We start from the raw sequence: 72,089 nt of genomic DNA, 5'->3' as shown, positions 1-72,089 counted from the left end.
TTTTCTGCTTGACTTTGTAACAATATAAACATAGCCTTCAGTGCATTCATTCATGGTTACCCTGTAAACAGTCTGCATTTAAAGGGCATATGCTTTACTTTAATGTCACACCCAAGAACCTGCACTGTCGTGTTTGCCTGAATGAAGTCTTCTTACGCTTTAAGCACATAAATGACTGACAGTGTGTGGCAATGTGTTAGCGGAAGCTCCACAGTTCTGCTGTTCTCTTTATTTCCCTGTCAAGCTTGTTGAGAACCACAACAGATCATAAAGGTTTGGTAGTCAGTTGGGTGAAGCAGAATGGATTTTGGTTGAGTTCATACTAGAGGTGTGATAATATGACAAGTTTGATTATGACAGGTTCTATATTAAATAGTGCTGTCAGACCGTTATCTATTGATATGAAATAACTGTGTAAACAAAGGGAAACCGAGGGATTTCTGTTTTTGTTGAAAAACTGGTTTTATACCGTTGACTTTATACCTAATTTTAACCTTTCTTACAGGCAAATACTCGGAAAATGAATACTGGCACACCCCTAGTTCATACAGTAAAACATTCTTTACTATTATAGAACAAAGCAAACATGTATGAGTTCATTTGCAACAGGTGTGCATACTAAAGATCCAACCCAGCTATGTACTTATTGTTCAGTTATTATGTTGTTAGTCTTAGCAAATAAATCATGTCATGATTACAGCTCCAGCATTATTATTACAGGGGTATCCATTCTGACAGGGATAGGGCCTCCATATGTATATCACAATTACATTTTTACACATTACATTTGTCTTGAGAGAAGATGTCAGATGACAGACAATGTCTATGCAACCAGCTACTTTGTTTTTATATGTATTGTTTTTTTAAGCGTCAGTATTGTATACTGGGGTAACCAATAGGGGTACCAGAAAGATGCAGTTAGTGTCCGATATGCAGGGGAAATGGTATTTGAAATTACAGATTGGAGTGTCTTTGGACATGTGGTAATTCTTACATTCACCAAGGGCCATGTTTATTGATACACTATGGAATACCAGCTATAACACGGAGTTGCTTGTGATGACTACGATACAGACATTCAATCATTAAAATTGTGTTAATTAAAATAGGTCAGTGAAGCTGGTTTAAGGAAGATAGAATCCCTTTTCTCAACAAAGTCTGCATCATACCTGTGTTTCAAATGCAAAACTGGCAGATTTTTTAGGATTTTTAGGGAACTTCCAGAAAGCCACAGTTCAACTGTGAGAAGCTATCAGGACAATTGTGTAACATTCCCACCTATTTGTGTCTCCTCTGGTTTGGGGGTTAACCCAAAGGCTATATGTTGGATATCTGGGAGTAATTGAACACATGGTATCATTACTTGATGTACCATCAGTAATACAATGGGTTTCTGCTAATGCCCAACACATACAGAGGAATGTTCTGTGTTGTTTACACTCTCTCCAACACACAGGAGAATTTTCATTTATCATACATTGTTGCTGAGAAACCCAGAAACTTTATAATCTACCAAATTAAAATGGAGCATTTTGCAAAAATTAATTTCAATTCTGTCACTGCTTTCATTTGGAATGCGCCATGCAGTCAGTGGATGTTTAAACTGCTTTGTTGAGAGGAACTTGACATTTAAACAAGCTGTAAAACAATGTATAAAAGATTAAGCACACAACCATTCTGGGTAACTGATGTCATTGTTATTATTTTGTACTGTTTATTTTTCTTTTTATAATTTACTGATACTGTATCCAGCTGGAAATTCCTGTTCATAGATACTGTGCATTGTCTCAGTGATTCATTTCCTAAATATCATGTAATATTTGTATTAACTAATTTTGCGCTGAACTTCAAGAATTCCTAATTCCCAAACATATTGTCCTCCTTTCTCATATAAAACAATTAGAATAATTACCAAATTCCAACCAGGGTCTTTAATAATTCAAGTCGATTGCCTTTACTGGTGAATCAAATCAGATTACTAAGACTATCCTCCTGACTACAGCAGAACACATTATGTATTAAACCATGTACAGTATTCCGAGAACTGCCTTTTGTTTTCTTTGTTGCACATATCGTTTATATTTTGATATTAAGAAACAGGCGTTAATCTTACACACGTACAATGATTTCTGCATTGTTGCAAGGCTGTCTTCATTGTTGATATAGGGAGGGATGGTTAGCAGGAACAATAAGCATGTTCTTGCTTGTCATGTGTAACAGTCAGTGTTGTGTGATACATTGCCATTACAGATCCTGTCCCCTGTCAGTGAGATGATATTTGGTTAAAAGCTCTAAAACCATGAATGCGGAGGAGCCCAGCTGTATAGTATAGCTGTTGTATAGTGGTTAGGATGCTCGTTTGCAGTGCGGAGTTGCAGGTTTGTGCCCAGCCTCCACCCGGTTACACATGGCAATAATTAATTATTTTACAAGGACCCAGCCTTCACCCTAATACACATGATAATAATTATGTTTTTTACAAGGCCTACCTTGAAAAAGGAGAAAGAACTTCGATAGTATGTTTTAGACTACCAATGGTTTCTGCTCTTACACAGTACTGTTCAATTACATGAAAACTGCCTTGCAACAACTTGTTACCTGATGGTATTGAATATTAACAGCATGGTACAAACAATTTCCATTTACTTCCACACTTATTACACTAGTAGTTACCATTTAAGAGCAAAAATCATTACTAGTTACCTGGTTATTACAAAGTTACGTGTGCCCAGTGATCTGAAGTGATATTTATATTTAGCAGTATTAATAGAAACAACAACTGTAAGAATTTTATTTTCTTTTAGACCCATATAGAATCCCTTCCCCTGTATATCAACAACTTTTACCAGCTATTTTTGCCATGTAAAGAATTAAAACTATCAATCTTGATAAACCGGTTGAAAATTGCTCAACTTGTTACTTCAGCAGTTACCAGAAAGTTATTTTTTGTTTCCTGGGCACAGGCTTCTTGGCCAGGTAGAAGACATTCCTTTGAAACCTTGCCATGGCAGACTGCTTCAATTTCAAATCTTGGAAAGCCTGGATCCTTGACAACACCCGTTATTGCTTCCCTCGTTTGGGTTTGGTTGCAGTGCAACACTGGCGTGCGGGTTGTAAAGTTTAGGTGCTTTCAACAAAGACTCTGGCTGTTATACAATGTCACCTGCTGACTGCAGTGTTGGCTTGAGTGCTGAGAAACACTAATTACCTCACATGAACAAGCTGGCTGGTGGTGATGTCAGACTGGAAGAAGATGGACATAGAGACAGTACTGTAAGAAGATGGAGACAGTACTGCAGGGTATGAAAGCGCTGCTGATTGTTTTATTAATAAAGAGGTTGAAAAAAACAAAACACTCACAGGAACAAAAAGGCACAGTGGCCAAAGCAAATATACACTAAACAAACAGACATTAAACAGACACAGGACAAACACACTAAACAAACAGACACTAAACAAACATACACAGAACAAACACTAAACAAACAGATGCAGAAAAAACAGACATAGAACAAACAGACACAGAACAAACACAGAACAAACGAGACTAAACAAACAGACACTAAACAAACAGACACAGAACAAACACAGAACAAACAGACACTAAACAAACAGGTGCAGAACAAACAGACACTAAACAAACACATACAGAACAAACAGACACAGAATAAACAGACACTAAACAAACAGACACAGAACAGACACTAAACAAACAGACACAGAACAAACAGACACTAACCAAACAGACACTACCCAAACACTGACCAAACCCTGAAAAAAACAAGTATCATGCTGGTGTCAAACCAGCACGAGTAGCAATTGTTATTTTCATTTCAGTTTCTCTTTCACTTATGTTCTTTCTCCCTGAACCCACCAACCCTGTGTGCGTAAAACACCCACTCTTTTATGCAGCTGCGCCGAGACTCGATTGCTAATCAATCATTCACTTGAATCTCGGCAGTCTGCACTTGAACTAATTGAACACTCCCTGTGCCCCCATACAAATACCCACTTTAATCTGCATGTGAAGTGATTGTGCAATCCCTGTGCTTAAATACAAATATGCATTCACACGCCGTGCACCACTACACACATACATATAACCAATAAAATTACACACAGGGGCAGGGCACCCCACCACACCTCATAAAAACATTTCATTCTGCTGCGTTCTCAAATGCCTATCAGGTCTGTTAAAACACAAACTACTGAGTCCTGGCACAATCTAATACAGTTGAATAGGTTGTGGGAAAGGGCAATGATTTTAACTGAGATAAGATATGGTAAAAAAAAAAAAAAAAAAAAGTATGTTGCAAAGCCAGTTTTGCCTTAAGGCTATGTTTTAACATAAACTTGGTAATTTAATTTTAATCAGTGATGGAAAACCATTGTATTAAAGAATCTAATAGTTCAAAAGTATAGTTGTCAGCCTTTCAACGGGTTCTGCTACACCCCTAAGCACTGTAGAGACACAGTTTTCATCTATAGTGTTTTTCCCATTGGCATAGGTCTGTACAAGTAAGTCTGTGATTTTCGAATGTGTGTATTGCTCACTCCAGCACAAAGCTTTCAACCGGAAGCAGTTCCCCTCTCTGCTGCGTGCTACACACTGAAACAACACACTTCCATGAATGGGTGGGTGTGACAGGCTGCGGCTGCGGTGACAGGCTGCGGCTGCGGTGACGTCAGGCCAGATGCAGGAAGAATAATACGCACAAGGTACTGCAGTGCAAAAAGACACGTGGTGCGTCATTTACTAAAGAACAAAAATAAATAAAATAAACAAACAAAACACTGCTCACAGAGCAAAATAAATGGTCAAACAAAAACAAATCTCGCACACAAAAATATAGGTCCAGCTGGGCAGTAGCCTTCACAGATTCTCTATATTTTTAACACTCTCGCTCTCGCTCTCCTGTTCCTCCTCTGAACACACATACTGAGAGCTGAGAGCTGTAGGGTTTATATATAGGTGGCCATCTCCCTATTAGCAACAATTACACAATTAATAAATTGGGAGATGGCCACTTTCTGCACGAGGTTTTTAACCATTCCTGGCAGAGGACGAGTTACTCCCTCGCCTCTGCCAGAACACATTTCAAAACAAAAACACAGAGCGCTTCGCCATCATATCTAAATACAATAAATAAATATAAAAACAACAACCAAAACAATAATAAATACAATAAATAAATCATAATAAACAAATACAAAATAACACAGGGGCGGAGAGGGAGACCCCATTCTAAAAATAAATAAACAATACATTTACAGGGCTCCTCGTCCTGTCACAGTGGGCACCAAAAATCTTTCAAACAGTAAAACAGACTAAAATGTAGGGCCAAAGTACCTGATGCTAAGGGAAGGTATTTTTGTGTTAAATATGCAATTCCTTGAATGGTTTCCAGGAAAATATTATTAGCATAAAAAAAAAGCATAATCTAAGTCAAATGCTTCACAGCAAGCCAATTAAATACATTTCTATCCAAAGGGAGGCAGCACCAAAATGCTTGAAAGGCAAGGAAAAAAATCTGTCTTGTTAAGTTAAATGCTATGCCATGTATTGTGTTGTTCTTATTGTGTTATTGTGTCAAATTCTTAATACATCTTTAGTGCTTTCCTAGCTGTATAATAGTGTTTCAGTGTTTTTTGGTGGTAAATTGGCAGCAAAGGATTAACAGTGCGAGGCAGTTTAATAATTGTTGGCGGTTTTGTGAAACACTTTATTATTTCCACTGAGCTATTAGTGCAACATTATACTGATTTCTGGCAGCATAACATGGTTCCCATGGTTCTTCTCTCCAGCGATCAGTCAGAGCCTCTGTGGCAGGGTGAAAGTCCTAAATGTAAAAAGTGTGTGGGTGTTGGGAATATAGGTTTGGCAGGGATGGGGTTAATTTGTATCTCTGCCAGCAATCAGGGGTGTGGCCATTCTCCAGTTAGTGCTAAATGGTTCTAATTGGGGAGTGGCCACCTGTATTAAAAGCAACCAGAAATCCTTCCTCTGGAAGAAGGAGTGGGTTATTTTTTTGTTTTGTTTTTTGTAGGAGGCGGCAAGCTGTATAGTTTGCAAAGTTCAGTGAAGGCTCTGTCCAGCCTGGACAGTTTTTGATTTGGCCCTTGTGCCTACTATTTTGTTATTTGTGTTTGTTATTAAAAGTGTGCAAGAGCTCTAAACTGCAGCTCCAAACCTCTGAGTCTTATTACTGACACTACCCTGCTACAACCACCAACAACCCCCACCCGCCCCTTTCTCTGCACAATTGTCAACCCTTTTCCTATATCAGTAAGATGTAGTAAAACTCAAACTCATTGACATTTTCAAGTTACAACAAATACTGATTCCAGGGTATGAATAAGGGGCATTCCCCTCACTGTTAAGCAGTACTAGTTTTAACAAAAGAACAAGATGAGCTTCAGTACAGAAGTAACAGAGAGGTAAGGGGGGGGGGGGGGGGGGGTGAGAAAGCTGAGCTGCGAAAAGCAAACAATAGAAGCCGGCTTGGTGAGCCTATTGCTGTTTAGGTCTTGTCTTAAAAATGTAGGGCACCATTCTTTGAAAAATGTGTTCTTACACAAAATAGGAGCACAAGAACATAGGGAAATAGTTATGTATAAGAGGAGGCTGCTCGGTACAGCGATGCTTGTGAGGATTTGTAGTAGTGACTCAGTAGCAATGACATGGTTTGGTAACCCATTCCTTACATAGACAAATGATTAAAAAACATATTTAAAGAACAGTTAACAAAATATGAAGTGAATCATTTAAATGCTAAACACAGCCTGTCACCTATTAGTTAAGCCTCTTAAGCAGGAATGTATAATTATCAGTTGACTTGACTTGAATTCACCCACCCAGCTTATCAGCAGCAACAGAAAAAGAACACCCAGTTTATGTAGAATGGAGTACACTGGTACCAATATATTTGTCTACGTTTCATTTAGTTTCACTTTGTTATTGAATTAAAATATGGAGGCCAATTGGGAGCCCACGGTAAAGGTAATAAAAGCCTGGAGTTTCGTGGACAACAGTTTTGGATATACCATCTACCAAGACCTATCTCTGTAATAATGACAGTCTATCTTTAAAAAAGAAGTGCAAAAGTCCCACCTTGTCTTTATCCTTTGGTAATACTTTGGGGAATATTTCTTGCTGATCAAAATCTTTTGTACATTTTTGAAGAGAAGACAAATCTATTCAGCTTTTTGCAGTTCCCCATAATATCTTGCATGCAAAGTGCCTACAGTGTCAATAGAGTTTATCTCAATATTATTGCTCTGAAAACATTGTTTTAAAAAAAAACAAAAACTAGTCACTTTATATTGTTAGAATATGCACAGTGTAATAACTAAGGGCCATATTTACAAAGGATTTGGAGTAGCTTGCAGATGTCTTGAGATGCTTAATGTGATCAGTTTATGCAATGTAATTTTTAAAAGGGTGTCTGCTCTAGTGTTGTCAAGTGTGCTGTGCCTTGGAGTTATCAAACAAAATGACTAATACTTCATGCTGCACTGTATTGTGATTTATGTTAATGAATTATACTATAGCTATTTTTTTTTTTATTCCCCACACTAACAGCCTCCCTCAACAGAGGTTAGTTGTCACTAACCCTCTGTGCTGGAGGAGGTGGCCTTATATAAATATATTACATATTGTACAGTATAGAATCTGTATTCTACAGTATAGAATATATATTATCATTACATAAGCAAAACAAAGTAAAGTCATGATAAATTTCCTTTGACAAAGAAATTGCTTCATGTTTTCAATTATAGGGTACTTTTAAGTAATTCCTGTGCAGTACTATGATGCTAATGCATTGCCATTTTGTAATATAGTGTCAGTATAAAAAGGTACATATCTTTGCTTTATCGAGTTTTAATAATGCACAACTCAGTATTAAAGAAAGGGACCACATTTTCACAGACCGTGTTAGCCTACAAATCAATACAAAAGTACAGCAGCTCTTACTTTTTTTTTTTTTTTTTTTTTGCTGGTACTGCATTAGGTAATTTTTTGCTGCCAAAAGGCAGTCAAATGTTCTGCATTTTAATGGTTCTATTCACAGACAGCTGAACATTAAGAAAATTGATGAAACAGTGAAACAGGTTATTGATTTAGTTACATCACAGAGGAAAACTGGTTGAGAAACATCCCATATAAAGGACTGTGAAAAGCTGCCTGGTAAATGTAGATGCCAATATTTTCAACCACAAATAACTTCAATGTTGTGTCACTTTCTGAACAGAGTTTTCAATGTAATCTATATACAGCTTCCATAAGAAACCTCCCATTCCCATGCTCCCAATCTCAGTCCCAACCAGAAGATCATTTCGACTGCTAGAGAGGAATGGCAAAATAATTCCTAGGCATGTAAAAGCTGTGTAAGGCTCTGTGAATTCATGAAGGCTCCTATTTACAACATCTCGCCAACGATTACACAGCAACTTGCACTAACACACTTTAATACTCATGGTGCCTTCTTTGTGGCTTAAATAAATGAATGACATACTGTAAGCACACAGTGCTTATGCTCACAGTGTGCTGGGTTACCTGTTTGGGCCCAGCCTCCGCCTTGTTACACATGAGCAACCAAAACAAGTTATTTCAGAGAAGTAAAATACTGTATCACCAAAGATCTCCATGACCCGAATCTGCCGCTTATAAAAATGCACCATGGTTACTGATTGCTGCTGCTTTTGTTTATTTGTCTGTGTGTGTGTACAGTATCTACATTGTTGATTGTTGCTACTGAATATTCCATTTGATGTCTTGTGGTCACTCTTTAGAAATGAGAAATACAATAAAACACAATGATACAGTGTCTAAATGAAGTTTATAGTACTACAACAAATCTACATTAAACTCTGGATCAGTCTCTTGTGTACTGCAGATAGATCTTCATGTACAGCATCAGAAAGGGCATGAAAGCATTTTATCAATGAAATGTTTCAGGAACGATGCTCGATGAGAGCCATTGTACTCTTGGCGTGGCACTTAAAGTGTGTAATCACAATTCACAACAAGGTCTGGAAAAGAGAGATATTCAGAATAAATTAGTCTGTAAGTCTGTTGTATTTACTTTATAGACTGATAATTGATATGATATGTTGTTGAGGCAATACCCCTTCTTAAAAGGCCACTGTGTGTAATTTCTAGGTGTTGTAGTGTATTGTATGTAATTTCTAGGTCTTGTAGTGTAATCTGAGTTCAACACATTATTATTAGCTTATATAAAAGAATTTCAGGGCCTGAAAATCAATCCTTTCTAAAAATAATAATACACAAAAACACCATACAAATGTCTTTGTTTTTATAAAACCAAGTTCAGTAATGATATTGCATCTACTTGGATATATAATAATAATAATAATAAAAAAATAAAATAAAAAACAATAATGACTTTTATAAATATTTTTACAGATAAAACCAATTTGGCCAAGACGCTGTACTGTATAAAGTCCAAAACATGATATTACATTATTTTTACTGTTCAGCAAAATAAAGCGATCCTGATGAACACAGTACTTTTCAAACAAAGACTATTATTATTTTTATTTTTTTTTATGAATGTTCAACCTTTAAGTCAATTTAGCACTTCTATTTAATATATTTGCACTTATCTGCCTGTACAGTGAAATTAAATGTAATAACACCATTAAAAATAAATAATTAATCAGGAAATAATTAATTTATTATTACTACTACTACTACCTCCGTATCCAATCCCGTTCTCCACTCTCGATCACACCAACTCAGAGTGAGTAAAACATGCATCTATATATACTGTTGTGCTGAGATTCAATTACTAATTAATTATTCACTTGAATCCCAGCACGTGAACTAATTTGTGCAACCCTGTGCTCACATACTATTAATTACTTTAAATGCACGTGAAGTGAAGTGCAATCCCCGTGCTTAAATACAGCTATATATTTTAAATCACTTGACACATTTATATCCTGTGCACCAATACCTATACACCAACATTAACACATCACACTTAACATATAACATACAAATACACACAGGGACGGGGCACATTTCCACATTGACTCAAAACTGAAGATAGAGTCAAAAATAACACCCAAATTTCTCACTTCAGATTTCAAATTAGGAGTTAGGTAACCCAAGTTAATTTTTGATAGCTCAAGCTGTTGCTGAGCACCCACTATCAAAACTTCTCTCTTATCAGAGTTAAGTTGCAGAAAATTTTGTCCAGTAGCAGCTAGTGGCACCAAAGATTGGGGAGGCATAAAATATTGGCAGTGGGTCTGACTTTTTTACTATTACATTTGAAATGATGCTATTCAATAGAAATGCTACAATTTATCTAAACACTTCTGTTTGTTTACTATACGATACACCAACAAAGCAAAGCGCTAATAACTGAACATGCAGTCATGAAACCAGACAATAATACCAACATCAAATAATAATAATAATAATAATAATAATAATAATAATAATAATAATAATAACAATAATAATAATAATAATAATAATCAGACAGTACTATGCCTATTATAAAAATAAAAAAATAAAAAGAAAATCAGTCTAATTCACTGCTAACCAACAAGCTTACTCATCATAAATAACATCATTATCTATCAGACTTTCAATTATGGTGGAAAACTAAGTGTTAAACATCTGAAATAAAGCACTTTATGCATTTGTATGTTTGGTGATGTGTTTTTTTTTTTTTTTTTTTTTTTTTTTACTTATTATAAAAAAAGGAAAATAAGAGTTATCGGTATCGTTGTTCAATTCTCGTTCTCTCTACTACTGCCTTCCACACAAATCGACGCACGCTAGAGTTCATTCAGCAGAGTGACACCAATGATTGGCAGACACAGCAGAAGGAGACCCGGCTCCTGCCTCTTGTAACATTGCAAAATGAAAGTAGGAGGAATATGATTAGCTAATCACACTGCAGAAGTAGGCAGAATCTCTCATGTCTTCTGCTCCTCCAGCGACTGTATGGGAAGCAGTACAACACAGAGAAGTGAGATTTTACATCAACTGCTATTGCTCTCAACCACGTGGAGCATCTCGCATGCAAAATAAGTAATATTTATGCAAATAAAAGTAAATGTATGTGATCACTCAGTATGTGATTTTTTATTTAATTTTTGCTTAATTTTTCGAGGCAGCAGTGCCTCACTTGCCTACCCCAAAGAACCGCCACGGTTTATATCAGTGAAACACTCCAGAAGGACTTATATTGTAATGATATCACCTGGTTTCAGTGAGATGTATAACTGCGTGTCATCTGTATAGCAGTGAAAATGTACACCTTGTTTACAATAATACAGTTTACAATACGGTAAGAAATTAAAGCTACTTTCATCTCTGGGTATTTGTGGTGTATACCTCCATTGGTCAGGGAATGTCATCACTGCTCGCCTACCCTGTCACACGTGGTATTAGAAAGTGGGATCTAGTGCTTCCATGGACCCAGGCCAGAGCAGGTACTGCAGGTACAATTATTTATTTATTTTTTGGAAATACTTTTTGGAAGGAAAGGATTTTTTTTTTGTGAATGAAGAATATGGAGGAAAAATTGGGGTGCCTGCAAGTTGCAGAAGTGAGGCACTACAGGAAGGAAAGGAAAGGCCACCTCTCCAGAGAGGGATAGAGAGGTATGAGGGACCCCAGCATCCCCCTGTGGCTGAGAACAGCAGGGAGACAATTTCTGCGGGACAACCACCTGGATGTCTTGGATTTTGTCCAGCTGAAGAGGATCATTAGAGGATATCCAGGGCTGATGGAGGCCTTGGAGGAAAAGACCCAGGTCATGGACTGGGTCTACCAGGAACGAGAGGCAGAACAGTCCCAGTATCCCTGGGCCAGTGTCTCACAATGCTCCTTATGCCTATGCTATGGGCATGAGGAGGACAGATGCCCGGAGGCCGACTGGGACCTGGAGGATGAGGAGCCCAGAGCCAGTGTCCTGTGCCCAAAAGGGCGGAGCCCGATCATCCAGTGCCCAGAAGGGGGGGAGCCTGAGCATCCACAAGAGAGGGAGCTGGAGTGTCCACATCCGATGAGTGGTAAGCCCGCGTCTCCAGCACCCAACAGGAGGGAGGCTGAACATCCACAGCCCAAGAAGGGGATGCCCACGTGTCCAGAGCCCAATTAAAGGAAGCCCAAGTCTCCAGTGACCGTGGGAGAGCCGCACCAGTCTCCAGTGACTGAGGGAGACTACCCGTTGCTCCCGCCTCCACCAGCAGAGGGAGATTGCCTGCTGCTTCCGCCTCCATCACCAGAGGAACTAGAGCTACCTCCAGAGGGTCTACACCTGCCGTTGCTTCCTAAGGGACTGTTCCTGCCCTGTCTTGCACCGCCTTGGACTGTAAATCCTGCACCACCTGGGCCTGCAGAGCTTGCACTGCCTAGGGCTACACAGCCTGCACTGCCTTTGGATGCCAGTTTGCCATCGCCTGGGGATGCCAGCTCACTCAGGATGCCAGATCGTCAACGCCCGGGGATGCCTCCACAACACCGCTTGGGAATGCCTGCTTATCAACGACCGGGGATTTGTGGTGTTCACCAGTAGCAGTTTCGCTGTCGGAAATTCTGTGGCCTGAGCCCTAGAAGAGGGAGCCCCCAGCTACAGAGAAGGAGGGAGTAGTCAGGAGACCATCTCCACCCATAGCTGATTCACTGGTGGAGTGCACCACACCGGTGCAAGTTCCACCTTGGCTGGTGGAGCCAGCCTGTTTGTGGTCAACCTGGCCGCTGCCAGTGTTGGCAATGGAGAAGGACCTCTCACCGTGACCGCCGCCCATGGACCCATTGCTGTTCCTGTTCCTGGGCAGGGACGAAGACTGAGAAGGTTGGAACTTTAATGGGGAGGTGTATTGTACTCACTTCCCTTACCACAAGAAGCAGTATACAGCTGAACTTGGTTTACTTGCTGCAAGAAGCAGGATACAGCTGTACTCACAGTAAACTTACAGTTTAAATAATAATAAAATAGTTTAGCATCACTGTGTCACAGGCACTAGCGTGCAGCTTTGGTATATTTATTCAGGTTTCGGGGGGTCTTTATTAAACACCAATTTAGTAAGGGTTACATTTCATACTTGAAAGGGAACAATACATATGCTAAACAAGCATGATGGAAGTAGAGGACGGAGTTGAGAATCTTGGTAAGGAAATGTGCATGTGCCTCCGACTCATTCACTCCACTGTCATACCAATCCACTTATCCACACTTCACTGTTCCCAGTCATATGACAACTGTACTGGTATGAATTGTTCTCTTGTCTGGGATTCGTATCGATACAGTTATACTGGTATGACACTGATAACAGCTCTAATGTGAACAGATGTTGCAATAGTGTTCCGCAATGATACCGGTATAGAAATGCAAGTGTGAACAGGGTTTTAGATGGTTCTTCTTGATAACAAACACAATACCTGAATTTTATTTTTTGTTTCAATATATGGTCCATCCAGACTTCCATGAAAGCAGTCATAGTGCTAGTGCTGGGATCCTGGCGTCATTAGGCAGCAGACCAATGATGCTTTGAGCAGCTGAGACAACATACTCCAACGCACATGAAAACAGAAGAATGCTGGGCAGTACGGCAACACACATGAAAACAGAAGAATGCTGGGCAGTACGGCAACACACATGAAAACAGAAGAATGCTGGGCAGTACGGCAACACACATGAAAACAGAAGAATGCTGGGCAGTACGGCAACACACATGAAAACAGAAGAATGCTGGATTTTTTTGTGTTCTTTAACCATCCCAACCTCACGTGTTGTTGACTTGTGTATTTGCTATACTTTTACCAAACAAATCATTCTTTTGTCTGTGTTCAATAGGTTTCCTTATAATCCAGACCATATTGCAAACAGCAACTGCTTTAAGAGACTGAAGTTAGGTAAATAAAAAATGTAATGTTGTAATTCATTGTATACTTTCATATTCCAGTTTAGAAGAAGAAAACAATGTGATAATTATGTATTTTAATTTTGCACTGTGCTTCCCTGGAATATGGCACTAACAATGACTTATAAACACATTATTTGGTTTATTAACTTAATCTTTAATCTTTTTAAGGAGTTAAACACAACAATAAATCATAAATTTTTTTTTTTTTTTTTTTTTTAAATAAATAAATATTTTTACATATACACTTTTAGATTGAAATGCTATATATTTTGTATTATATTTTATACTGTAGTTAATGACTCATTTAGACCACAGTCCAGATGTACTGGGATGACAGACAATACTTAACAAGCCAATGCTTACATGGTGGGTCAGATAAGGTTAGCTTGTTCATCATATGCTGGCAATTGTGAAATTTCAGAGCTGCCAGAAATTAAAATCTTGCCAATAATATAAAGAAAGCAATGAAAAATAAAATAATCCATGATGAAAGAAAATGTGAACTTTAATTAAGTTTTATAAAATTGTTATAGTATAAAAGACACCTGTTGAGAATATATCATTCATACAATAATGTGGCAAAGATATATTCATCTGTAAACACGAATCCTGTTCAAGTTGCAACACTAGTATATCATGAAAAACTTCATGTGAACCACATTCTAACTGTATTACCACAGAAGATTGTTATTCTGTTTCTATGATTTATTGCACATTCAAATCCTAAGCAAAACAATCTAGTAATAATAACTAATGATAATAAAAGGGCTAAACTTGAGTTGCATGAACGTGTACTGGTTGTCAAATAGTTGTACCTGTTTTGCAATTTATCCTCCAGTGTTTGCCCACAGACATTGTTTGCTGAAATATTTCCTCTGCCGTTTTTTTGCAGTCGGTAGAAAGTATTGTTAGCACTTTCTCTGAGAATGCCTTAAAAAATATAAGAGGGATGGAAAAAATTAACCTTGCAATATACACTATATTACTAAAGCAATGGATGACCCAGGTTTATTGGTAAAAAGGGATATTCCACATTAAACTACATTTAAATGGCATGACTTATTTTTTTTAGAACACTTAAGTATAACTAAAAGGGCATGTTTATAAAGCTATTTGCTTTTCACACTGAAGAATAACTAATAGAAGGATCTTGGTCAGTTTATCACTTTTCATTTCAATAAATAAACTACATTTCAAAGTGGCCCGAGGAGTATGCCCTGCCCAACCAGGAAGCGGAGACCATGACGGATGCACTGCTGGAGGGCTTTGTCTGCCAGTTCGGGTCCCCCTGGAGCTCCACTCTGACGAGGGCTGGAATTTTGAGTCCTGTGTCATGGCGGAGTTGTGCAGCTGGCTGGAGATCCGCAAGACCATGACTACAAAAACTGAACCCAGTTGACCATCACGACTGCCACACACCAGCTCAACTGAGACTTCAGGCTGCATCTGGTCCTAGTGGTGTGTCGCTTAGCTGTGCAGGAGTCCACCAGCTGCACCCTGGCCCTCCTGATGCTGGAATGGGAGCCGGCTCTTTTGTACAGCGGTATCGGTGCTATGATTTAGTGCGAGGGGTCCCGGGTTCAGGCCAGCTGTCTGCCTGTGTGTGGATTGCCTCACCCTATGTGATGTACCTGCCTGCGTTAACTGAGATCGCTACATCGTGTCAGAAGTGGACGCAGGTACCCCTGCACACACTCGTTGGACTGTAGCCTGGTGAGCAAGTCCGGGGCGGACTTGAGGCTGGCAGGGGAGAGTGTAGCGTGCATGGGGGAAGGCAGCAGCAGGGCTGGTAGGTGATGTAATCACACACAAAGACATAAGCCCGATATACTGTCCTTGCAAGGGAGCCGGCTGTTTTGTACAGTGTTATATGTGCTGTGCTATGCTTTAGTGCGAGAGGTCCCAGGTTCGTGCCTGCCCTCTGCCTGTGTGTGGATTGCCTCACCCTGTGTGATGTGCCTGCCTGCAGGAACTGAGGTTTGCTACACTATTATAAAACATTACTAAACTAAGTTAGTTAGTTAGTATAAATTTCAACCTATGGACAAAATAATGTTCCCTTTGCACCCTTCTAACTTCCTCTCAGAGCCCGTGCAGTGTGGTTGAAACGTATCTCATCAGGATCGATTCACCATAGACAGATGCATTAATAAGCCCATCAGAGAGAGTGAGGACAGTGTGAACAACTCGATTAAACTGTCACTCAATCTGCATTTATGAACTGGACTGTCCTTCCCCACTGAAAAATCAATTATTATTGGCAATTGTGGAAGAAAATTTAAAACCCAATTTGATCTGCCAGTAACCTTGCTTCCCTGTCTACAATTAAACAAGAGTCAATAATAATTAGGAATTCAGTGACCTTTTTACCCAATATACTGTGTTTCTGTTTCAATAATTAACTTGAATTCCTAGGGTGACCTTCAAACCACATGGTGAGCTGCCATTCATTAGCTCCAAGATTTCCAAGGAGCTACAACCAAATGTTAATCAGGGTAGCTTTAAAATATTATCAGAATCCAATCTGTCACACTTACTGGTGCAATTAGCCCCACAATATAGCTATGGCACTGGAGTTAATTCTTATGCCCTGCTCATGTGAATATCAACGCATAGAGGTGTATTTGTTGTAATTCCTACCTTTTTTCCCCTTCACGTTCAAGCAGTTTTTTAAAGGTACTCTTTACCCAGCACAAAACAAAGAACCGGTGTGACCCATAACCTTGTCGGCTAAAGTATCTATCCAAATTAAAGGATTTAAACAAATTTAAACAAGGGAGATACTCAAGCTAGTGAAGATTAGGGTCAAGACGACTCCTGAGCCTTCATTTTGACACAAAGAATAGGATAAGCTCAAGAAAAAACTGACTGTGTTACAGCACTTATCATGCCTTGTTTCCTACTATAGAAAACGGAGCAAGGTTAGTCCTTTAAAGACCAGTTAGGCCAGTTCCGAGAAATCTAGCGTTACCCGTCCCCACATGTTGCTACAACTGTTTAAATAACAGACGTCTCATTTTTCTTTTCATTGTTAACATCCTGACAACTTTTGAGATCAGTCTTGCAGGAAAAGTGATTACAAATACAGAACGGGTGCTCTGGCTTTTCTGTTCTGTTCCGTTCTGCTCCGTTACTGCTGTTACCTGCTTGACAATGTGGACAATAATCCTTAGCACAGCGGCCATTTTGAAATAAAAAAAAAAAAAACTTGAAACATACTTTAAAGGTCTCTTTTTTTGTCACTCACATGGAGAGAAGAATGCAGTCTTAGTTTATCAAAAGACGTGTAGTACAGTACTGTACTTTTTAAACCACCCCACCTCCCATCCATAGATTTTGTTGTTTTAGAAGATTTTGTTGTTTTCTTCAAGGCAACAGGGACTAGCAATACTTGTTTTATGTCTAGCCCAGAAACTGTATCACCTTTGCTCTGGTTCACTGATATTTGTTTACCACTAGCGCTGTGTCAGGAAAAAGTCTGTCATATAAACCTTTAAGCTGTCACCTGATGCTGTCTACTTTAAAAATATATTTATATTATATGTAAAAGTGCAGAGGCTGGTAACTAGTGAGCGTCTGGCTCATTTGCAGGAGCAGTTATACAACTTTTAAACTTAATCTCACCAACAGGGTTTGGTATCCCTAACGGCAGTACATCACACAACACTGCCTGTTACATAGTTTGATATATTTAGTTATTTCCAGTGACATGTAAACAGGGTGAAGGTACTGAAGCATGTCTGGCCTCCCACCTGCAGGTGGTGCTAATGTCAGCTGAAGGCGCCCCTCATATGGATAGTGGAGAGATCCCTTTAAGACCACCATCTTTGTGAGGTCAGGTAAGGTAGCTACAAGGAGGTACCGCTCTGGTCGGCAATGTTGGCAAGGACCCCTACTGGGAGTATATAGGTCCAGGCTGATTGGAGAGGTGAAGCCTCTGCATATATAGAGACCTGCCTTGCATGGAGACTGAGTATATAGAGACCTACCTTGCCTGGAGCCTCTGAGTATATAGAGACCTACCTTGCCTGGTTCCTCTGGTTGGGGCTTGAAGGAAGACAGGCCATGAGACCAGGGCTACAGAAGGGAGTGTTGTGTTTTAGCTTTGGTCCTCAAAATTGTTACCCTTTCTGCCTCACCACAGAGGCTCATTCATGGGGATACCAATGAGCTGGCAACGTAGGAACTCAGGACTGTAAACAAGGCAGATTTGAAAACCTGCCCTGAAAGTACTTTGGGGGAAAATCCCTAATCAGGCTGCTCCCTGGGATATTAACTCTTTGGACTGCATATGGCCTGTTTTGATTTATTTTGTTATTTGGTTTCTGTTTTCCTGTAAATAGTAAATAAACTGTGTCTTCATGCTCCTGAAAAACCTGCGCATCTCTGTCTCATTCTGTGCCACCACTTACACACGTCACTGTTGAAAATGCTATTTCTATTGTAAGGCTACTTCTTAATTCCTGTGTGTTTATACAGATCATACACACAGTAAAAGAATAATTTCTAGGGCAGCCAACTGCATTTGTTGGCAATCAAACTATAAGGTCCTATTTATAAAACTCACACTTTATTTAAAACTGTGTTTATTTTAATTTTTGTTTGTTTTATTCTGATGAATGAAACATTTCTCAGCTTTTAAAAGAGCATATTCTGTTGTTTAACACCTTAAACATTTTGAAAGTGTGCATACAAATTAAAGCACATGATTAAGTTCAATGAACACTAGTTATTATTGTGTTTAAAGGTTTGTGCAAACTAAATTAGTATCAAGCAAGACCTCCAACTAACCTTCAATGATGAAATATATATTTCCTGGCATCAGATCCACTCCCAGTACTAGAAGTGCCATGGGAAGAATTAAATATTTATGCAATATGATTTTTTTTTTCATAGTATATGAATGGGGATTGTTTGTCTTAACTGTGCACATTGGTAAACCTCATTATAGAAATAACATCTATTATCATTTTTTTTTTCTCCCAATGTTCTCCCCCAGTTTAAAATGCCCAATTGAATATTGCTTCACCACAGCAAGCCACTTACCGATTAGAAAAAGTGAAGATCAGTGTGCAACCTCTATTCCCTTTATCAAGCCAATGTCTTCTTTTCACCAGATGAACTAAAGGAATAGACGTTACAAACAGTCCACCTGGATTTTATTGAACACACACACACACACACACACACAAACACACGTTTTTAATTTGATTGCACCTAAAGCACAATTATTTTCTTAATTTCTCAAGTATACCTAAAGGAGAAGTACTAGACAGGAGAGGAGGGGGACATTACTTATGCAACAGGATATCGTAACCCCTTTACAGGAGCAAAAATCTTCAAGGCCAGTGGCTTCTATTTAAATGAAAACAGAGGACAGTTCAAGTTAGGTTAAAGATTCTTAACCACCAACAGTCTCTAGAGATGACATAGGCAACATAGTGAGTCAATTTCACTTAGCATTTACTCGTTCAAACAATTTTTTCTAATTAGAAAAATAAACTAATGTTGCAAAACAGTTTATTGATTCAAAGGTCCCTGTGCACACCTTTGTTTAAATTTTTTGCAAGACTTATTGACCTTGGCCCCTTGTATTTGTTTCTTAGGTTTCCATAGAAACAGTAATCTCCACAATTCAATTGCACAGTTTATGAAAATCTCTATTTTTCATGACGCTCATCAAAGAGGTGGAGCTACTATGACACTATGAGGCGAGAGTGTATTAAATGGAACGTCCAGACAGTAATTTATGTGTACAGAAATAAAATAATTTATTTTTATTATCTATACACAACAAAACAATTAAATAACAAAACAAAACAAAACAGCGTGAGGGAAGGAGTGCAGGGGTGAAATCCAAAACAGATCGAGAGAACTCGTCTTTAATCGTCTTCGTGGCGAACCATACATAAACAAAAAAAAGACAAAAGAAATGTTAGTGTTTTCAAAAAATCCCGCTGCACCAAACTAGTCTCTCCCTCCACCCGTTACTCCGCCTATTTTACTTTCAGACCAACCCCGAACACAGTAGTACGTTCCCTTTAGTATGTAATGTCCCGCCTCTGTAGTCAGTGGAACACCAATCCCCAACTGACAAGTGTCCTTATCCTTCACTTGACTCCAGTGGCTGGAATTTACATACTTGTACTTCCACCCCTCACCAAGGTGCCGCCCCTCAAAAAGATGACTTTTGCCATGGTCACGAGATCTTGGTAAAGGAAGTCCCGAGTTGGTTTGATGCCATCTACTGTCAGGAGGCTGAATCACAGACCGAAATCCCTTTGACTCATCACATATCCCACCCCTCAGAGTGGGGCCGAAGGAACACTCGGAAACCTCTAACCCTTCCCTTTTCCCTCCCTCCCAGGAAAAAAAAATCAGCATTTTGATGTAACTTACCCGTACGATACCTTATTTGAAAGGCGAAGGGTTGGAACACCAGGTACCACTGCGTAATCCTAGCGTTTGAATCCTTCATCGTGTCTAACCACTTTAAAGAAGCGTGATCTGTGATGAGTACAAAAGGTCGTCCCAGAAGATAGTATTTTAAAGATTCCACTGCCCATTTCACTGCCAGGCATTCTTTCTCCACTACCGAATACCTCTGTTCTCTGGGCAGTAACTTCCGACTGATGTATAGTATCGGGTGTTCTATACCATCTCTCTCCTGGGACAGAACCGCCCCCAGACCAGTCTGCGATGCATCTGTCTGCAGGACGAACTCTCGGCTGAAATCCGGGCTTATTAATGCTGGGGCCTGACTCAAATTAGTTTTAATAGATTCAAAGGCTGTCTGACACACTGCACTCCACTTAATTTTATTTGGAGCGTTCTTTTTAGTGAGATCAGTGAGAGGGGTCGCTATAGTGGAAAAGTGTGGAATAAAGAGGCGGTAATAACCAGCCAACCCTAACAGTGATCTCACCTGGGTTTTTGTGGTAGGTACCGGTGAATTCAACAAAGCCTGGACTTTTGAAACCAACGGTTTCACTCTACCCTTACCCATTATGAAACTTAAATATTTAGTTTCTTCTTTTCCAACAGCGCACTTTGCCATGTTCGCTGTGAGCCCCGCCCTCCTCAGAGACTGTAAGACGGCTTCTAATCTAGTCAAATGTTCTCTCCAGGAAGAACTATAAATGACTACATCATCGATATACGCAGCTGCATACTCTCGATGAGGTTGTAAAACCCTGTCCATTAGTCTCTGAAAAGTAGCAGGCGCTCCATGAAGTCCGAACGGCATAGTACAAAATTGAAAAAGACCCTCTCGGGTTGAAAATGCCGTTTTCTCACGAGAGGCTTTCGTTAATGGAATTTGCCAATATCCTTTCGTCAGATCCAGAGTTGTAATAAACCGAGCTCGCCCCAGCTTGTCTAAGAGTTCATCTACTCAAGGCATGGGATATGCATCAAATTTGGAGATAGCATTCACCCTCCTAAAATCGATACATAATCGTAGTGACCCATCTGGCTTGTCTATTGGTACTATTGGGCTACACCACTCGCTTCAGGAAGGTTCAATTACCCCAAGTTTCAACATACACTTTCTGGAATGCGATACGGTCTCTGTCTAACTCTTAGACCTGGCGGAGTGATAATAGCATGTTCAATCAAATGCGTTCTTCCAGGCACGTTAGAAAACACATCACTGAACATATTAATTAGATTGCTTACCTCTTCACGCTGATCAGGAGTTAATTGTTCCCCCATCGGGACCTCAATTGCTGACTCTGGCTCAATTGAGGGTCCAAAATCCTCTCATCCTGTACAGGAGATATAAAATGGACTTCCCACTTCAGGAGATTAACATTATAAATTTGACTTTCTTTCCGACGCCCAGGCTGTAGGATTTCATAATTGACTTTACCAATTGCTCGAATAACCTGAAAGGGACCCTGCCATTTAGCAAACAACTTAGATTCCGATGAGGGCAACAATAACAACACTTTATCTCCAGGTCGAAAGTTCCTAATTCTTGCATTTTTATTGTAGCTTTGTTGCTGCTTCTGCTGTGCCGCTTTGAGATTGTCATGTGCCAATCGACCGACTAATTCTAAGCGATCGCATAACTGCAACACATATTTTACTACATTTTTAGACTCCTTTGACTGTTCTTCCCAGCCTTCTCTTATGAGATCCAAGATACCCCACGGCTGCCAACCGTACAAGAGCTCAAACGGGGAAAACCCCGTTGAGGATTGTGGTACCTCGCGAACTGCAAAGAGCAAGTAGGGAAGCAGTTTAGCCCAATTGCGTTTTTCTTGATCTACAAAGCGGCGCAACATATTTTTCAAAGTCTGATTAAATCGTTCAACAAGCCCATCCGTTTGAGGATGAAAAACTGAGGTTCTAATTGAACGGATTTTTAATAATTTATATAGTTGTTGAATACAGTCTGACATAAAATTAGTGCCCTGATCAGTGAGAATTTCTTTCGGGATTCCCACCCTAGAGAATATTTTTACCAATTCATTCGCTACAGCTACTGCATTCATAGAGCGTAAGGGAACAGCTTCTGGATATCTCGTTGCGTAGTCCACTACTACTAAAATATACCGATATCCTGACTCTGTTCCCTCCAGAGGGCCTACTAAATCTACACCAATCCTTTCAAACGGTACCCCAATAATTGGAAGTGGAACCAGAGGTGCGGGGCGAACTGACTTGGGGCAGCTAATTGACATTCAGGACACTCCGATACATACTTCCGCACAAGACCATAAACCCCAGGCCAAAAAACCGGGCCAGAATTCGTTCCTGAGTCTTTTCAGTTCCCAAATGACCTGAAAATGGAATGTCATGCGCCAATCTCATGACTTCTGACTGAAAAGGCCTAGGAACCAATAACTGTTTTACGAGCTGTCCCGTCCCGGGAGCCCGGGTTATTCTATATAATAAGTGCCCAGATACAGAAAAATGCGGAAATACCACCAGTTGTCCTTCCTCCATATCCTTCCCCTCGATATATCTAACCTGTTCCCAAGCATACTGTAACATGGGATCATTTTGTTGTTCATATCCCAAGTCAATAGCTCGGTCCCAATGGTTAGGTACACAGAGAGGAGTGTCTTTTATTACATGACCTTCCACCTCAGTAACCTCGCAGCCCCGGTTACACTGAATACCTACTCCCTTTCCTTGCCGTTTAAGCGATTGATTTACTTTTGTGTCAGACCCCTCCCCTTGTCGTCTCAGAGTTCCCTCATATTTTTCCACCCGACGCTCTCTTCTTGTTTTTCTTGGGCGGATTTTAGGGTTAAACAGATCGGATTGCAACGGAAAAATCTCACCAATTGTTTTCTCCTGTTGCTTTAATTGTCCCCTGGTAGAAACTAAGACCATTTCCCAACCTAAAATAAGTCTCTTCCCAGGAGAACAGGGTACAGCCACTTTAACGTAAGCTGAATAATCACCTACAATAAGTCTAACTTTAGTGGTGGGATAAACCCGAGTTTCTCCATGAATACAGGAGATAGCCACTTCACCCTGTGGCTCCCAGGCTACCCAATCCAAGAGAGCTTGCCGAATCAATGTTTGTGCACACCCAGAGTCCGCAAATGCGTAAGTAGTCTTTCCCCCGACCTGTACTCTTAACTGATAAGGGCCCTCCCGACATTCCCCAGTGTTCCTACCTGTTACTGCTGGCCAGGATCTTGTCACCAGGTCCACCTCCATTACTGGACACTTCCTGGCAATGTGTCCAGGCTCATTACATCGGTAGCACACTTGGTTAGGAGGCATCAATGGAGTTAATCTGTCCTGCGAGTCCGCGACCGGCAGGTTAGGGGGATTCTCTCTTGCCCAGGATGGGGCTAACCTCGACCTCCATGGTCTGAAGGTCTGGTTACCCCCTTTGGGCTTCATTGGTTGGTTGGTCCAGGGGCAGGAGTGGGGTCTGAGCCGACGCCTTCATCGCGTCTTCATAGGCCTCCGCCAGGAGGATGGCATCCTCAAGAGTGGTAGGTCGATTCCTCTTAATCCACTCTCGATTCCCTGGCAGTAGTATAGACGCGAACTGTTCTATAACTATTTTCTGCACCAGTTCTTGGGGTGTATGTTCTTCTGGCCGCAGCCACCGGGTGCACTGATCTAAAAGATGTTGTCCCACAACCCGGGGCCGCATCCCCTTGGACAGCTGGTATTCCCGAAAATGGCACCGGTATGTTTCCTCCGTGATCCTGAGGCGTGAGAGAATGGCTTCTTTTATTTTAACATAGTCCCCTGCATCCGTGGCCGTCATGGCTCGATAAGCTGCCTGAGCTTCCCCTGTCAGGCAGGGTGCCAATTTCATGGCCCAGTGTTCCCTAGGCCACTCTGCAGCCTCTGCCACCCTCTCAAAAGTAATCAAGAAAGCCTCGGGATCATCTTCCGAGGTCATCTTCTGAAGCTTTGGCTGAGCTGCAAACATCCGGGCAACTGCTCTCTCTGATGTTGATATTGATAGTTTTTCCAGCAGCTGTCCAAAGAACTGGGCGAGCTGTTCCTGGCGCCGTGTCTCTCTCTCCTCTCGCTTCTCCTCCTGCTCCCTAAACATTGCCAAAACTGTAGCTGGATCCATTTTCACTTCTGACACCACGTATGAGGCGAGAGTGTATTAAATGGAATGTCCAGACAGTAATTTATGTGTACAGAAATAAAATAATTTATTTTTATTATCTATACACAACAAAACAATTAAATAACAAAAGAAAACAAAACCATACATAAACAAAAAAAAGACAAAAGAAATGTTAGTGTTTTCAAAAAATCCCGCTGCACCAAACTAGTCTCTCCCTCCACCCGTTACTCCGCCTATTTTACTTTCGGACCAACCCCGAACACAGTAGTACGTTCCCTTTAGTATGTAATGTCCCGCCTCTGTAGTCAGTGGAACACCAATCCCCAACTGACAAGTGTCCTTATCCTTCACTTGACTCCAGTGGCTGGAATTTACATACTCGTACTTCCACCCCTCACCAAGGTGCCGCCCCTCAAAAAGATGACTTTTGCCATGGTCACGAGATCTTGGTAAAGGAAGTTCCGAGTTGGTTTGATGCCATCTACTGTCGGGAGGCTGAATCACAGACCAAAATCCCTTTGACTCATCACAGACACATTAACGGATGTGCAGAAGACTCCACTGATACCTCAAACTTTAACTAAGTAAATAAATACACTGGCAAGTTTCCATGAAGTGCAAAAAAATCTCTGCATATTTGGACAGGCAAGTTCAAAAGAAATGTATAGAATTTGCATGTGCACACAAGAACGGATAAATGGGGAAATCTCCATCTTAAGAACACAATTCAATAGTGTTAGATATGAACTATTAATCAGATATTAACTACTGAGTATTATTTTCTTTTACTAGTTATTACCCCTTTAAAAGAGGCACAGGATGTGTCAGTCAGTTGGCATCTCTGCTCAAATTGAGCACAGATCACATGGTTGGGGCGCTAAGTGAAACAGGCTCTGGGGTGGAATCAGTTTCCCATGTATGTGGATCCATTTAACAAAGGAATCACCACAGCTGGCACTAAATGACATCTCCCAATAATTCTGCAGTCTCAGCTGTTACTGAGACAGAGACTTTGGAGTGTGAGAATTAAAAGCTGACACAGCTGAAGGTGCTCCAGAAGAACAGAATGTATTAAGAGGACAGCAGAGGAGTAGTCCTGGAAATCTGATCTGCAAGCCAACACTGTCCACAGACACCCAGCTGAGCATCAAATACATTTCATCAACAAAAAACACTGTAAGAAAGACACCTATTATTATGCAAGTGCAAAGTGAAAGCCATCCTAATAGATTTGTCAGAACACAGTTTAGCATATTCTCTGGAGCATATCAGTAACTGCGTAAGGGGTTATATGCTGGCATATGTCCTTTCTACCAGTTAGACTTATATTTTAATATTGTGCATCTGTAGGTATGCTTCATGGTGGTCTACTAATGTCTTTAATTTTTAATTTATAACCATGACATGGGATCAGTCACTGAAATCTTTATTTATGTTAATGAGCAGTACTGCATATAAAATTATAATAAATACAAGGATTAAACTTTATATGCGTTTATTATAAATTCATTTTTTATTAACCCCATTAACCACTGGAATCATCTTCTGGTAAAATTAATAAGTTTTTAAAACTGCACACTGGTCAGATTGATGTTATTGTTTTTTGATTCCAGGCAGACAACCAAGTCAAAAAGGGTTAAGGGGTTATTACAAGTGATCCGACATTGTTTTGTATTTAAAAGCTAGGCTGCTTAACAGAGTGAACAAGTCTCTAAAGCAACAATTTAACCTTTACTGAACTGATAGCAAATAAAGATACCAAAAAGTCATAGCTGTCAGCAGAGCCTGATTCTAATACAAAAGACAGCTCCACACACATTTCAAATTATATAGCTATACAGTAAGACAGCCAAAACGCATAAATCAGGAAGGTCACACTAACCATAAAAATGTAAAGATATATTCAAATACATCACCTGTGTTATAATTCTCTTTGCCTTGTTTTGCATATTTCACAGACAGCTTATATTCACTTGCAAGTTACACACCAACAATTTGCAAGTTTGCCTTGAGGGTACTTTTATATTTATACTAGCAATGAAGTTTTGAAAAGGGGTCTTGGTATCTGCTAAGGTTTAGCACATGTCAGTATGTCAACCACTTCATAATCAATAAATAACTATAACTGTAAACTGTAATAACTTAGTGTGAATATCTCAGTGACTTAACAGCCTTATCCTAAAAAGTTTCTGGTTCTACCAAAACCCAGATTTGTAGTTAGATTCTCAAATGGATACCTGGCTCGGGCAGACAAAGGTATTAGCACACTTAACGTATCATAACACTATGTAACACAATTTTTGTTCCTGGGTATTAAGTGTTATTTCCTAATTGCTTATGCCTCAAAAGTATAGTAAATGGCTATTATTCCCCACAAACTTTGCTTTTGTGACCAGGACAGTGATATTTCAAAATATCACTTTTTCCAATGGGAATGGGCAAATGTGTGTCTTTTCATTCACATAAAGTCAGAAAAAAACAACATATGAATCCAAATTAACATGTATTTATACTAAAATAATACAAAAATGACTACAAAAGATTTAGAAGTGAGTAGTTTTTCGAGATTTACGATTATACTGTATTTACAGTATAATCGTAAATCTCTAAAAACTACTCACTAGTACCATTAGTAACCTAAATACACAATTTCTAGTAATTTAACAAATAATATTTACAACAAAACAAACAAACATATTTATTTTAAATTTGTTCATGACAAAAGTACTGGCAACCCTGCTTTAGTATTTTGTGTCTCCTCCTTTTACTTTTATCTTGCTTATGATAATTCTTAACCATTATGTTATATCTTTTTGGTGAAATCTGGGCCTATTCTGTATTCTGGGCCTATTCTGTCTATTCTTTCCTTCAGGTCAGACAGATTGGACGCACAATGCTTGGGTAGAGCCTATTTTTAGATCAGTCCAAAGCATTTCTGTTGGATTAAGACCTGGTAATTGTGAAGGATTTCACCTTCATTTTCTTCAACATTTCCAGAGTTGACTTAGACGTATGTTGTGGTCATGTGGAAGATACACTGCCTGCCAATCATCCTACGAGCACATGATATCATTACCCTTTGCAGAGTGTTTTGATACATGGCTACATTCATGTGATTTTCAATCACAAGAGAGTCTCCAGTCCCTGAACTGATAAAACAGTCCCTTATCGAAGCACCTCCATGTTCACCTGTAGGTAAAAGGTTTTCTTCATTGAAGGCTTCAGTATTTTTCTCAAGCATACTGTGGCCCATTTTTGTTCCAGAGAATTGTGTTAAAGAACACTTCAGATTCCTGTTCCTTTTTCTTGGCAAATTTTAGCTGGTTTGTTTCCTGAATTTTCTTTGTCCAGAGATAAGTGTTACAGTGACCAAGCAAGATAAATCCTGAGCTAGACAAACAGCTACAACAGTGACCAGAGACTAAGACAGGACTAGGGACAAAGAGCACACACCAAAGACAGGGAGACTGACACAATAAGGACCATCTCCCAGCTTGCTGACATAAAAGACACAGGCCTGAAAGAGGAGGTAGTGAGATGAGGATCAGAAAACAGCGAGTCAAAACCAGAAAAAACAATAACAGCAAAAGTTAGAACCATCACCAACATAGAACAAAACAGTGCAAGAATAAGAACGTGAAACAGCAAACATTGAAACAAGGGAGAGATAGAACACCCAAAATAAGCAAATAGGGATTGATAAAAATGTATAGAACTTTTAATGTGCCAATACTTTTGTAGTGAACACATTTTTATAAAGACTGTTTGTTAAACTACCAGACATTGTTGGTTATGTCATATGAATTTGTGGCCAATGTTCACTAAATGCATGTATTTTACATGTTTTCTTGAAGTGTAGGGTGTCAATGCTTTTGTCTGCGACTGTAAAGCCTTCACACATTTAAACCATTATTTATCTGAGTAAGCAAGAGCAACTATGATTCACACTGTTTTACATCCATTTTAGATCCTCCCACAAATTCTCTCTCAGCTAGTAGCTGTTAGAGGGCTTTTATCAAGAGAGACCAATTACAAAACAATCAATTATTTTAAAGGCTAGCCATTGCAGCGGTCTGTGATTATTTTTAAGTTACAGGGGTAATTTCTTCCAAACCACATTTTACACCAGTTACCCCATTCACAATTGACAACCAAGAGTGTGAATTTGTGTCAAACTTTCAGCCTACATGCTATACAGTAGCCTACTTCAATAGCGACAGGGTCTCAGGTCACAATAGATTCAGCCCTCAGGAGTTGCAACGGACTAAAAAGGGTGTCAGACATAAGTGTTCAGCAGAATTTTTTAAAGGTTTTTTTTATTATTATTTTTTATTATTCATTTGAAAATGTTTTGCAGGAATAAGCCTTTTGAGATGATGCCATCTCAGTTACAACGCTATCCTGGGCACCACTTCCAAGGATTCAGTTAATTGCCACCAAGAAGTGAAAGTGAAATAGTTTGCTTACTTTCAGATCTCCTTGTGTTACTCAGAGGAAATGATTAAGTGACCAGGATGAAATATACTGGTATGCCTGGGTCTTTACTCAGAGGAAGAGGAATGCACAGTGGAGTCACAGCAGCTCAGAAATGCAAGGTTAAGAGGCATGAAAGCAGGTTTACTTTCCACACTGCCATTACCTGTCAAAAGACACCATAAATAATGCTTTTAAAATAGCAAATACCCTAAGCTTATGTTGAAGGCATTTTAGCAAAACGTTAAAAGCATTTAACAAGAAATTATAAAATCCACATTTTATACTTAATAAATAAAAAAAAAAAACTTAATAAACAAACATTACTTTTAGATAGATTTTAGGTACAGTCTGCGAGGATAAAATAGCAATAATTACAAAAAAAAAAAGTTTCATATATTCGAATAGTAGCACCTTGTTGTTTATAATGATTATTGAATTATTGAATCAAAATCCTCAAAAGAACCACAGTCGGAAATCACAATTGCAAATAACACATAAGGAAAATATAGTTACACTTTAATGTCGTCTTCTGCGCAAACCATATCTAAAAGAACACGTACTGTAGCTTCAAATGCCATTGTATGTATCTGTTGCTTCAATGTCAAGTTAGTGTCATTATTCTGTAAATCTGACTTTACTTCGTTTTGAACTTGAGGTCCTATGTGCAGGCCCTGAGCAGCCTTCCTCATTCCCTTCAAGTAATATGACAATGTGACCTCTCCACTCTGCAGCCCCATGGACATTCCTCCATCTACCTGACTGAGAAATTGTGTTGGTTTGAGTAAAGTGTCATACAGTAACTACAGGGAATTTTGATATCAAGAAATACATTTACAGTGTCAGAACTTTTATTTTTGAATACACAAAAGTGACTTCCACATTTCATTTATTAATATTTATATTAGTAAAATGCATATTAGTATTTTTTAATAAATCACAGATATCAAAAAAAATGTATAAAGCTGTGTGGCAGAGCAAAGCTCTGCCCTTTTTAAATTGGCAGGGATGGGGTTAATTTCCCCTACCTGCCTGGGTTTATTATTTTCGAGTGGCTGGGGTTGATTAGTTGATTAGTTTAATTAACGATCAATCAGCGCCCAGCCACCTGGCATAAAAGGAGGCCTCTGCTTCTCATTTGGGAGGAGGGAGCTGAGGAAGCAGGTTGGTGTTTTGTTGGTTGTGATTTTTCAATTGTTTAAATCCAGTTAAGGCATTGCCCAGCCTGGAAACCTTTATTTTGTCTTTCTTTTTGTGTTTCAATCCCTTTGTTTTGGCCCTTTGTGCCTTTTTGTATCTATTTATAATAAAAGTATTTTTTTGAACTGCAGTCTGTCGCTGGGCCTCTATCCACTCGCCAGCCTGCCACAAGCTGATATACATAACATTGGTTCTAAGTTTCTTTCAATGACAGTAATAGAATTACTGATGAAGTAATCATATAATTTATAAGTATTTTTTAAATCAACAGTTGTATTTAACATCAGCAGTAGTAATTTCAGTATCTTTAAAATCATATACATTCTTAATATCATTAATTGTGCAATAATGATCAAATGATTCAGATGATTTAGAGTGCCATTTAGTCCAAAGACAAAACTATTTAAAGTTACAAAGCTATAAATATAACTAAATACATTTAAGAACATAAGAACCACTGAATTAAATTCACTATTTACATTTTTTCCAGTTTTATAACTGTTATTGGTATTTTTCTCCTTTCAGTTAAAATATAAATTTTTCAAAGTGACAGAACCTAGGCTAAGACAGTCTGAGATTTCTAATTGCAATTGCCATGTTGCAGCTGAGCACAAATGGGTTTGACAAATTTACCTATCTTAGCACCAAAGTCCAAGTTCTAACCCACACAGTTTATAAATATCTCAGACCTAACTTTACATAAGTCACGAAGCACTAACTTCCTTTATGATCTCTACCTGTCAGCGAGAGTTTACTCTGTGAAGAATTTGGGACAACCTAAACACTGAACAAAACAAGCCTAAAAACACATTTCATTTGTCTGGACTAGAAGAAGAAAGTTAAAACGTGTCAGCTTTCTTAAGGAGCAAAACCAAAACCAGTCATTTCTGTATTATATTAGTATAAGTATTTTAGTTTACTATGCAACTTCAGAGCAATGAAAATGTAGAACCCTGAAAGGAAATGTCTGCACATAGAAAGTACGCACTTAAAAAAACAATCAAATAATGTTAAATGTTGACAGATATTAAAAATGCATATTTATTTATGAGTAAGAAACTTAAGGACTTTAAATAAAGCTGCAGTCTCCCAAATGCATTTTTTAGTAATAAACAGTATAAACAAGTTGGGTCCACAGTGACCTTTAAAATTAAGTTCTAAACAGTAGAAATACCAACACACATCTACAAATGTGAGGCTTGTGGGAAGTCAGGGCTATGTGTAGTCATTGTGGACTCCTGGCAAAGTGTATGATGTATTATAGATTTATGCAGGCCTGTGGTGTGAAATCTCATTTTGTCTATGGTAAAATGAGTTCTATAAACAACATAAAACTTATTGTATCCTCAGTGCCAGACTACCCGGGTTTTACAAAAAATTAAAATAAAATCTAATATCTAAATTCTGACAAAACAACAACGTGGGAGAAATTTTGAAATCCATTTATTATTTGTCATTACAATATATTTTTCTGATAAACTTTTAAATTACCTTTTAACAATTTAAGAATATCTTAATACCAGAGTCACTGGATTAAATTCCAAGTTTTATAACTTCAATAGGTGTTTTTCTAATTTCATATATAAAAAAAAGGTGATATCAAGTTATTGAATAAGGAAAAAGGGGTTAAAGCAAAAGAAAAAAGAAACTCCTGAAGGCCTTACAAATAACAATACATTCACAGGCATACTACCTTTGTTTCTGCTTGCATCAGAGTCCAGACAGTTCAATACCACACAGAGAGGGTGGAATAGTTGCTCTCTTGTCGTGGTTTTTACACGGGTTCCCTCCTTCTCTGGGTCTGGAAGGCATTTGTCTTTAAGTCCTGTCACCAATGCACCGTACAACACTTTATAAAACAAGGGGGAACCAGAACAGTTTAAAAACAGCACAAATACAGTATACGGTCCAGCATTGGTACCCATATTTCATAAGTTAGCTATGACCTTGTGGCTTTAATGATTATATTGTATTTGTATGTATAATCATTAAACAGACTATGTATTCTTTAAACAAACCAAACTGACTTTTAATTCACTAACACACAAAACAAAAAGTTTGTGTGAAAAAAAAAATCCAGAAGTTACATTATGAAAAATAGCTGTCTTCATGATCCAGAAAGATAAGTCATAACCTTCGTCCCTTGTGTTTTAAAAAGTGTTGCAATGCTGCCCTCTACTGTATAAAGTATTTTTTGCTGATGCTAAAATGACCTTGACCATGGAAAGCAGCCTTTGAGATCAACTGTAAACTAAGGTCCCTTATTACTTCATCACACTCCTTGGACATCAGTGCTAAAACACATATATCAAGAATACATATTAGCCTGCAACTAAAGACCACAGATTTAGTGCTTCATCAGTGATTATGAAATGGAAAATAATTTCAGGGATTTTTTTTTTAAGATTTGTGTATAACAGTACTTTTTTTTTTACTTACCTTTCCTGCATACACTGTGCAATTCTTTCACAAGAAATGCTAGTTGGTCTTTACACTGATTCAACCTTCCAAGAATACCATCATACTTGGGCTGCTGAAAACAGATTAAAGAACTGCACCAAAATCATTCCATAGCATAGTTCTATACTCTGTGTTCCTTTAATTTCCAAATTCGTGGAGTCCTGCTACTGAACTAATTTGTGTGTCGTCATGTTTTTAGCACTTGATATCTCTCCTTCTCTGCCGGACTCTAGGTCTTTACCCGGATCACTTACTGCCATTTGGCTTTCCGGGGATTTTTCAGGTGTAAAATCTGCATGCTGTTGAGGTTTATCAGGTTTTGGCCTGTTTAGAACATGATGGCTCAGAGTTTCGGTTGAAGAGACCAACGCATCAAGGACTTCATCCGTGAACTTTGTCCTCTTAAAATCTCTAACAGTGCATGAGCTTTGCTGGCTCTCTACAAGCCCATTTTAGTGACCTTAGAGTTGGATTTTGATGGATTTTTAACAAAGGGCACTTTCACATTCTCCCACTCCAGGCACTTACAACTACTCTGGTCCACACTGGAAAGAAAGCTGTTTTGATTAATGACTCAGAGATATAATATATTAGCTGCGAATTGCCCCCTTTGTTTAGATAAAATCCTCAGAACCCTTACAATAAGGAAGGGTTTAAAGTCCTGTGACGGAGAGCGAATGAATCCGAATCAACAATCTCCCTCTCGACCGGTGAGGGCACTGTACAACAGGAGCTGCAGGCTTCTTACTGAATGGTTGGGCAGTTCATCCCGGGGACAGTCGGGAGCCGGCCATTCAGGAAGAGAGCAGCGTTACGGTACCTGGAGTCATCGCCCTAGTACGGTGATCGAAGTTTCAGTCATGAATTGGAGGAGACGTGATTGACCTAGCTATCGGGGCGCGGCTTAGGGTACTTTAGGGGGACGTGACGCCGTAATCGGTTCCTTGTGTTGTGGTTAATGGGAGGAGACAAGTTCGGAACTCTGAATGAAGTGTGGGTTCATTGAGAGAAGTGCAGTGTTTTTGTTTTGGCAGATGGCTGATACTAAGCCGGAGCGGCAGCGAGAAGCCAGCCCGGACCTGAACGTTCATGAGCACCAGCACCAGCACCCAGAGCACGGCACCTGCACCTGCACCAGAGCACCCCGTCTGGAGACGGGTTTTTGTGTTTATTATTTCGGGACTGCAACCCCTTAGTTTTGTAGCTGGTAATACCCATTGCTAGGTAGAGCCAGCTTTATTATTTGAAACCGGTTTAAGGGCATTAAAGAAACCTGACCGGTAAACTTAGTGTTTTTCCTTTGTTGGAGCACCTCAAATCACCTGTACACCGGAGCACTACAAACCACTTTGCCACAAGTCCCCTTTTCTTTTGTTCATGGAAACAATGGTTTTCTGTCTGAGCAACAACAGTTCTGATTCATGACCTCCCTGGCTCTTAGAAAATTTCTGCAGTTCATAATATGTATGTTTCATGCTGGTATTAGACTCAATGGAATTTCAGTTCCTCTGAAGATGTCTTCTGTTGACTGTGAAGACACATCAACAGTTTAAAGCACAAAGAACTGTATTAATGTATTTCTCTAGTAAAATAATGGCTTGAACCCCCAACAGGTTTGAAGTTCGCTTATACTTCCAATTTTTCTGCTTCTACAGGATGGGTCACAACCAATTATCATTTCTTGGTTTTTCGTAAAGTCCCAGTGACTAGTATGGATTCTTAGCTCTTCGTGAAAACAGCTAATCGTTTATTTCCGACATATCCATGCACTATCAGTCTTGTTTCACTCTATTTAACAACTAGTGTTCCTCACCAAGTAACTCGGATAATCCATCAACTGTACAAAGCACATTGGACCATTGTTCCAGTCCAATTTCTGTGTTATTGTGCATATTTTTGTATTTTAGTCTTGTTCCCCTTTCTTACCAGAGGTATTCTTACAGCAACACATCCTTTAAGTCCTGATTTCAAGAGTGACCTCCGTACTGTTGATTTGATGGACAATGACACCTGTGCCTTCTGCCAGTTCTGTTGTTAATTCAACACTTGTCTTCTTTTTATTCCTTAATAATAAAACTTGATATTATTTTCAAGTATTGCCCATTCTTGTTAGCCATCTTTTGGGGTCTTCCAGTCCTGGGTTTGTCAATTACAGTTCCTCTGTACTTGTTGATTATGATTTGGATACCACACCTTCAAAATCAAGTGATGTGAACAATTTCACTCAATATTGTTTTGTTTTTGTTTTTTTTCCTTCTTTTGCAAGTCAAGGTTGTTATAATAGTAGAAAACACTAGTGGAGGCTTTGAGTAAATTGTTGATGCTCACAATGCATCAGAGTAGAAAAATGCAACATATCTGATGACTTTTGCACAGCAGTGTACATTAATATAAATACTGTATAATCAATTCAATAATTACATTTTTGTAACACACATAGTTATTAATATTATTAATAAGTTTATCAACTAAACTGCACCGAACAGCCATGCTATTTACAGTATTTCTGTCAGACAAGCAGTGGGTGTGCTCTTCTTTTCCTACTCGTTAACTAGCGACTGATTTGTTGGTTCCATCCTACCAGCGAATCAGTTATGAAAATGCTTTGTAAGTATGTCCCTCTACGTGTTCAATGTAAACAAGCAAAAACAAAAAATGCCACCAGAGGAAGATAGGCTTGTATTCCTGGCAAACACGCTGTAAATAAATTGTGCACATTTAAGAAAACTTACTGTATATAGTTTGTGCTTCTTTAGAGTTTCAAAATTAATTGTTTATATAATGAATACTTAACAATATTCAATAACTTTAAAAAAAATAAAAAAAAATCAGTGATGTTAGATGCAATTTTGAAGTAGCGATCACCTTGACCTATAGCAGGTGTTGTGGTACATAAATCAATTTATTTGTATTATTATGATTATGTTTAAGGCAGGGATTTCCGCATTGTGTTTCACAGACAGTGACTGTTAGATATAAACATGATGCAATGCGTGATGCTGCAGCTGTCACTGAATATATATATATATATATATATATATATATATATATATATATATATATATATTAAAAAGACAGTTTTCATACTCGTGTCTAGTTTATATAGATTACATTCCAAAGTACTGTAATCTGTTTGCAATAAATATTTTAGTAACACACTGTAGTATGTTGGACTTTCTTTAGGCTTGTTGCAATTTATTTTTTTCTTCTCCTGATGCAATTCTTCTCCAAGGTGCAATTATCCCTCGCAGTCAATTGTTGTGCACAAGCTTTTACTTCCAACAGCAACACTATTAAAATAAAGCCATCGCGGGGAGAGGAATGGAGTGAAAATGTATGTGGGCAGTACAATCATTTATATTTATTCAATTTTGTGTGCCCAATTAATCAATTGCTATTTGGAGGCTTAACTGACAGCCCTAACTCACAGTATGTAAAATAATTTCTTGCCCAAGTGTCCATGCAAACAATTCTGAAGGCTTAGCCAATTAGAGACCATGAACAATTGTTAAGTCCTAATCATGACCAGACCAAGCATCAACAGGATCACGACTGTACAAACATTTACCTACACCATTCCCTTTGTCCCTTTAGGCATAATAAAGCAGGTGTACATTGCCACATTTTATGTAGATTGCATTTGATTACAGCAGATACATTTAATATACTTATTTATTGTATTGTTACAGCTATTTCAAAGTCAGAAAAAGACAAAAAAAAAAAGTGACATGAATATTCCAAAATGATATGCAGTCACTTGCGTGGTCAAAATATTAGAGCACTTTACGCTCATTTAAACATTTACAATAAAATTGAGCTGTGCTTGAACAAAAACACATTATATACACTCATACAAACATTTTTCCAAAACAACAAAAAAAAAAAAAGACAAGAGTTGCTAAAAACTTCCAAGTATTCAGATACTATTCATATAAGTATTTAAAAAAAAAAAAAAAAGTAATAAATCAGTCAACACAGCAATACTGTGCTGCCAGCAGTGTAAACAGACAAAACCTTTTATTCTACCTCCCACCACAAAATACTTTGCAAGGTCTTTGTTTTTTGTTTTGATAAACTAGAACAGTACACATTAACACACATTTTGAATGTCTGTTAATGTGTACTGATTGTATAATATGGAAGGGAGAAACACTGGGGGGGTAACCAAATTAAAAAAAACCTTCATACTGCAGAAACAGGACACTATTCTGACAAGCTTGGCCACATGCAGACAGCAATCAATCGTCATTTGTAAAAATAAAAAGGCCACCAGATAACTGAAAAAAAAAAAAAAACATTAATACAGAAATTGAATCAGAGCACATTACTTTACTTTTTTTTTTTTTTTTTTGGGGGGGGGGGGGGGGGGGGGTTGTCCAAACAAACAAAACAAAGAAGTTCCACAAATTATGTTTGACATGTTTACAACTCTAAACATGCAGAACATCAGAAACCCAGTGAGGTCCACTCCCCCCCACCCGTACATGTATAAAAGTACATACCATACACAGATAACAGCATCAAACCAATTAAAAAAAAAAAAAACCTAATAACCAGGGGAGATGATACAAAAATGCCCCCTCCTCCCTCCCAATGGCTTTATGGAACACTTGCTGCATTAAGTTTACAGATTTCCAGAACTGAATCCACAATCTGAAGAACATATATCTTTGCATTGTTGAAGTGGCAAGAGGAAAGCATTTGAAGTGTCATCTATTAAGATCACAGATTGACTTGTTCCCCTCACACTTTCAGTTGGTGTCACAACCCAGATTAGCATTTGTACTAACTTGCTAGGTAGTCCATGACAAGACTAGTGAAACCAGCCGTTCTGTCAATCAAAATATGCATACTTCATAACTTTATACAACATTAGATTCTGTAGAATTTTTAAAAACAAAGGGCTGCCTTTTTTTTTTTTAATAATGCTGTTGAAGTCAGGCAAAAAGCATCATGTCAAAAGAATCATATGTACTACAAAAATAATGTTCAACATAAAATGGCCAACAATATTAAATAAAGCATAAGTTTGTGTTAGCCTAACTTGCTTTCATCAGCGCTGCTGGTATTAAAATACAGTCCAAAGACTCATATTGCAGACTTTAAATTTCCAGGCATAATAACTTAAGTTTTAAAAAATAAAATCCTGATGTGTTTGGCTTTAGCACTTATTCTAGAAATTTGTACTGTAATTTTAACCCCATCCCAAATCCAACCCCCATACCCAAAGGTCTTTAAGAAATTAAGCTACAATGGATCTTTTCTAATAAAATCTCTCCCGGATCATGACATTATGAAGCAGACAGCCAGCTGTTGTCACGAGCTTCAGCCAAACATGACTCCAAGTCAAACCCTCCTTCCATTTGAGCATCCAATCGCCTCACCATTTTGTTTGGAGTGCCAGTACAAGAATCCTAAAAATCAAAAGACAAACACAAAAGGCCGTCAATAGGAAGAAAAAAAAAAAAAAAAAAAACACCACATGTCCAGCTATGCACAGCCATGCTCCACTGCACATCCATGCATTCATTAACCTCTGTGGTAAAATGTAGCGCATATTTTCCACTGGAGAAATACCTTAGGTCAAAAGGAAAAAAGAAAATCAACGCAGTTTTTGCAATGTGCCATTAGTGTTTCTTTAGTCACTATTGCTGCCTTTAAAACTAGATTAAAAACACATTTTTATAATCTATCTTGCATATCTTAAAATATTTTCTTACCCTTGCTTGCTTGTTTTTTTTTTATTTTGTTCATTAATGCTCATTGTTACTTTCACTAACATTTATTAATGTTTTTATACTTGTAAAGCACTTTGTGGCGATCTATCATGAAAGGCGCTATATATAAAATAAAGATGATTGAAATAAGTTTGTGAGAATACACCTCCCTTTGCAGTCACACAACATATGATGTTCTCCCATCACCACAGAACCTAAACCTCTGGGTGGGTGAGGATCTCTTATGTCATTTGTATTCATCACCTGGAACATTAAGGCACATTTTGACAGGATGTAAAGGTGGGTCTTAGCCAAGGACGGTTTACTTGGCGCCATGACCTGGTGCTGCGATGCTTGGCCTTAGCATTGGAAGACAAGCGTAACCTGACCAAGTTGCCACCAGTTCCATCAAAGCATTACACATAAAAGTCAATATTCCTCCGTCCAAGAGAGCAACCAAGAAAAGGTGTTAAAATCAAGCCTCGCCCAGGACAACTGGAAGCTGCCAGAGACTGGAAAATGTTGGCAGATGTTGGTCAATGGCTTATTTTTCCACCTGAGATTGCCAATACTAACCTTCGACCACACATTGTCTTGTGGTCTGGATCAGCACGCCTTGTTCATAAGGTAGCGTTAACAGTGCCATGGGAGGATGCTGTGAATGAGGTGTATGAGAGGAAGAAACTTTGGTATGCTCAACTAGCTGCTGAAGCAGAACAGCGAGGATGGAGCGTCTGGGTTTACCCAGTGGAGGCGGGCTGTCGAGGATTTTTGGCACACTATACAACCTGACTTCTCAGAAATGTCGGGTTCAGTGGCCAAGAGTTGCATCGCACAGTGAAGAACTTATCAGAAGCAGTAGAAAGGAACTGGCTGTGGTTGAGATAGAAAGATTCTGGCTGGGAATATCATGCAAAATAGAAAGAAAGCAACGCTGATGTACAGATAAGTAAGTTGGGCTGAGTTGAGTGGGCAACCGATGGGGTGATGACGGGACGCCAGAATCACTGTCGAGCCTTTAGGTGTCGTGGGCTAGTCAACTTAACACCGAGGATAGAAGGTGCACACTTGAAGACCCCAGAGATGTGCCCTACTTGGCTCAATTCAGACGGTTGTCATGCTGATGCGCTGGGGAGACCGCACTGTGGTTGATCCCCGGAACCAGCATTGCAGCCGTTGTGTGTGCTGATGTGCTGGGGAGGTAAGCTGATCCCTGGAGTCAGCATTACACTTCAGCCATCAACACCAGGCAGAAGGATATCACCATTATCACATGTAAAGAAACGCAAATGGATGGAGATGCACATGGATCACAGTTTAATCATAGCTTTAGGGTTTACTGTAAAGCTATGTCTTAGTTGGTGCTGATCTTGGCAACAGCGGAGTTCAAATCAGCATGAAGTTTTAACAACTACTGTCATGCAATAGAAATCACAGCAGGGGGATTAATACAATGTGGTCTGGAAACTATTTTCCTGTAATTAACTTACCTCTGGTGTTGTTGCAGGAGCTTTGCCCACATTCAAAGACTGGGAACTTGTCCCTGATTCTGTTGAACTGCTGGCCCCTGACTCAACTTCCATGATGTCCTCCAGATCAATCTCTTGACTAAGAGAATTTAAAAAGAAATTATTGATGGTGCATGACAACACAGATGATACTCCACGAACACTCAAAGAGTACATGGGTTTTCTTGTAATGTGTAATGCTGTGTGACCGACAAGCCCCCAAAAGATTTAATACTAAATCTTTACAAAAAATGGCAGCACACATTTTAAATCTGATTTCTGACATGTGTTCTAGTAAGTGAAACTATGTGTACCAAGAACCAAAACCTTAAACTTATTACCCAAATCTCTCCCATACAGGTAACAATCTTGCTCTTCAATGTCTCAAACTATGTAAAACCTACATTGCTTGCAAGTCACCGCCTTCCTCTGCAGGTGGATCCCAAGCATGTAGAGCAACCCTCCAGATTCGTATCTGCTGGTCCCAAGACCTCCGGCTGTATTTTTTAAACTTATTGGGTGTCCTAGGATGAACATCTGCCTGACGAAGAGGTCTATAGAGAGAAGAAAAACAAAATAAAAGGTTTAACTTGTTTAAAATTGAAGTTTTTAAAAGCTTTGACAGTCTCGCCTTGTAAACACCTTCAGTATGTAATATGTAAACATGCTTAATGTTTTTGTTAAAAAAAATTGTACAAAGATTTACAATAGTTTACATGTACTTACTTTGGAACTTCCTTGATGTAGCGATCATACGCAATAGTATTTTTCCCATAGTTTATCTGCTTCTGTCTTCTCATAAGGACTCCTTCATCTGTTTCCAGTTCAGTAGGTACAGGTGAATCTCTAGAATCGGAGCTAAGAAAAATAATGCTTAAAAGTAAGCAAATTTACAGTGAATCATATTTAAAAAGGTGCTTACTAATTCAAGCAAAGCAAAAAACAAAATCAATTTAACAATTGTGTTATTTGGATTTATTTGTTTAGGGCATGCAGGGCATCAATATATCTTCAGACAATAGCAAAAATTATGCTGTTGCCTATATTTTGCACAGTACAGTACATCTATGGTGCCAGTCTCCACCAGTGCACACAACACTAACTAATGCTAGCTTTCTAGCACAACAGGCTTCAGATACACACAGTTAACAGTTACTGTGTTTTATTCTGTTCTACATTTTATAAATTACAAGATTCCACAATCAGGAAATGAAAAGTAAACTTGGGAAATTGTCAAAATTGAAAGGAAAGGCAAAATAATGCTGCAGCCAAAATAAATCTCCAACACTGGGAAGTGATGAGATTCTCTAAGCCCCCACCTTTCCTATGCTAGTTATTAATACCACCTGATAGTGCAATAAAAAAGTGAATCCTCCCACCCCCACGACAAGATGACATAGCAGACAAGTAATATCTCACGATCACAAACAGCGAGTGGATAAGGATAGCATTTACTTTGACTGCTGCATTGCCTGAGCTCCTGCCAGTTTCAACAGCTACTGAATGAATGCGAGTCATCATCATCTTAATGTTTTCTATTTTATACCTTTCCGAGGAGGTTGTCCATTCACTTTCGTTAAAGTCGTTAACCAAGATTCTTCTCCTGTACCTGCAAGCATGAAGGTAAGTAAAAGTACTAATCAACACATTCCAGGAAAATCACATAATCAGTTTGACTAAGAAAAAAAAAAACTATTGTAGTTATTGTACAATAATTTATTTTTCACAAAAGTTAAAACTTGCAACAAAGCGAGAAGAGGGAGGGGTAATCTGACCAAAAACATTTCACCTGTACAAAAAAAGGTAGACTAAAGGGGTCACTCCTGTGTAATCTACAAAGGGGCTGAAGGGAGGAGGGGAGGGTGACAATTGTTTAAAAAAAGTCTAATCCTGTGTTATATGTAACGGTTTAACTTGGTCAGCCAATTAACATTAAAATGTTCTCACATGTTAACTAATATGTGCTTTGCCAAAACACCCTTGCGCACAAGGCTTTTGTTGCACCTGACTCCTGGATAAATGTGTGATTTGCATGACTAACCTCTGCATATCTTTCCTGACGTTTGTTCGTAATTCTTCTTGTTCCACAGCACTGCCCCAGTCTTTACACCTGCTAGTGGGTCCATCTCCCTCAGGAGTTGTAAAGCTAGAGAAGAAAAAGTCCCAATAAAATACACTGATAAATGTCTCATCCACGTGGTGTAAATTGCATGTTGACCATCACGCAAGTCACTTTTGAATTGACATTTAATAGATACATATCCATTAGTAATTGACACATATTTCTAAACAAAGCTAACCATCATTAGAACTCCCAATGCACATTAAAATAAAGACGTATATTGTACTTCCTTAATAAGCTTTGTCAATCATTTTGATATTGAGAGTTAAACAATTTGATCAATGTTTGGGGGGGGGGGGGGGGGGGGGGGGGGGGGGGGGGGGGAACACCAGCTGTTGCTTTAAACTAATCGATATTGTATAGGCCTCGGATTCATCTTGATCTAAAAAAAAAAAAAAAAAAAAAAAAAAAAAAGTTCTGTACAACACTTCTTGAAAAAAGCGTGTACATTACTATACAAATATTTGTAGTTCCAGTTTATTTTTTATCCAAAATACAAAACTGGGTCATTCAGCACATACCATCTCAGGTCCTCTTACCTAGATGGTCTGTTGTCCAAGTATCTGCGACTGTGCTTCTCGATCTCTTCATCAAACACAGTGGACTCGGTATCTCCGTGTTGTCTCAGCTTCCCGTCTGCTCCGCGCTTCCTACCCTGGGACCACCTTGCAGGGGGCCGACTCCTGTCGTACAATGTACTGTTAAGTTCATCCATAAATTCTTAAATAAGTCATTTACCAGATGCGTGTTCCGTAGCACACTGTATGTATATACCTCGAACATCTATTTTCCTCACAATTTGATTAACATATACGATTTTGTTTTGGTTCGGTTTTCCCCACAGTACCTAACATAAATAGTGCCATTTGATTATATGTGTAATGACGTTAATGGTCGTGTCCAGGGTTCCTATGTTTTGTTAACGAAATGATGTTAACCCTGTTTAATTTCGCGCCAGCGGCCATTTTGTAGCATAATACAGTATGTGGCAAACACTAGTGCTCTGGTAGTACCAGTCCTACTACGCCTTTGCCTTTATTTTAAAAAGGAGACAGTGTTTGAGTATTTAACGTATTTGATTCCCCCCTCCCTCCGGTTCGTAGTCAGTCACATACACCGACACAAATAACAAAAAATAATTTGTTAATTCTGCACAAACTTTTTTAACACAACCGCAGCCTAAATCAGACACCAGCTATTTTGAAGTCTATGCAGTACAGTCAATAACATTTTTCGTTCACGATATACTGAGAACTTGAAACCCCGGAGCATTCTGAAGCGTTAAAACTAATAAACCAAAACTTGGGCTCGAGTTGTTCTTGGAAAGACCGAGCAGGACAAAATAAAACAAACACGTTTACACATTCTTTAGTTATTTTGTTTAAGGGTCCACTTTAAATCACAACATTTCCCGCGGAGCATACAACTGGCTACAGTAATATTTATTTACATGTTTGTTTGTTTTTTTGTCACCGCACCGCCCTGTAAAATGTAAATACATAATTAAATCGCTAAACATCATTGTGTTATAATTACCTGACATCATCTTGTTCGCAGGGGCTTGAATTGTGCTTGAAAGACATATCAATCAACAGAGAGCAGACTAAGCGAAGCAACCACTCAGAATGTTTAAAGACAAGAAGCAAAGAAAATCCCTCCAACTCAAAACAAATCATTTTAATACAACGCGCCAAGGAGACAGCGGGGCGTGGAAAGTACCATACCGTGTGGTAAAGGGGGAGTTATTATTTTCTTTAATAGGTACAATCCATTGGAAAATATTTATTACACAAGCCACAGCAAATAGAGTAACCATAAAAAAGCTGTTAATTCCATTTAATTATTCTTTTTTTTTTTTAGGAAAATATTTTTTTAATTATTTAATTTTATAAAATATACTTACCCGTGTATAGTTGATATGATAGCCAGAGCTTTCAATGAGACCACCACCAGTTACAGAAACTTACTCTTCCAACATCAAAGGTTAAAACAGCAAGTTATTTTGTCGTTCAATTTACAGTGCTGTTTTTTGTCATGTTCAGGGACTACAGTCCCAGATCCTCCAAGTCCCAGATCAAGGGGAGGGGAGGGGAGGGTAAAGGGAAAGCCAAAGCTTTCGGTTTCTGTTTGTCCTATTGCGTCAAGCGAGCGTGCGTCGTTGAAAGAGTGTAGCGCTTTGTTGTGATTTAAGAATCAGCGTCGACTCAATATAGCAAATTTGCTGTAGATTTTTGTGTCACTAAGGTATGAGCATTCAAGTGTTCAATCATCCCTGACGATAATAAAAATTACAGACGTTAAAAGTATGTTTATTAATGCATGGGTAGCCTAATTATTGGGAATTTGGCAGTTCTGCAGATTAACTCCCATTGAACAAATAGCCAGAGGCTGAAAGAAACACGCAAAAGTTTTGTCTGCCATGGCCATACTGTGAAAGATTTATCAACAACCTTGAAAAGCACGGTGTAATAAACACGCTGGACTGAATATACCCATTTCTGAATTTATGTACAAGTATCACCCTTTTTTTGGTCTGCGTGAGTCAATTATATGTCATTACATTAAAATACTGTTTAATAATATTAAACTCATATACACGTTTCTGTGTATTAATATTCGTGAAGCGAAGGAATTCATGACTGGAAAACCACGGTCCTGCACGTATTTTAGTTTTAAGGATCTTTGGTTTTACAAAACACAATTTAAGTAACAAATTGCAGGTTGCGAAATATCTCCAGCTAATGTGTTTTTTTTTTTTAAAACATAAGATGCAACGATACACAACAGTTTCAAAAGACCAGCCCTGCCAAATGGGAACAGTAACTAGATAACTTCTTGTAAAACAAGTTGCAGTGCGCTGCTGCCGCGGCGGATTCATTCCATGATTGGTGTGTTTGTGAGTCAATCATAATGACGTAGTTAACATTACGTATTGGATCACCTATTTCGTAATTGGTCAAATTTGTATCACAGACTGCCTTGTGAATCCTGTTCGCGCTTTATGATTGGCGGGATTGCCAAGTTTAAATTTAAAATGTACTGGACCGGGACAGTTTTGATGAATACAAACCGTAAGCGAGTTTACACATAGCTGGATTGAAGAAGAGCTACGCTGTACTGTTGATATTTCATCGTAAAGGAATCTGTTTCTTTTTTTAAAAAATTTGAGACAATTGTACAAGAAAGTTAAGGTAAGTAGGTACGATATTAATTTGTTGGATTTGTAACTACATATTCCGTTTATAACACCGTTAACATAACGTGCTGTTGTATATGGTTGATGGATGTAAACGTTTGTAATAACTTACATCTGTTTTCTAAAGTATGTCATTCATCATTTAATAATTTTATTAGCCTCGTACAAAGTTGCTATTCTGGGGAAGAGGGCCATTTAAAAAGATTGAAATCATTTTTTAACTTTGTCAGCGGTGACAGTGATTCCTACTTTATCCTTACGGCTTTGGCAGGACTAGTTTTTTTTTTTTTTTTTTTTTTTTTTTTTTTGTTGTTATTTTTTACATTAATGGCAGTGCATTGAATTTATCTTAATGTCAAGATGGGTCAATCTGAATCGTTAATGTCAGGTTTCCTAAGACATTAGTCTGTTTCGTGATGTTATGTGCTGTGAGATACCAATCAGACCAGGCAAATAACGCCACGGAGTAGTAGTGTTCAAAATAAACGCTGCCATCCTGTGTTTTATGCAGTAATACTCTGACCATTGTTACCGTTAACAGCCATATTGGCCTCCTATTGCTGGCAGTGGTAAACATTTTATTTAATATTGCTCTGTCTAAGGCTGAAAGTCACGGATTTCGTTGTGCTGTATTGTAGTCACAAAATAAATACGCAAATTATTTTCTGTTCGGTAAATCACAAGTCAGAGACGTTTCCAACACCTTTTTTTTCGTATTGGTGAATTAACAGGGTTTTGACATCAGCAGATCACATGTTTGGCAGTAATGTGATGGGAACGTAGCTAATTAAAAAAAATTAACCCCTCCCCCGACACCTGTATTGTATTGTCAGATTTGTAATTTTACATAGTTTACAAAACGTCAAGGATCATAAGCCCAAAAAGTGATTTACATTTTGTTAGCGTCTTGCCATTATTGATTTGTATTCCTCCTTCCCTCCATGTTTTCTCTCTGCTATTTTTTTCACTTAATATACTGCTCGTGGTTTATTAGGGAAAATTTAGTTTTTTGATGGTTACAGATCTGCTGTAAATGTATTTTAGAACACTTCATATGACAGTGAGGTGTGAGTAAAGCTACTTGGGTAAAAAAAAAAGACAGGCAATGTGCACAGTAGGCTAGGTAAGCAATAAGACCAATCAGGTTGGGTGATATTGGGCAATCGTGTACCGCCCAAGGGTGTAATGAAGCCAGACTCCACAGGCAGAGATCCTTATAGACCTTAGAAGGTCTGGTATTTACCAATAACGACCACCCTGGAGGGTCTTATTGCGCTTAGAAAATGGTAACTGTTTTGAAGGGGGGGAGCTTTGTGGTTTTGAATGAAGTCGCTCAAGCATATGTCCAGGTGAAAAGGCACTTGTTGGTACTTTATTTCCTGGTCATCTATTGAGTTAATGTACCCCCCATGCCAAGCGTACTAGCCAACGAGGTACCAGGAAATAAAAAAAGCCAGTTTTCTAAAGAATGAATTGGAGCAAAGGATTTTATTTAACCGTAATTGAAATTAAGTCAGAATCTGATTGGTACCTAGAGGTTGAGAACCTCAGTATTAAAATAAACTGGGATTCATGGCAAATTACCCCTTAACATTTATTCACTTTGATGGGTTTTTTTATTATTATTTTTTTTTTAGGACTTAAAACCATTTTGACCAAGATCTATAAAGCATCCACATTTTCATATAACTGCTGGAACTTGGCTCATATGGTCCTAGGTTGCTATAATAAGGGATGTATATTAAATTGTGCATGGCTGTATTTACCTTACAACTTGCCCACCTGATCTCACTAATTTGAAAATGTTTCCTCAATGCAGTTTTTTTTGTTTTCTAAAACCTGGTTTTAGAAATAAACTGTTAAACATGCACATTTCCTGCAAATGATGATCTGACTATAAGCTGCCTGAATACTTTTATGAGAGGATCTACAGTGTGTTTAATAACCATAAATGCCCCTCCTTCTGGTTCTGGTGAAACAAAACATCTCGCTGTCCATAGACATCTATTGAAAAAAGCTAGTTATTATTTTAACGAGTTGTTCAAAAGTGAGTTTTTTCAAATCAATCTGTTTCTTTATATAAAAAAAATGTATTGTGCATTCACAAACTTTCCTTTCTAGAATGAGCCTGATTGCAGTGAACGATGAGAACTTGGGAGTTGATCCTTCGAGTAACTGTGTCAGCTCAGAAAAGTGTGATTTCCTTTGCCTGTCGCAACAACCCACAGGGAGGCCTTCTATCCTGCGACTGTCCCAAAAAGAGAACGTGCCTCAGAAAAGCTTGATCAAGGGTGTGAAGGTATTAGTTTTGCTATTGCAAAAATTGCATTATGCATGCAAATTGGTAATGTTTAGTCAAATGTTTTTTTGTGAAGGGATTGCAGTATTATTCAACATGATTGTATCTTGTTTGCTAGGATCTAAAAGTACAACTCCACTTGATCTTAATGTTTTTAATTGCAGTATAAAACTAACAGCCTTGCACACTACCTCCACCAATCAAGTTAAAGTATTTCAGAATATCCTAGGTTTAGTTCTACATTACTGTAGCTGACTTCTTTTATTATACGCGCACACACACAGAGTAATCCATCGCACATCTGCCATAACCGTTTATCCACCATGATCAATCTCTTCAGCAACATTGGTTTATTATTGATCAAAAAAGATTAGTTCAGAGATTGTAGATCCTACCAAAGTTTTCATACACTGTTGTATGTGTTCCGTGCGCTGCCATTGCTGGTAGTGTCACATGAGCTGTTCAGTGTGCTGACATTGTACCGCGACGGCAGCTGATTTGCAAGACAATGTGGGAATGGACTGGGGAAGAGAGTGGGAGTACTCAGTAAATGTGTGTTTGTAAATTGTGTTCTTGTTCAGATATGTTGCTGTTGTCTGTGTGTTTTGGTGCTGGTGTGACTGAGAGCTGAGAGACTTCCAGAGTGGGATGATAGCAGGTCTGACAAAGTCAGAGATAGGGAGTGTTTGACCAATGAGGAAGGGGGAGGGACATGTGTGGAGATAAGTTTGAAAGAGAAGCAGGACCTGGTGGTGGGAGAATTGAGAGGAGGTTGAATTTGCAAGTGAGAGAAGAGCCAGTGTTAACTAAAAGCTAAATGCATACATACACACACACAGCGGTTTCCTGCTGCACTGAACCGCAACTGTTTGTCTCATTATATCCTGGAAACCCTGCAGCTCAGCGCTACAATATGTAAATAAATCCTGTTCGCCTGCGGGGCGTATCAACTTCAACCTCCATCTTGATCTCCTGCCTGTCATTTAGCAGCCACTTCACGCACCCTGACAGCTACTCTGTCACAAGCATCAATACCCTGTATCTTTTTAATTTTAGGGGAGCACCCTAATAAAAGCTCAATCTCAAAACAATAATAAGTCATTGTTACAGCTGTGTATAATGGGGATTTAAAACAGGATTAATTGATCTGCGTTTTTACATAATATATGCCCTTACTCGGGTCGTGAACTAATGTTTTTTGACATCTATTCTGATAAAAAAATCAGATATTTGTATTTGCTACAAATGATAAATACCTTGCACTTATTTACTGTCTTACCAGAATTTGTGCAACATTTTATATATATCTATATATATATCTATATCTATATCTATATCTATATCTATCAACCAACCAAGGGTGCTGGAACTGAGGGTGTGGTAGCACCCCCTGGCTTTGCATGGCTTCCATGATATACAGGGGTCGGTTCTGTTCAATGGCTTTCAGCACCCCCACTTTAAAAATTGTTCCAGTGTCACTGGAATCAACACAGCAGCTCTTGAGAATCTACTTAAAAGTTTTGGACTGCAAAAAGTAAACAAACCAGCACGCATAGTGATTTCTATGGAAAGCCGTCTGATTCAAAATTGTGTTGTGCTGCTTGAGTGAGCCAGAATCTCATGGGACAGAAAAAAGGCAAGCGTGTCATTCAAATGCCTTGATTAAACAGTACCCAACTTACTGAAAATGTTGTCTAGCAATATAATGGCTTTTATTACTTTAAAAAACTAACATATTTAAATTGAGCGACTATCTGAACATGAAAATCCTTTGTTCGTCCCAGCACTTCTATATAAAAAATATACTTTTATGGTTCCACAGAATCTGGCTGCTTCTACAATACATTATGTTGACCCAGCTCCTGTGTTTTAACTCGCCTTGAAATATCTCCATGTGTCTCTTCAATTAAACAGGATAAACTTCCCAGTGATGTGCCTGAAGTATCTTCTCAAAATTAAGTGTCCAGGTGGCTGAACATTAGTTAATTTTTCTTTTTTTTCAAACGTGAAAAAATAAAAAATGCAAAAACTTAACTGTGGGTGGAGGTTTTTGAAAAAACAAACTGGGTACCATGTTTTTCCTTTCTATCTTTAGGTATGCTTTCAGACACCGGTGCGGGATCCTGTCACACACAAGATTGTCTCTCAAGCTAGCAAGATGGAGAGCAGCTTCACATTGGATGATTGCACAAAGGCTTTAGAAAAGTTATCTTTGGAAACAAGCAAAGCTAAGACTGCTGAGTAAGTTCATGCACTGTTTTTTGGTACTCAAAGCTGCTTTACCAACTGCATATTGCCAGAGCAATTTAAGACAACACTAAGATTTTCTGCTGCTAGCCCAGCTTTTTATTTTTGGTTATATGCAATAAAACAAATTGGTACAATGTTAAGATCAAATCTTTGAATACCTTTGAATGTCTAGTTACTAATTAAGAATAATGCAAGCCAATAGTAGAACATGACTAAGATTTAAGAATAGAAATTGTTTAAAAATAGAAAAATGGCTGACGCTTCTTTTTGGGTTATGACTTCAGAAAAGCAAAATTTCAGTTGGATGTTTTGTTTCCTTTTTTTATTTTTGTAAAGTGGCAGTTCTGCATAGTTTTGTGGCTTTTTTGTTCGTTGTTTAAGGATTTCTGAAGTGGCATGGTATATGTTGATCAAATGGTAGTCAGAGTCAATCAGGGAACTTTTCTATTACTGTGAAAATAAGGTTTGGTAGTATGCAGAAACATCAAATGCTGTTTTTTTATTTTGTAGTCTTTATATTAAAATTAGCATTTTTAATATATTCTTGGGACAAGCTGCTATGCCCAGCTTTCAGAATAGTGTTTATAAACAAAGGGAGAAATGGACAATGGTTGTTGTTGGCCCTCTGTGCAGAGCTTGAACATGGCAATGTCTGTGTTCTGAATGCTGCACAAACCTGTTTGTTTTGTTTTTAATGGGTAATGTGTAGTTTGTTTAATGAGTGAGTAGTTTTAAAATTAGTTTAACGGTGCTTTCTAATTTAAAAACAAACAAACAAAAGTGTGATACAATGTTCTTGGGCAGTCTGTCTGCAGTTCATACAGTATCTATCGTCCACTGGAAAAAGGTAAAACATTTTATGTTTTGAGTTGGTGTGACTTACTGGATGTGGGTTTTTGTGTAGCGTTTTAATTTATGAATGTTCAGAAATCTCATTCAGCTGCAATTCATACTAAGTTGTGCAGCATCCATATTTTTGCTGAATCCAACTTGTGGGAGTTTGAAATTGAATGTATTGAGTCTTTTTGAAGAAATGTATTTAAAATTATTAACTTTTTTTGCAGTACTTCTGTGCACATTGAAAACAAGGAGAAGAATCAAGATAGTGAATGTAAAGCAGGTAATGTTTCGAAATCTCGCCTGTCAATTCAATAGACACTACAGCAGTGGCACTTTAACCATATAGTACCATATAGTACTATTTGTTAACCAATTAGTACCTAATTATTAAACTGAGTCAACTAAACCCCTCCTCATGGGGGGGGCCTGACTACCAAAAAATAAATCTACATATAAACTTAGTTTTTTGTCATTTTTTAAACCCTCAACTGAAATGCCTAGTAATTAATTTTTGTATGATCCTCTGAAGTACGTGCGTGTGCTACCAATTCGAAAAATAGAACACAGTGCCGGTTTGAACGCCATTTTAAAATTCTCTAAAAACATTGATTTTAAACTATTATAAATATGTTTATTTTCATTTTATATTAAACATGTTTTTCAAAAGTGCATCCTTTGACTGGACATAATGGGTCAGGGTTAGGGATAAACGACTGACCTTGCTTTTAAGATTTAATATATATTACAAAAGCATAAATAAGTGCTACAATTATTTTATAATAAAAAAAATAGTGGTAAGTAATGTTATACACTATTTACAGTGTCGTCTTTCTTGCAGTAGCAGAACAGCTAGATCAAATGCGGAAGGTCCGGGGGGGGGGATATTCAGAATCTAGTGTAAAATTACATTGTCAACTGTCAGCAGATAGTCTTTAGTAATACATGTAAAAACAAATTGCACTGATACAGTTCTTAAATTAGTGACGAATAAAAAAAAAAAAAAAATAACTGACCGTTTGACATTTGTGATTTTATTGGATGCAGAGCTCCAGGAAAAAGATGGTATGGGATTGGGTGGACGTGATACACTATACAGGGCATAGTGGGGATTGAAGTTCTGCGCTGGAGATGACCCCATAATAGAAAAAAAAAACATGCATGATTAAAAGTAAAAAAAAAAAAAATAAAATAACCGAACCACCAAAGGCAACATTTGCCCGCTAGCTGCTTTCAAAAGCCAAATTTGGATGGAAAACCATCAATCTAGCAGCACTGATCAATGGGGAGTAGCCTAAAAGTCGCATGTGAGATGCATTCATTACCTATTAAATGTTACCTCAAGTTCATGCACAAATAAAATGTGAATTTGTATAATTTTGTGTTATAAAAATCAATATTGTAATTGGTGTGCCGGTGTCACAGGAAATAAGTTAGCGGTTGCCTTTTTGAGCCTTTCTGCACACATGCATAGTTTAAAGTTAAAGGCAAGGTTCTGTGAAAATATATCCAAGATTTTACAGATGCCGTTTGTACTTTTTTTTTTAAGAAACGAAAACAGGTATTGCAGGCTCTTTTTTGTTTAAATGTGACGTTTGGCATCATATTTATCGAAGTGTATTGCTGTGTGGCAGAGCACAGCTCTGCCCTTTAGAAATTGGCAGGGATGGGGTTAAATTCCCCTACCTGCCTGGGTTCATTGTGTTCAGGTGGCTGGGGATGATTAGTTTAATTAATGATCAATCAGCGCCCAGCCACCTGACATAAAAGGAGGCCTCTGCTTCTCATTTGAGAGGAGGAAGCTGAGGAAGCAGGTTGGTGTTTGGTTGTTTTGTGATTTTTGAATTTTGATAAATCCAGTGAAGGCATTGCCCAGCCTGGAAACTTTATTTTTGTGAGTTTTGTTTTTGCTTTATTTGTGTGAGTATCTGTTTTGCCCTTGTGCACTTTATTTTTTGTGTTTATTTATAATAAAATTGTTACTTTTTTGAACTGCAGACTGTCTCTGGGCCTCTCTCCACTCACCAGCCTGCCACATGCAGACTATTTACTTCTGTTTTAAAAAAAAAAAAAAAAAAAAATTGTCATCTTATCAAAGTGTAAATGTACGTTTTTAAAAATACATTGATGTGCAGTGTGGTTTTTAGCAAATAAATATTTTAAAAACATTATTTTGTCAGTATAATTTGTTTATGCAGAGAAACATTTGGCAAGAAGTGATTTCATTTCCTTTCAAAAAATGTTGTCTTATCATACTGTGGGGTAAGCAAATAAGCGTTTATTCTATGTAGGCTCAAGTTTAACCAAGTTATTTTCACGGTAATATGCTCAGTTTAGTATTTTTCTTAAATGTTATGGGGAAGTGGGTACAAACACTTATTGAATTACTGTTTTTGACATTTTAATCAAGTAACGTGTGGGAATTGTCTAAACCAGTTTTAATGTAAGATTGGCTTCTTATACATACAAAAACACACGCAGACTTCATATATATGGACGTGTATATACGCACGCCTGTACTATGAATGATAAATTAGAGTGCAGTACTTGCAGATCAATGCTTGTGATGTGGTCTGGTTTTGTTTTTGCTATTTTATAAAAAATTGTTTTAGATTTTGCGCCTTTTTTGGGGTGGGGGTGGGCCTGGGCAGTATACATTAGAGGGAAGGGGTTTGACTTGACAGCTGTTATTTAATTGCACAGAATTAAATCTTAATGCTTAATTGTTCTGATATGTCGTAACAAATATACAGAACATTTTTATTTCTTTCTGTAATATTTGGGACAATGAAAACATAATGTAAATATCCGGCAATTACAAACTTAATGACAACTCTGATCATGGTTTAAACTGGGAATGTTAAATGATAGATATTGTCATTTTTAAAATGTGTTAACGATTTAACACAAATATAATTACACAAAAATAAATCGCACGACCACGTCTTTGTAGTTTAAAGTTATCCGCTATTAAATAAAATACAACATGACAGTAAAAAGTGTTATCAATATTATAACAATGTGTTTTTGACCTTAACCACATATAACGTAGCTTTAATTAAGATCCCGACAACATTTTTAAAAGTGAAACAATTTTCTGAATTAGTTTATCGACAGAAAATGGAGACGACGACAACATTGCCTTTGTAAATTCTAAAATTTGCGCGTGCTCAGAAAGGCTCAAAAATGCAAAAGTAACTTATTTTACGACCTAACTTATTTCCCGTGACACTGGTACTTAATGTTGTAAGACTACACTTGTATATGTAATTTTGTTGGTACCGCCAGTATGTTTTACTTTAGCCTTGCATAAAGAACATACTGCAGTGTTTTATGCTATGCAGCATCTATACCTTTTTAGATGTTTTTATTAGAAAATGATTCCACACATGTGACTTTGCTTGCAGAATGTAAGCCGCTCAATCAGTTTACTTCTGCCATATTTTCTTTTGTATTAGCGTAGCTTGCATTACGTGTTCTCGCGGGAAATTTTTCAGTAAATGTTTCCCTGAATCAGTGTAACCAAAAATACTGATTATTGTAATGCCTGAATAATATACTGGTATATCGGTATTATTGCGCACCCCTACTATTTAACCTGTACTGGATCGACACTTCAGAATTGGAGTTCCTTATCATTGGTCTAGAGCAGGGGTTCCCAAAGTGTGGCCCCCCTCCTGACCGTTTTTACTTTTATTTTTTACATTTTCTGAAAGTTTTTGTAAAAAATTGCACGTGTAATTTGGGGGAAGTTAATACACAGCAATCAAAGTTAATAAATTCCCTAACATACATTTTGTACATATTTTGGATCAAATCTGGACCCTCTCAAGCCAATTTTATTAAGTTGTTATGCTCATTGTATGTGCACTGTCCCTTTAAAAAAATATAATGGCGCGTATAGTGCACAGCAGATTTACCGTAATGGAACTAAGAAAAGGCGCTTCTATTTAAATTATTATTTTTTCGTCTCCTATCGCTTTCCATGGATGAAGATGCGCAAAGACTGATGTCAAGACGTGAAGATACCATATAAGTAAAGTTGGATTACTTTATGCAGCTGAAGTAGCTAGCTGACTTCTGCAATGTTAACACTGCGACTGCAAGAAACGTTTCGGTTCAGGATACACAGGCACTTTTTCTGTTATAGATTTTATTATTTTAAGAGCAAAACTGTTCAGCTTCAACATCGGGAAAATGCTCTTTGTATAGTATTGTAGTTTTGGTGTTCAGCTTGGATCTTTTGTTAGGGAAAGTACTACTCTAGTAACAGTACCGGCTACAGTTTACAATTGTTACTGTTACATTTCTTTTTTGTAGAGTGTTTGAGTAAGACTATAGTTAGGCTACAGTGCCAATGTAATGGCAGATAATTTATGAATACATGAATGCTGCACTTTAAATAGAAATGTGTGTTTATGTAGTTGATTTCAGGAAGAAAAAATAAACATCAAGGTAAAATACAGTAACGTCTGTTTTATTTCTGCACATTTACTAAGGAAATAGCTCCAAATGTCCACACCATTGGGCAATTTACATAATTTGTTTAATTTGAATTTGCACATCTCGGACCAAGTTAAGCAGAGTTCACTGTACATACATTCAGCTCTTAGTGAAGTGGTTAGTTCTACAAGTCAAGATGCATTCTGCCTCACTACTGAAGAATAACCCACAAGAGTTTATCTTTAATTGTTGTGACCAGGACAATGTAAGATGTGACAGCATGATGTTGGTGATCAAACCTAAGCCTGTTGTGGCACCAAGACACAGGATTAAATACAAATACATTTCAAAGCTGCTGGTGTTGCATTGGTAGTAATATACATTACTCGTTTAAATACAAAAATGTATAGTAAGTAAAAAGGGTATGATTTGGGACATTTCGGTTTCTTGAGTGGTACATTTTCTTGTGTTGGGGGGCCCCCCCCCCATTCCATGCAACCTCTGGAAATTGGCCCTCCATCACAAACTTTGGGAACCCCCGGTCTAGAGTTTGAGTGTGAATTGCCTATCACTGCATAACTAACGTCTACCCTTTGGGCAGGCAACTTCAGCTTCAGTACTGTTGTCGCTTCATTTAGAAACGTACAATTTGTGTACTGGATGCACACTTATTCTACTTTAGCCTATTTTGGTACATTTTGTTTTGCATTGTGAGTGGGACATATGAACATGTGACTAATTCTTTATTTCTTTTTAGATGCAAATGAGGAGGTGCCTTACCCAGATGATGAACTACCTGTACAAAGCAAAGGAGCGTACACAATTGATTTTGACCACCTTGATTCCATCAACCCCTTTAAGAGTGGTAGTCAGCAGGGGAATTCCCTTCCTAACATAGGAAATTCACCAGTTAAAGTGTCAAAGAGCCAAGAACAAAATAAGTCTTCTGTAAATGTGACGACAAACCCAGAGAAGCCCTTGCCAGAGAATATAACTCAGAGTGAATCGTTGGAAGATACACTCCCTGTTACCCCAAGGCTGGATAATTCAGTTCCTGAAATAGAATTGCAGCAATTGGTAGAAACTGCAGACAACACTGGCAGCCCTGTTTCTGTCAAAGATACTTCAGGCACTGGTTTGTCTCATGATGTATCTGGAGAAGATGCAGAGGTGATAGTTCCCAAGGGAAATTACAATCTGGATTTGGACAATCTGGATATGATTAACCCTTTTACATCATCTTCAAATGTGAACAATTCCCCACCACCGGCCCTAGGATCTTGCAACCTTGATGTTGATGTTGATTCCATTAATCCTTTCAAGTGCAGTGGTTCAGCACTCCAGAACTCACCCGTTGTTGGTGGTTCCAAGACGCCCATTGAAAGGTCTTCACTAGCGAAAGATGTCCCTGAAAAACTGGAATGCAGTAAGCCTTCCATAGGTGAATGCCCACCAAATGAAGATGAACCTGTTCATCTAGAGGCCAGGAGGCCCATTAGTGAAACCTCTGCACCTGTGAAAGAAACCAACAAACCTGCAGAAAATTCTCCACCAGTGAAAGATCAGCCTATGAAACTGGAATTTAATTTTGATGATGACAGCAAGCCCAAGAAGAAACCTCCCAAAAGCTTTGGCAAGAGGCCACCTGGTTCCAAGCTGTCTGCCAAGAAACCGGTGGCACCCACTGAAATAGCAGAACCTCCCAAATCGCAAGAAGTTAGTGATAAACCAGCTGATGATGACGTTCCCCATCCAAAGGCATCTTATAATTTTGACTTTGACAAGTTTAATGACCCCAATTTTAACCCATTTGGGACTGGTACAAAAATAAACAGTTCTCCAAAACTAGATGCTAAAGCCACTTCAGGTGCCCCAGCTGAAGAAAAGGCAGAGGTTGCATCTCACAAAGTTTCAGAGCTCCCGAAGCTTGAACTTGGTGAAAAACCAGTTAAAGATGAATCTTCTGCAGTGCCAATGTAAGTCTTGATAGTGAAGTCGTATGTGGGTTTGAGGGTATTTGTCCATATTGTTAAATATGTCTGATCAAAAGTTTTCATAGAATTGGTTCAGCAGTACTGCTTCTGGTGGACCAGCTAAAATTCTGTGCATGGTCAAATCTGGTTGCAAATGATGTGAGTGAACTGGTTAGCAAAAGACCCTACATTTTATTTCAACATTGTCCACTTTTTACAGGTCAGCCAAAGTACCTACCTTGAATGGGGAAAGACCACCAGCTGCAGAGGTAAAGCTTTTTTATTATTATTTTTTTATTATTATTTGTTTGTTTTTTAATTTACTTTAATAAATGTATCGACCAAAGTACAGGCTTTGATTGTTTGAGTTGGACGATTTAAGCTTTAAAATTTAATGATTGTGTGCATTGCTTTCACATCCAGCTATCTTCAACATAAGTAGGCCTAAATGCTGTTTTATGATGGTTTTAATAAGTTGGGCTGTAGAACTGTAGCTGTTCCTTCTGCAATGATTCCTATTTGATTTCTTTAGTAATATATATAATCACTAAAGCACAACCTTCCAGAGAATACAATTTTATTTTGTATGGACGTAAAATCCTTGTATCCAAGTGTCCCTCGTAAAGAAACTTTAGAAGCTTGTCAAAAAGCACTAGATAATAGACTAGATAAATCAATACCAACAGCAGAGGTGCTGAACATGATCAATGTAGTTTTAGAAAAGTTATTTTACATTTGTTGATAAATTACAAACAAAACGATGGTACAGCAATAGGATCTAAATTAGGAATGCATTTTGCCAGTACATACATGGGGAAATGGGAAGAACAATTATTTAGAAAATCAGAAAGAGAACCGTTAGAATACATTTGGTTTGTAGATGATATTTTTGGGGTTTGGACACATGGAGAAGAATCTATTTTCCAGTTTCATAAAATGGCAAATTAAATGCACAGTAATATTAAGGTGGACGTTCAATGGACAAGAAAAGAAATAGAATTTTTAGATACCACAGTAAAACTTGAAGGTTCAGTTGAGATTGACCTCTTCTATAAACCTACTGACATGCACCAGTATTTACACATGTCCTCTGCAGGGCAATCCCAAAGGGGCTAGGAATAAGAATACGAAGAATATGCTCTAAAGAAAATGACTGTAAAACAAAGACGTATTAAAAACTAATCTTAAAAAAGAGGATACAAAAAATTAGAGACAGTAAAGAAAAGTGGATAAACTAAAAATAGATTATCTACTAGATTATAAAAAGAGATAAATAGGTCGAGTCCCATTAGTAATGACGTACTCTAAACTTTTGCCCAATATTTCTAAGATAGTTTGGAAACACTTGCGGATTCTACATAATTCAGCAAAATTAAAAAAACTATTTAAGGCCCCAGTTGTAGCATTCAAAAGAGAAGCTAATTTAGGTGATATTCTAGTTCACAGTAAACATAAAAGAATAATTGACAGAATAGTTTCTACAAATACTTGCACTAGTACATGTAAAGTTTGTAAATACATGGACAAAAGTAAAAATATAATTAAACATAAGAACAGCACATCCACTAAAAACTAATATCTACTGTAAAAATAGCAATGTTTATGGAATAGCCTGTGAAAAATGTGACAAAATAAAATATGTTGGAGACTGGAACAACTTTATATAAAAGAATTCAGGACCAACTTTCATTAATTAGAAATAGAAAATGAATGAACCAATAGTACAGCACTTCACCCGTCAAGGACATGACACAAATGATGTAAAGTTTGTAGTATTAGAACAGCTAAAATTAGACAATGTGACATATAGAAGAATAAAAGAAAGTAAATGGATAAATAGACTGAACACAATTATGCCAGCAGGACTCAACAGAAAAGAATGAACTAATTAATTTCACATATAGAACACCATTACATCATGTAAGAATAAATCATGGATTTAAATATAAACAATAACAAGTAGTTGTCATGCCGGCAAACACCTATAAATACCTCCAATGTTTTGATTCAAACACAGGCTCCCATGAGAAAGATATGTACAACATATCCAAACGTTGGGCAGCTGGCTCTTTTTTTTTTAATATATATTAAAAAATGTAAAATATAATATTTATTTTATTAAAGCCATGTCAATTGTTTTTTTTTAAAGGACGTGGTGCCAGGACCACCAAGCAATAATCCTCCTGTCATTAAAGAGGTCAATCTGGCGTTAGGCAATGGGAATCTGACCATGGAAATGCCAGTGACTCAGCCAGAGTGGATCATGCAAAGAAGTGCAGCAGAATCATTTATGAACTTCACTGTATCTAACCATGACATTACAACAGATGAGTCATTCAGGCCAGGATCAGAATGTATGCCACTTTTTTTTTTTTTTTTTTTTTATGAACTTTTGTTAATTATCTAACATGTTTGGCATAATATGTATTGCATTCAGTAACATGCCTCTACTATCACAGCTGTAAATTCAAAGTTAAAGCCATCAGTATGATAAAGTTGACCAGGCTATATAGAGAGTATTATAAAATAAGAATTGACAAGTTTCAATACAATCTGAAACTTTCCAGATATATATGCAAAAATTGAAGTGACATATAGATACCACCCTTCACATCGTTGGGTAGGCCTGATGCATGAAGCATAGCTGTCATTCAAGGTTTTGCAAGACTAAACGAGAGCCTTGTACAGCAAGTTAATTGCTCTGTTTGCTTCAGTTGTAGCTTCCGGTTTTAATGAGCCAGTTGACTACCTGGAACAGTTTGGAACGTCCACGGTAAGTTTGCCTCCAATTGTAACCCAGTACCACTGCAACTCTATATTTTGTGGCCACTTGAACATGTAGATTTATTTTTCTTTTTTCAGTTCAAGGAATCTGCGCTAAGAAAGCAGTCCCTGTACTTGAAGTTTGACCCATTGCTGAAAGAGAGCCCAAAGAAATCTCTGCCCGCAATGTGCAATGGCATACCACTCCCTTGTTCAGTCCTTTCAAGGTACATGTAACAAGTAGTGTGGTTCAGATGGACTGCTTGTGATCACATTCAGCATTATGCTTTGTCATTTGTTTGTGTAGATGTAAATAGTCCAGAAACTTACAGATGGTGATGGGTTTTTTTTTTTGTACCAATTCATTGTTTATGGCTTTCTTTAGTAGTTGAACACTTAATAATAAATACTGATGCTGTCTGTATTGGATTTTAGGTTTGGTGAAGTATGGGACTTGTCACCTGGAGTTGAAAACAAAGTGCAAAGTGAAGAAAAGCCTAAGGAATTGAATATTCTTGAAACGTCCCCAGTGGCGGTAAGTATTAAGTTTGAAGGGAGAAATGTACGTTTCTCTGGAAGTATACATTTAAATAAAAGTAGTGGTAATGAGTGCCCTTATTCATTTTAGGGTTATTATGTTAATTTGATAGAAAATACTGTTTGCTGATGCAGTATTGAAGACCTTAACGGTATTCAAATCAAATGGATTACGTTTTACTTGGATAGAAATCTTTAATTTTAAATCTTTCAACATTTTTGTTTTTTAGATGACTGCTCCTCTGGTGCCTGGTGTGCCTAGTGGCTTACATTCTCTAGTCCCTGACTTTCCCCTCCCCACTAGTAGTGCAGAAGATGCAATCGTTGAAGTCTTAAAATACAGTCAAAAAGACATGGATGCTGCCATTGAGGAAGTCAGACGACAGGTACAAATTAAATGTTCAATACAATAGTTTCTGTACAACATGATCATTAGGGTAATGGAATACTGTCCATAAGTACATCTTGTGAAGTTATATTGAAATAACATTAAAATGAAGAAATAAACAAAACAGTATTGCAATTGGCAGTTCCTTTTCCAATAGTTTTGCCCTGTGTATTGTATAGATAATACAGCAATGGCATATGCACTCCCAAATTAATATGTAATGTTCTGTTTAGGTTCAAGAAAAAGAGAAAGTAATTGATGAGTGGCAGGACAAATATAACAAACTGCGGACGGATTACACTATAATGGAGTAGGTATTTTGGAAACTACTGCTTTTATGTAACTGTATGCATGATATTATGTTTTTCTTATCTAACTTTTTTTTTTTTTTCTCCCTTAGGACAATTGTGGCAGAGTTTGAAACAACAATAGCCCAAATTGTAGGTATGTATATAACAGTTTGGGCACGGTAATGTTTTATACATTGTTAAACTCCTTGGGTGGCAGGCTTTGTAATGGTCAACATGTGATGGTTAAATTCTGTTTCAGATGATGGCCAGAAACAGAAAGAGGCAGCTAAAGCTGAAATCCAGAAAGTCAGTGAGGAGAAGCAGCAGGTCCTTCTTGACTTGAGTTCAATGGAGACCTCTTTTTCAGACCTCTTTAAAAGGTTTGATAAACAGAAAGAAGCAATAGAAGGTTATAGAAAGGTAAGAAATTAACTTGATTCTTATTTAATACATAACATGTAGGAAACTATTGCAGACCCCATGTTCTATTATCCTTTTTACAACATGACTGACTTCTATCACATTTTAAGCACCTCAACAAGTTAGGAGTAGAAAGCAGATTGAGTAGTGTTTCCCATTGGGAAACTGCCTCTGTTCTTTGATAGGGAGCCCCAAAACCAAGGATAAGACAATGATGCACTAGATGGGTGGAGCAAAGACAGGGGCTAGTGCCTGGAGCCCACAAAGGCTGCTGTTCAGATTGTATGTGGGAATAGACCGGCTGGTAATGTGTTTTGCAATGGCTACTAGTGCAGCCAAGTTTGAAGAAAAGCTGGAGTTAGCTTACTGTGACTCCTGATAGTCAATGGATAGATGTCATATAATATTTTTTATTTTTTTGGTGGTAATTTTGTAATGCATACAATTGCTACTGCCAAACAGTGTGTTTACTGGGTTAATACTGTATATTGGTTAAGTGAATGTGTTCAAATCGCACCTCCCAGTTTTGTTTGATTTTAAACATTTTCAAAAAATAATTGATTGAATGAAATATGCAGACAAGTGGTTTTAAAAAAAAAAAAAAAAAAAACTATTTGTTTATTGCTCCCCACATGCTCATTATGAAATCAGAATAGAAATATTGACTCTCTGGGTGAGCATGAACAAACACGTGACAACCAGTGTTTATTTTAAATGTTGTTGTTATATAAGCTTTTTTAAACATTTCAAAAGAACGAACATAACAGGTGGTACAGAACACGTACAGAAACATTGGCAACTCCATGTGGATGAAAGTTCAGTTAGCATTTTTTTACATGTTTTAAAGAAAGCCAAAAACAGATGTTTTAGTGCATTCACACCTTCATCTAGGCATCAAAGTATAAACAAGAATCCCAGAAATATATACAATTACAGATAGAAAAAAGAAAAATACACATTGCATAAAAATGTAAGTTCAAATTATTCATAAATCTGTCTAGGAATCAGACAACTGATTTATAGTACGTTCAAACTGAACTTGAGGTAAATTTATTAGATATATAGATGTTAAACACATACATGACAATTACAAAATCAGTTTCAATTGTCATGTAATCATGGATTGGTTCTTAAATTCTTACAAATTAGAAATTGTAGAAGTCAGTTGCTTCTGCTGTCTGCCCAATGCTTTGTATTACCCTCCACCTCTGAGTGGGCTCCAATAATGGTACCTGTAGTGATACAACCAGTGGATCATGGGATTGGTTGTCCTGTCCTTTTTACTCTCCTTGCCCAAAACCCGGATGGAGATTTAATAAAATGTTGAATAGACAATGCAACGTTTAGACTTCAGCAATGGTTACTACTTTATTGTACTGACAATACTTGTACAATATTTGTTAACTTGACTGTTTTGTGGTACTGTGCATGACCAAACGTGCTGTAAAAAAGTTTTTATTGACTATGCAAATTAAGTAGTAAGAAGGTATAATGCAACCACTTGTGGTGTTTGATTTTTAGAATGAAGAAACTTTAAAGAGATGTGCTCAAGACTACCTGGCTAGAATTAAGAAAGAGGAACAGAGGTACCAGACGCTGAAGGCTCATGCTGAGGAGAAAATAGGCCTGTAAGTACTGCACGGGTGTTTGTGGGTTTTTTTTTTTTTTTTAAATACATAACTTTATGGCATTTGTTTGAACAGGCTGGCTCTAGGAGTGATGTCAGGTCAGGAAATGAAACCAAAACTTGCAGCAATTGCGAGCGATACTGAGACGCTGCGGCGCTCAGTGTTTTATTAACACACAGAAAATAAAAGGCTGAACAAAACAGAACATGGCACTTAAGGCCAAAATAAGAAAATAAGTTTCAGAAGAAACAAGTATCGTGCTGGTCCTTCCAGCGCTAAATAGCAATTGTATTTATTTTATGTATCATTTTAATTCTCCCCTTCACACCTGTTCTCCACTCACTGAACACACAACCCTGAGTGAGTAAAACGTGCATCTATATACTGTTCTGGGATTCAATTACTAATTGGTGCAATCCTGTGTACACGTAATACCCCTTTTAATCTGCACGTGAAGTGATTGTGCCATCCTAATGTCTAAATCCAATTATAGATTTTAAATCGCTTGTGTTACACAGACACATTTATATCCCGTGCACCAATACCTATACACCAACATTAACACACCACACAAAATCCACACAGGGGCGAGGCACTCTGCCACAGTTTGCAGTTTAAGACTGTAGACAAGGAAAGCAGGATACCAATGAAGTCGCTTTATGAATGCAGTGTTTTCAGTGAAAGTTCTGTTCTGTTTAGTGCCAATGAGGAAATTGCCCAGGTTAGAACAAAATCCAAGGCAGAAACTGCAGCACTGCAGGCAACTTTACGCCGGGAGCAGATGAAAATCCAGTCGCTGGAGCGGAGTCTTGAACAAAAGGTGAGTAGAATGTGTACTACAGTCCAGGTGGCAGTATATAATACAATAGTATAGGAATAAAAAACAATGTTGTAAAAGAATCAGTTGTCAATCATTGGTGGACAGGGGGCTTTATTACCAATTGCTGGTTAAGAAGTATTAAAGTGGCTGTTTTAAGTACCATTCTTAAGATTGATTGATTACTGTGTGTAACAATTCCTATGACTTTTTGTACTGATGTTTTATGCCTATAATGCATACTAAAGTGTTGCCTGTAAAGTTTCCTAAAATTCATCCTTAGCTACATACTTTAGTTATATAAAATATAACCTTTCAGTGTCTTAGTGGACTCATTTATTTTTCTTTCTTTTAACAGGCAAAAGAAAATGAAGAATTAACAAAACTCTGCGATGAACTCATAATGAACGTGCAAAAAGGTGGCGCTCGCCAATGACCTGTAAATGTTATCTTTCTGATCTCCTCGTACTTTATCTTTCTTGTTTGTCTTTTTCATTGTTATATGTAGATAAAAGCACTGCTAATTAAAAATAAAGCTCCATTGCAAAATGACCATCCTGTGTGAATCTTATTAACCTGGATAAACCTGCAAGTGTAGTTAAAGCCATCCAGGTGAAAAGCGTTTTAACATGTTTGAAATTTTTAGAACATGCATGAAAAATTGGTGAATTCCCCCCCAATAAATTGTTGGTGTTTTCTATAGTTTCTAATTGTTCTATTTTAAAGATGTAAATTAGATTTAGAATAAAGCTTTAGAATAAAACAACAAATTATTACGTAACATGCATAAAATAAAAATAAGATGCAAAAACGAGTTTCATACATTGACAAAAGGATTTGGGCACCCTATAAAGGGCTGGACACAGTGTGCATGCCGCCTCTTTGTGAGTCGCGGCAGGGGAAAGTCAGTGGGCAGTCTGTTCTGTCATGGATGCATGTACAAGCAACAAACAGTAAATGGCAGTGGGAAGGGAAAACTCTTCCTACAGAAGATGAAAAGCTTAGTAAAAAAATAAATAATTCAAGTAATGAGGAGCTAAACCTATATATTTTATAAAACCTAATTTTAACCCCACCACCACCACAATTACCCAAAATATCAGGCAATTGTGTTTAAAATGAAATTAAAAACATGTTGCTGTTAAAATTTGAGATCTGTATAGTCTGCTGGCTATATGCTGAGACACAGTGTGAGTTAAATGTATCATTATGCATTTATATTATAATAAGTTTATGTAGCGCCTTTCATAATGGAAAGGCATCACAAAGCACTTTTACAAGATACAAGACTATGGCGTGTGAACTATGCATCAGCTGCAGAGTCACTTACAAGAACATCTCATCCGAAAGGCGCACAAGGTGGTTAAGTGACTTGCTCAGGTTCACGTAATGAGTCTGCCTGAGCTCGGATTTGAACCGGGTACCCCCTGGTTATAAGCCTGTATAACTACTGGACCACACAGCCTCCTACATTATAGCATTGAGCTTATACACATTAAAAACTAGATGCGGCAGTAATCGGTGGTACTGTGCATCTAACAAAATACCTGGAACAATGAACAGCAAACAAAGATAATTGCAATCGCCCTGCTCTACCAGAGAAAGAAAAAAATGTAAGATCGCTGTGGGTCCATGGCATTCTCAAGAAAAGAAAAGGGTATGGCGAATACTTATATCGTTGTTCTTTTTTGTTTTTTTTTTTTTTTTTTTTTTTTTTTTTTTTTTTTTTTTTTGGTTTTTTTTTTGGTTTTTGTTTTTTTTTTTTTTGTTTTTTTTTTTTTTTTTTTTTTTTTTTTTTTTTTTTTTTTTTTTTTTTTTTTTTTTTTGTGTTTTTTTTTTTTTTTGTTTTTTTTTTTTTTTTTTTTGTTTTTTTTTTTTTTTTTTTTTTTTTTTTTTTTTTTCTTTTTTTTTTTTTTTTTTTTTTTTTTTTTTTTTTTTTTTTTTTTTTTTTTGTTTTTTTTTTTTTTTTTTTTTTTTTTTTTTTTTTACAGTAGCTCTGGTTTGAAGGCAGATTTTAAACCTTAATGTTGTATTATACAACTGGAAAATTAGTAATCAGAACCACAAGCTTTTTCTCCATTTGTATTTTTTTTCTTTGGCATAGGAGCTTCCTACTTTCCCCTGATCGGTTGCTGGTAGTTTACGGTGCAGCGAAAGTTGAAAATACTTTACCTCGTGCGTTTCCGTCTGCGGTGACCACCTTCATTGAAAACAATTGCTACTGCCGCGCCGTGTCCGGTGTGAACGGCCCTCATCGATCGATCTTTTTATTTTTTTTTCCGGTAGAGCAGGGCAATTGCAATGATTTCTTTTTGTTTACTGTTCATTGTTACAGGTATTGTGGTGTTCCCACCAAAAAAAAAAAAAAAAAAAAAAAAAGTTTGATATGATGGGATGGCAGTAGTTGCATTTTTTAATCATGTGTATACGATAATGCTTAATATCGGTGTATAATAACACCTTTAACTCACACTCTTTGCCTGTACCCAGCAAACCAGATAAAACTCAGAAAGAAAGAAAATATCTCAATTTTTAAAACCAACATATTTTTATTTTATTTTAAACAACACAATTGCCTGATATTTTAGGTAATTGGGGGGGATTATGTTTCTTCATTTGTTTTTTTTTGTTTTTTTTAACTAAGCTTTGTGTCGTCCATATAAAAAGTTTGCCCTTCCTGCTGCCATTTACTGTTTGTTGCTTGTCACAGCCGTGACGTAACAACAGGCCCACTGACTTTCCCCTGCCACGTTCGGTGTGAACAGCTACGAGAGACAGTCTACGAGAACTGCAGAGCGACACGCAAGGAGGTGGCATGAGCGCCGCATCCGGTTTGAACTCCCCTTTTCATTAGTATTTGGTGTGCCCACCTTTTGCTTCCTTTACAACTACAACCAGTATTTTTTTGTATTTTGAAAACAGTTCCTGGCATCCTTCCACGGTTGTTTTTGCCCATTCTTCAGCGCATACAGCTTTGAGTTCTGCAATTGACTTTTGTTTCCTTTTTGCAACAGCAGCCTTCAAGTCAATCCACATCTCCGTGGGATTCAAGCGGGGAGTGAGATGGCCAATCCATAACTGTAATCTTCCTTTTTTTTCAGAGATTCCTTTGTAGCCTTCGCCGAATGCTTAGGGTCATCATCCTGCTGAAATACAAAATTCCGTCCCATAAGCCTTGTAGCACTGGGTAACACACGAGAGTACAAAATTTCTTGATATTTTGCAGCATTCAATGATCCTTCTACAATACAGTGGTCGTCAGTGCCTCGGGAAGAAAAACAAGCCCATAACATCACAGAACCACCATGTTTAACACTGGGCATGATGAACTTTTCTTTAAATTCTTCTCCCCTCTTCCTCTAAACAAATTGTTGCTTTCTTGGTGAAAATAAGTTATATTTTGGATTAGTCTGACCATACCATTTGGTTGAAGAAATCATCAGGCTTCAAGTATTTTGCTTTTTTGAGTTGCAAATTTCTAATTTATTTTTCAGCACTTGATGGATTTATTTATTCTAGAATTATCAGATGTTGATTTTCAAACATGATAATTGTCAATAATTAGCAATGAATGGGTTTCATACGAAATATTGTTTGCCCAAATACTTTTGTCAAAGTGTGAAACTAGTTTTTGAATGTTGTTTTTAATTTTTGTTATGTAATAATTAGTTGTTTTATTATAAAGCAGAGCAAAGCGGCTGTCTCAGTGTTGGGGAAAGAGAAGGAAGTGGGTGAGGAGAAAAATGGGTAAATCCCCAGTTTAAAATGCCCACGGGTAAAAGAAAGGCTAGAACCAGGCACACTACTGCAGCGAAGCACGACTTTGTCTCAGAGGCTCAGGTCTTTCGGGCACATGTATCCGAGTGAGCTGTCTGCGAGAGACCCAACAGCATAGCGGTTAGTGTTGGTGATTTTAGTTAAAATGGGGGCAGCAATACTGACTCTTCACTCAGCTCTGATTTGTTAAAGGGGAAAGCGATTTAATGTGATTGAGCATTTCTCGATTTTAAAAAGTTTTGTGTAGCAAGTTAGGTGCAGTATAGTACTGGGTATAGAAAAGAAAATAGATCAAGTGTACGTTTTGCTGCTTTTTTGTAACCCTAAAACACTCTTTTTTATATAGGAACTTTAAATATAAACGGGAGCAGAGATGCAGCAAAGAGAGCAGCTGTTTGTGAATATATAAAACAAAATAAAGTTAGTGTTGCCATCCTCCAAGAGACACACACTGATGAGAACAATAAATTGGAATGGACTTATGATTGGGAGGGGGTGCTGGAGTTGCCATGTTTTTTGCTAAATGTTTTAAGCATGAATATATCACTGTAAATTAGATCATTAAAGGGTGCTTGTTGAAAGTCTAGGTGTGTGTAGAGTAGAATGTTTGTATTTATGCTCCAAACGATGGGTGGGAGACAGAGAGTGCAGTTCTTTCAGACCCTTAATGGAGTTTTAGCTCAGTCTTGCCCTGAAGATAGTTTTATTAGCTGGAGATTTTAATTGTACAGTTGACGACCAGCTGGACAGAAATAGATCAGAACCCCACCAAGTCAGTCAAGGAGCTGGTTACTGTCCTAAACGCATGATTTGGAAAATGAATGAACCCTGATGTTAGACAGTAAACCTGAGTTAAAGGGAGCGCCGGGAATAACTGTCTAGCTCGATTTTATGCTTTTTATGTTTTTAAGCATCATTTAAATTATTTTACTAGATACATTATTCACCCCACAGGTCTATCTGCCCATAGTTTGGTCAGTTTGAACATGATTATTCCTACCTCACATGTCTATTCTTTCTATTGGCATTTAAATATTAAACTTTTAAAAGACAATAAAGATTTTTAAAATCTTTTACATTTTTTGGGGGGAATGATGACAGAAAGGGACATTTTTATCAGTAAAGCAATGGTGGGATGTGGTCAAAGTTCAGACCCGACTCTTCTGCCAACAGTACACTAAAAATGCTACCAAGAGCACTAATGAGGCAGAGAGGGCTGTAGGAGGATATTACTGAGCTCCACAGGGCTCTGAAGTCCAGATATAGTGACAGACTTTACCAAGACCTGAAGCTTAAAAAGAGTAATTTGACTGATCTACTGGTACGGTTTCCCAGTCTTTCTCAGATGGATGCTCCGACTCAGTATTTCTTCGCTTTGGAAAAAAAGTGTCTCCAGTAAAGTAATACTTCAAACAGCAGGCACTCAGCTGTTGTGTGTGCCTGAGGTCAACAGGGGGCATGCTGTGGGGTTCAATTCAGAGCTGTGCACAGGTCTGAGGGAGCCCAACAGTTCCTCCAGGGGCTGACACAGGCTCCAGAGGAACAACAAAGGGCATAAAAATATAAGTCAGTTGGCAAAGTTTCTGCTGAGTCAGGCAAAAATGGCAATTTTAAAGAGTAGGAAAAACAAAATAAATAGGGTATTAACTACTGCGGCAGTTCCTGTTTTCAAAGTGCTGGTGACAGCAAGCGTCAAAGTAGATTTAACTTTTTATAAATTGGCTAGAGTTATTTCACATAATCTAGGCAATTGGGGAGGTGGTGTGTTGGGTGGCAGAAGATGCATTAGTAATGTGTTTGTACAGTGCTGAGAAAAAGTTTGTGAACCCCAATGATAATTATGGAAATTCCATAGTTTTACCATGATAGTTTTCTTGAATCAAAACCAGTCTTTTCTTATATCCAGTAGGGTTTATATTAACCAATTCCATGTCTTTTGAAAAAAAAAAAAGATGTATGAATTAGACACACATGAGTAATTAAGATTCAGGGTATGTGAAAAAGTAAGTGAACCCCTGGTTTTATCAGCTCAATTAAGGGGATAATTAGAATCAGGTGTTTAAATAATTAGGTAGATTTTCAGGGGTGAGTTTGGGAAAGATCAAAAACTTTGTGAGTTTGGTCTTCACCAAAAGTGGGTCATGCAGCAAGACAATGATTCTAAACATACAAGCAGATCTGCAAAAGAATGGCTGCAGAAGAAATTCTACGTTTTAGAGTGGCCTAGTCAAAGTCCAGACCTAAACCCCATCGAAAAGCCCTCAGTTGAAGCAGTTCTGTGAGGGGGAATGGGAATAACATTCCTCAAAACCGATGTGAGAGACTGACCAACAGTTACAGGAAATGCTTAGTTGAAGTCATTGCTGCTCAAGGGGGTGCCACCAGTTACTGAATCTAAAGGTTCACATACATTTTTTTCACACATGAATATTGAATGTTGAATCATTTGTGGATAAATAAATGTTGAAAAAGTATCATGTTTTTTTCTGTCATTTGTTTAATCAGGTTATCTTTATCTATTATTAGGACTTAGATTAAGATCTAATAATATTTTAGGTTTGAAATATGTGAAAATCCTAAGGGGTTCACAAACTTTTTCTTGGCACTGTAATTATTGCAATTGAGGGTTTGTGCTAATCTATTGGTTTTACTAATCTATCTTTAAACAATGAGAACATTGGTCAAACATTTTAAAAAGATGGATGATAAGATCTATATTTTGTTCTTAAGTCTTACTTCATACCATACTTCAGACAAAGCTAATGTAACTGTAAATTTGAGGTCCTTTCATACTGTTCCATCTGTGTGGCCATTTGACTGGAAGGGCAGAGTGCTATTTTATGGGAGACACATTTGTATATTGTAGTCCCTTCTACTTTGGAGGGACAAATTGTGAGATTTCATACAACATTTCACAGAGCATCATTTTCCAGTAAAATCACACGTGTACACCACGTGACTATTATAAAGTTTTATATTGGTGTTAAAGGTGGACTTAATGACCCTGTAAGAACAACATGTTTATTATGAATAATAAAGCTTGATTGCAATTTATCTTCTCAACACAAGATGGTGCTATTTAACAACATATTTCCCAATAACACAAGCATTAAACAGAATGATGCAACTAGAAATGGGGGCATAATGAAAGGGGAAAAATATCTCTGAAATAGTTAGTTTGTATACTTGAATAAAAAAGGATATCTTTTGGATACAGACATCATTTTGTTTGGTTTTCCATGTTGACATAGACTATATATGATATAAATTTTGTAGATCAAATGGTCTCTGAGATGTGAGGTTTTGGCTGTTTGGTGGCTGCAGGTTTATAAAACAAATGAGTTTGCTACAGTCCATTACTGCCCTATAATCTTATTGCACCATTTGTCTTATGCATGTGGAACATTGAATCAAGTTTTGCCTCTTGAGGACTCATCCTTCAGTCGGGCACTAAGTTGCCAAGTTGCTATGAAAGCCATCTAATAAAGGCAGAGTAATGTCAGGGTGATAAAAGCTTCAGCCAGCTACATGATGTAATGGTAAATCAGTGACAGAGTGAAGACTGACTGAGTTTGCTATGACACCTAATTGATCATGCTTCTAACTGTTTGGGTCCATGATACATTTTCAGATTGATTGTTTCGCATTATTTTTGGATGGGATTGATTATAAATCTGATCAGCTGGTATTGGTAACTGGACAGTGAAAACGCAGTTTGGATTTTTGGCCCAATCATTTCTTAAACAAACCAAGACCATTCTTATGTGACAGAAAATGACCGTATCTAGGCATGTTATACAGTTCTAAAATCTGAAGCTTCTTTATGTGTTCTTTAGATTATCTATAACACTAATTCTAAAAAGCTATGTCCTGGAAAATAAATCCGGAGCTCCTATGTCACACACCTTAGTGGGTTTTGGCACAAGAAAACCTTTGCAGTATTAAATATATTCCATAACTGCGTGTTATTGCAACAGTACAACCAAATCAGTGTGGTTATTGTACATGCTATATGCTTTTCCCATTGACTTTTATTAGATAAGGGTCACAAAGGAGTCTTGCTGTCGGACTATAATTGTCTTGACAAAACCATAAATCCTTTTAGAATAATCTTCTGTTAAACTGTACAGAGCATTGATCTTTACTGTCTGCTTTGGTCAATTAAATACTCAATGAAACTGATATTAACAGAACTTGTACATGCTATGGTTAGGAAATAGGGTGGACAATAAATAAATGAACTGCACTGTACAACTTTGTAACAGCTCAGCAACAATCAGGTGATGAATCAAGTGTATTTTTTTGTTAACCAAAGTATTATGCCTACTAAAACCTAATAAGAGTTTTGTATCAACAAAATCTAACATAAACTATCAAAACAAGACAGGAGACTGATCTCCGATGAAAACTGACAAAGAATTTAGGTAATAATTTATGTTTTGTTTTTTCAGGGAAGTTATTCAAAACATGCACCTTTCAGCATCATGTCTATCGGTCAGTCATGCCTTCCTCTTAT

The 72,089-nt window shown here is 37.7% G+C and overlaps 2 protein-coding genes across 2 annotated transcripts; one reads left to right on the top strand and one right to left on the bottom strand.

The window, feature by feature from the left end:
- Positions 1–36,968: 36,968 nt before the first annotated feature.
- Positions 36,969–43,639, bottom strand: LOC121330938 (histone RNA hairpin-binding protein-like). The gene is made up of 8 exons (XM_041277935.1): positions 43,492–43,639; positions 42,495–42,638; positions 41,875–41,979; positions 41,380–41,442; positions 40,560–40,691; positions 40,238–40,387; positions 39,816–39,933; positions 36,969–38,022 (listed from the first exon to the last, which is right to left on the bottom strand). Exons 1-8 carry the CDS (start codon positions 43,629–43,631, stop codon positions 37,900–37,902), a joined length of 975 nt encoding a protein of 324 aa, XP_041133869.1. The 5' UTR covers positions 43,632–43,639; the 3' UTR covers positions 36,969–37,899.
- A 1,363-nt stretch (positions 43,640–45,002) lies between these two features.
- On the top strand, positions 45,003–64,348 carry tacc3 (transforming, acidic coiled-coil containing protein 3). Its single transcript, XM_041277922.1, has 17 exons — positions 45,003–45,146; positions 47,273–47,450; positions 49,546–49,691; positions 50,765–50,820; positions 55,738–56,956; positions 57,174–57,222; positions 59,103–59,307; positions 59,668–59,726; positions 59,816–59,943; positions 60,152–60,251; positions 60,484–60,639; positions 60,875–60,951; positions 61,042–61,085; positions 61,191–61,351; positions 62,873–62,979; positions 63,679–63,799; positions 64,155–64,348. Exons 2-17 carry the CDS (start codon positions 47,274–47,276, stop codon positions 64,230–64,232), a joined length of 2,883 nt encoding a protein of 960 aa, XP_041133856.1. The 5' UTR covers positions 45,003–45,146; position 47,273; the 3' UTR covers positions 64,233–64,348.
- The last annotated feature ends 7,741 nt before the right edge of the window (positions 64,349–72,089 follow it).

The sequence above is a fragment of the Polyodon spathula genome, chromosome 2 (genome assembly GCF_017654505.1).
Source record: "Polyodon spathula isolate WHYD16114869_AA chromosome 2, ASM1765450v1, whole genome shotgun sequence".
NCBI classification, from domain to species: Eukaryota; Metazoa; Chordata; class Actinopteri; order Acipenseriformes; family Polyodontidae; genus Polyodon; species Polyodon spathula.
This window is presented reverse-complemented; position numbering and strand designations above follow the sequence as displayed.

Excerpts from the sequence above, each read along its gene's own strand:
- LOC121330938 (XM_041277935.1), bottom strand. The coding sequence starts at position 43,631 with ATGATTTGTTTTGAGTTGGAGGGATTTTCTTTGCTTCTTGTCTTTAAA. Across the intron at positions 41,443-41,874 it reads GTCAGGAAAGATATGCAGAG|GTACAGGAGAAGAATCTTGG; the intron begins GTTAGTCATGCA and ends TCATGCTTGCAG. Across the intron at positions 38,023-39,815 it reads CTCCTGCAACAACACCAGAG|GATTCTTGTACTGGCACTCC; the intron begins GTAAGTTAATTA and ends TTTGATTTTTAG.
- tacc3 (XM_041277922.1), top strand. The coding sequence starts at position 47,274 with ATGAGCCTGATTGCAGTGAACGATGAGAACTTGGGAGTTGATCCTTCG. Across the intron at positions 60,252-60,483 it reads TTGAAACGTCCCCAGTGGCG|ATGACTGCTCCTCTGGTGCC; the intron begins GTAAGTATTAAG and ends TTTGTTTTTTAG. Across the intron at positions 61,086-61,190 it reads AACAATAGCCCAAATTGTAG|ATGATGGCCAGAAACAGAAA; the intron begins GTATGTATATAA and ends ATTCTGTTTCAG.